This window comes from Megalops cyprinoides, chromosome 6, assembly GCF_013368585.1.
Source record: "Megalops cyprinoides isolate fMegCyp1 chromosome 6, fMegCyp1.pri, whole genome shotgun sequence".
NCBI classification, from domain to species: domain Eukaryota; kingdom Metazoa; phylum Chordata; class Actinopteri; order Elopiformes; family Megalopidae; genus Megalops; species Megalops cyprinoides.
The window spans coordinates 4,512,662-4,583,879 of NC_050588.1; the positions used below are offsets into that span (position 1 = coordinate 4,512,662).

Below are 71,218 nucleotides of genomic sequence, written 5' to 3' on the forward strand. Positions count from 1 at the left end.
TTACTTAGAGGCAGCATTTTTTGTTGTTGAACACTAGTGTGGGAAACTAGTGTGGGAAACATATTCAGATGGGAGATGTACCATGTACCAAACCCTTATTGAGACTAATTCAGGCAGTGCGTGGGAAAATATTCAGAACAGAAAAATACCACCTCACCTCACCTTCTTTGTCAACAAAGAAGAGATAGGAAAGGTGAAGGAATTCAACAGGTGAAGGAAAAAGTACGGTTTATTCGTTTAGTCACTGGTTTCACAGGAGTTACAGTATTGAAATGGCATGTGGTCTTTAAGTTTCTCAGAATTATAAGGTTTCCAAGGTTTCCCTTGCAGCAAGAATATTTGCCATTTCGTCGTATTAAAATGCCCAACAATCCCTGTTAAAAGAGATTATAAGTGTGCAGGTTTTTGTTGCATTTACACTAGGTAACATTGTACATTACAGTCACAAATTACTTTCTTCCCGAGATGGATATGCGTATGGATTATGGCGAAGTATTCCATTCATCGCTGACTCGACGTGTACAACTTCAATATCGCGTCCCAGATGTGAAACCACACCTACATTCCCGCGCCTGATTGGTGTACGCAAACATTCTCCCATCATTTAACAGTCAGATGGCGAGCCCTTGCAGTGTGATCGAACTCCAAGAGGGGAACTGGCCACTGCGCATCGATTCCCTTTAAAGAAAAGCGCGTACCCACTTCCCTGCTCCAGCGCACATTCAGATTACCTTCCCGCCGCCAGCAAGAAGCAACATAACTAATATTTTCTGGTAAGTACATTTATTATTATTATTATTATTATTAGTAGTAGTAGTAGTAGTAGTAGTAGTACCAGTAGTAGTAGCAGCAATAGTAGTAGTAACAGAAGTATGTCCATGGTACGATCTTTCTGGGTAAATGCGCAGGTGAGTTGCTAATTTTATGTAAATTAAACTGTAAAAATTTACTTTGCTGTTGCGAAAGCCGGGAGGCTGGTGACGCCTTTGACACTTGCACACAAGCTTTAACGCGTTAAAGTTGGTTTAATTTAGATTAATTTTAAAATTTCGCTCTGTTCAGTTAGTTGCGCAAATTTTCATCTCTTGGCGCAGCACTTATCGAGCTGTAAAGACATGAATTGGGAGCACAGCGTAAAAGTGAGTGAGAAATTAGGCAATATGGTATTATACTGTCTGATGGGCATTAACTCCTGAGGGGGAGGTTACTTACACGGTTGCGTTAACACAGTTAACTCATATTACTCTTCCAGTCTCCCAAATGAGGCGTCGATCAGTATCCATAAAATTTTGCAAGTATAGTATATGACGGGCAGTTTCTTTGAACAATTCAGAAAACATCTATAAGATGTAAAGTGACAAACAATAATAATGGTATTAATGACTTCTTATGCGTTACATAAAGTCAAAGTTAACAAACGCTTATAGTGAACTGTCTTTACATCCGATATAGGTGACACTGAGCATGAACAGTGAACGGTATGGCTTCGGTTCAGCTGTATATGCCAAAATAGCACCTGAATCAAGCAAACCCATTTAACATATTGAGCAATTCAGAACAATAAGATAAGCGTGGGTGCCTATTGTAATTAGCTACATTGTTAACGTTAACATATTTGGCTGTTGTGTTTTTTTCCTGGTTATTTTTTATAAACTTAATTGATTGATAAAAAGGAGTCCTCAGACCTGTAGACACTGGTGATCCTCACGGTTCTCCCCTTTTGCCATGCCCTGAGCGCGTGCAGGTGCACTCCAGGAAGAAAGGATGAGAACCTGTTTGGTTTTGGCGATCTTGTCCTTCCTTGTGACTCTTCGATCGTGTCGGTCCAACTGCGAAGAGCTGGAGCCTCAGGATTCAGTTTCAGAGGTGAGAAGTTAACACCAGTACGAGCACAAGCCCTCAATATTATACTGCTTTGCAGGTTTACGTACTACACATTCCAATGAAGATGAAATCATTCGCTACGATTTCCTTTCCTCCTCAAAAGATGTATAAAACATGACAATAACAAACATTATGTTCAATTCAACCGTTAATTAGAGAGGCATGGAAACAAATTCAATCGACTTTTGAATATATAGCAATTATGGTTCATGAATTCAGCATTACAGTGATTCCCAATTAGTACGCCCAGGTGCTGTCCACCAGATATGCTTCAAAAGGAAAAGAGGACGAAAAAGATTAGGGCTTTTTATGGATTGCTGATTACTGTTGGGTATTGAATACACCATCAAAAATACGATTTTCCCAACATTTGACATAAGCAATAAATATTTCTTAATTAATGTAAATGTTTTGTTATTGACCAATCAAGTGTGCTGTCCCAACATAATGCATTTAATAAAAATAGCTAAATATACTCAATATTTATTATTTATCAACTGCTTGCATTTAGTAAATGTTTCATGAATTTAGCAACTATTTTGTAATTTTTTGTTATGTTAACTTTTTAAATTTTATTTTATGGAGTTTATTTGGCAGAGACAGAGCATTTTAGTCAACATTTTTGTAAATGTACCAGGATTAGTCAAAAAAGCTAGTCATCTGAAGTCCCTGGGCAGGTAGTTAAAGGCATTGTAAAGCCATTACAAGCAATAAAAAAACATGAAAATCTGGGAACATTAAATGATATTGGACATTGGACATTGGACATTGCCAGCCAATGCACATAAAATGACATGAAAGCACATGGGAAGCCACAGGACAGGAACAGCATATAATAAGCACCAGAACATATCAGACAGGGCAAACCTAACAGAACTGGTAAATGAAAAGCAAAAGCAAAAACAATTTTTGAAAAAAAAAAAGTCTCACCATTTAAATGTTTCATACATTTAATAAACAAATCAAATATTTTGCAAAAACACACACTTTCATCCAAAATAAATAAATAAATAAATAATTTGTGAAATAACATTAAAGCATTTACTTAATTATTAAAACAAAATATAATTTCTGAATCTAAAGTCACTGGGGGAAAAGTAACCTCAGGTACTTTAAAAGGTGATGAGACATTACTCGTTTCATTTTTAGTATATATAGTGCTCTAACTTATTGACAACCAAAATAAATGATCATAGAAAATACACTGTTCAATTTAGTTTGTGCGTAAAGCATGCTATGCATCATACATCTCATTTATTTTTAGTCACGTTTTCACGAGCACTACAGCAGATGTCCTCGTATTTGATACAGCATACTAAAATCTTGCATGATGAATTCACACCTGCCGTTGCTCATGTATAAGGCCATGAATACTGACAGGGTCTAAAAATACTACAGTTTTGGCTTCAAAATGTTCCCTGAAGTACATAATCACAAACTATCAATTAAACAATTTAATACACTGAAGGTCCTAACAATGTGTGTGACCAGTTGCAAATGAGATGAAAATCCATTCCTTGACTGATTAGTGAAATAGCAGCCATATTCTGACCCCACCCATTGCATCTTGCATAATGACCTCACATATACATCACAATGACTGTTGATGCCATGTCAGGTCTCAGCACTGCAAAGATACAAAAGACACAGCACTTGAAAATGGACTGTCGTAGTATGTCAGCTCCTTTGATTTGACAGTGAATTGTTACATTCATCCCCAATCAGTGCCCCAATATTTTTCCCAGTTAAATATCAATCTAGATGTCGTCCTTAGTTAGTAACATACGGTAGCCATAATCATTGGCTGGATTTTTACTGTCTCTCAGTACACACGGTGCCCTCCAGAGTTATTTAATAAAACAGAAAGCAAAAACATGATATATTGGATTACTTAGCCTGCCTAAAATGTTATACCTAAATCTTGCTGGCATTGCAAAGAGCAAAGTCATATTGTTCTCACATTATTGAATTTTCTCCCATAAAACATAAGGATTGTGTTTATTCATACCTCTGTAGAAATGTTAGTGTTTTGGAAATCTTATTCTGGCATGATTTACATTGACAAGGTACTTCCTGTAGCATTTGAAGACACCACCTAGCAGAATTTTTCTGTGTTCATCAGATTAAGTTTTCCACTGTGGATTGCTTTTCTTGAGGTTGAACCACACATAAGAAATTTATTTAAATAACATAACTGATTAATTTGGAGATGGTCAATTGCTTTATGCTCAGTTCATTAATTTTTTAGATCTGGATGCCTGCTTTTGCATCATTGTCATGCTTAAACTTCTTTGCAGAGGGAACCATGGTTTTGGCCAAAAATGCTTGCATGTATAGGAGTTCATGACTCTTTCTATCTTAACAAGGGCTGCAGGACTAGTAGAGGCAGAACATTTTTGTTGTTCGCAGAACAACCGCAAAACAATAAAAGACCTCCTGTCATAATTCGTCTCACATAGGTGTTTTCTCAAGATAGGCTTCATTTTCTTTACAGCAAACAAAACTCTGAAGAGCACGTCCAAGAAGCTCAATATTCATCTCAATTGATCATAAGAAATGTGTTATCAGACTTAGTTGTCAGATACAAATTTCCTAGTGTAGTGGTTTGCCTTCAGAGGAGGTTTTTGTTGTGCAACTCAATCATGAATATTGGCATGGAACGTAAGAAACCTGAAATGGCACTTTTTGACACACACTACCATCTTGAATAGGCTAGCTGGTTTTGCAGATCTCCAGCATTTGCCTTTGTATTTACAGTTACATTGTTAACTATTTTTCTCACATGCTGTGATGACACCATATACTTACATCCTTTTCCATTCCATTAGGGTTAACATTGTACCAGGAGCCTTCAATTTCTTAATAATGGCCACTAAAGGTCGATTCAACTTTTTGTCAATTATTGTATAGCCATCTCCCAACTTGTGGAGGTCAATGACCTTTTCTTTCAGTTTTCTCAGAGCTGTGTGAGCTTAACCATTCATGCTGCTCATGTATTTCTTCTGCGTGTTACCGCCTTTTATGCCTGAGAGAAACAGGCAGCCTTTGGATACCGCTATGTAGTTTCTGAAGCTTACATTACACTTCGAAAAGCAGATTGTTGGTTTGCGGGGTTTTATTGTAAATATTCTTTAAAGGTGTCAATGCAGTGAATGCTGTATGATTCTTGTGTTTCTGTAATAACATTCATTATTTGTGAAAAATATGAATTTCATATTTAATTTAATCAGGGATATGAATAAATATGAAGGGTACCATATCTTCCATTGCCTAGAAAATGGTGATTTGCCAATAAAGGGGTTTATCATGAACTTTTACACATTTTATTTATTTTCTTGGGGGAAATGTGAGAATGGTGGCGGTAAGTCATTGTACACTTCTGATGTACAGAAAGCCACATAACACTAGCTACAGTTATCTTATGAAGCCATTATGTCCAGTCATGAAACCATTCATTCATTCATTCATTCATTTTTTTTTTTCTGTGGAGTACCATATACTCCCTGACTGTGGTCATCTCATTAGATACTGCCCATTGAAATGTGTTCATAAAAGGTAACTTCACTGAGATAAAGTTGTATAAAAGGCAGAGTGTTGAGTATCTGCATGCACATTTTTGCTAAGTGGAGTCCATTGGAAAAGCTGAATAATGTTCAAACAGTGTTTCACGTTCAGCTCGATAGCTTAAAATATAATATATGATGGGGACTTTATGGAAGCTCATTTGTTTTGTTTGAAACTCAACACATTTAGTGATGAAACATTTTTAAAATATTATGAAAATAAAATAATATGAAATATTTACTAAATGTACAAAATGACATGCATTAAACATTTACTAAATCTTGCAGAATAATCAACACATTAGCCACATTATTTATTTTTGTCTTAATTATATACTTTTGGGATAGTTTTTAATAGTTTAAACAGATATTTAAAATATTTAACCCTTTATGGAAAAGTGCCATAAATGTGGTTAAATGTAGAGTAAATAGTTATATTTATGTAAATGTTGGAAAATTTCAAGTTGAAATAAAGTAATACTTTTTTGTAACTTGTGATTTTCCAGAGTGAAAACAGAAAGAACGTTGAACTGACCACCAACAGCAACTTTTGTCTCCAGATTTCATGGTAAAGCCCTCAAAAGACTGTAACCAGATTAGTTTCTTCACTCCATTTGCAGGAAAGCCTGAACATCGACAGCCTTCCCCGTGATTTCCTGAAGAGGTACAATGACATTGATTACGACAGTTTTGTGGGCCTTATGGGCAGAAGAAGTGCTGGTGAGTCCATGAATATATCTGCCTTGGTGTGGAAGTGTAACGTGTGGCTACTTGTAATACTCTTGGCACTGCCTTGATGGTGGTGTGGGATACCTGTGTCCATAAGTGTACAATACCAGTCTTACTCTGTGTGAGACAGGAAATATCCATGTACTGCGTGAGGAGCCTGGTACTCTTAGGCACATGACTCTTAAGGCTTTTAATGGAGCTGGGCTTCCCCTTATGAAGCATGGAAGGAATCAGAGCTTAGCAAATAATACAGATATGGATTCCTCCATCTGAGAAGCTGTGAGACCTGGGGGAAATGCAACAGATGCTGGATAAAATCAAAGAAAAGTCCTATAAAAGTTCTTGAATGCACGACACTAAACAAAAGTCAGTGAGGTCTGATTCTGACTTGCTAAGCACACTGTTAAATCTTTTTTACATGTTGTTCATTTAAATGTATTCTTACATTTGATCTGCTCATGTCTAACACAAAAATGGGTGGTTTATACTGGGAGTATTGCTAACTTTCAGTATTAAATCATAGCCTGAGTGGCTAAGTGACATGGCATTTCCATTGCAAAGACAGCACACAGTGGCCATTTCACAACACTAGGAGATGCTGTCCCTTTAATTGTAATCTTACTTGAAAGAAAAGCTTTCCTGTTAAAAGGAAGTTGGTCTTTGGAATATGCTGGCCAAGCTTAACACAGCCAACTAGGATATGCTTACCACATCCTCCAATAGTCTTCTAAAAGAGCGTGTGGCTAGGATCAAAAGTGCATTGATGTTAACAGTATGTGGTTGAGTGGTTGAGATTTGCATGCAGATCGTGCATAGCTCATCAAAAAAGCACCCAAATTGCCTTACATGAACAGAAGTCAAGTCAAAATGGATCCAACAGAGAGTGTGAGGGAGCAATTCTATCAGACTGACAGATGAAGTTACCATACTCATCATCACTGGTTATCATAGTACTGATATGTTTCTTATAATGACTCCACGCAGACTATACATTTAAACAAAGGCCAGTAGCTTATATTGGGCTTAAAGTGACTCTAAGACAATGGGCTGTTTCTGCATTTATGTTACATCATATGTCATGGAAATTGATAAATAACATTTTTCAAAGACAACTGCCTGTCAGTCCCAGCCCCTCCTCTACCCCCACCCTCACCCCCTCTGATACATTTATCCAATTTTAATAAATGAGAGGAGATGCTAAAGCTTGGTTCAAAGTTAGCTCAAAAAACACTGCTCTGGCTTCACTTAGGAACAGTTTTTTTGTTTGTTTATGCAAGTAATGGCTGATTCATGCTTCTGGCGGTGAGTGTGTCCATAACTGTCACATGAATGAAATGACATAATTGCACCCAATGGCACAGTGGGTCACGCTGCCTGTCACGCACCTCCTGGATGTCATGACAATGCAAAAGGCTATGGAGATGAAAGGAAGATCAGTACATTTGATGATTGCTTGATAATACATGTTGTCACCACTGGAGCACAAATTGCCCAACAGGAACAATGGGTTGGAGCTACCCGTTTTGGCAGTCAGTATATGCAAGCCAGGTACTGCCCTGGGAAAACGCAATAAGCATGAAGGGTCTTAGCTGACGCAGGCCGGTGCCATGTCAGAGTACGCATTTGTGCTTGCATCCAAATTTGAAGCATAAAGCAGCCTTAACAGCAAAGTAAATTTATGAAAAGAGGCATAATCCTCTACTGGCACACAACCTGCGTTAGAAGTCATGGCTGCCTCTCCATAGCTGCAGCACATGACTCACGGGGCATCAGGTGGCTGCTGCTGCTAACGCAATTGAAGGTGCTAATCAGTCCCTCCATTTGGGAGAGCAGGCTCTCAGGGACATGATGGCTGCTCCTTATTTACCACTACGGTTCTGCCTTTGCCTTTCTAAGACCACATTTTGCTGTGTGTCTCACATTGTCTCAGCATTATCACTACAGAAACAGCAGGCTTACCCCTGTCCTTACGACGATCATGAGCCCCTAGCACTGTGGTTTACGTTCCCTCTAAATGAGGAAGTTAATTCCTTTTTCTGAAAGAAACTATAATGTCACAAAGCCATACAACTTGTTATCCTGGATGTAGTCTTTTTCTAGAACAAATAGGGCGTTAATGAGCATTTGTATCATCAATCTCTAATAGCAACCTCACTACATCAGACCAGACAGACTTACAAGAGACAGTTTGGTAGAGATAGCGCTCTGAGAATAGTAATGGTCAGTAATGGCACAAGCAATCCTCTCTCATTTTGGCTCATTAGGACTGGATGCTACTAGTCTGACATAGAGATTTCTGTTGTATGATCCCATCAAGGCCAAAAAACTCTTTCAAATTCTGTCCTATTGTTTTGCTGTGAGAGAAGCACTTTTCCTTCCTTTCAGAAGTCTTAATACTACAATGAATGAGTCTTGTAGAGCATTGTGCTGTAATAAATAACCAAGTCAAAGTCTATTTACAAATGCTATAGCAACCAAATATTAAAATGACACTATTAACAAAAAGTTTTAAAAATTGGTCTGTAACAAATATTTAATGTTTTGTTGTAGTATAAAATATTTCTACCTATGGCTACATGGCTAGCAATAATAGGTTATTTTTTCTGTTAATCAAGACAGTTTTCATTCCGCTATTTCCTCTCAAAAAATCCAGTGGCTTTGACAATCACAGGGGTTTACAAAGAACAAGTCAAGTGCATCACTATTTTTTCCCTAAATATCGTTCCACATATCAGTCAAGACCTAATTTACACACATCAGACACAATATTTCTGCCTTTTGTAAATATTTTCTCTTGGTACAGCTTGCTGTGTGTTTCAGCATTCAATAGTTACTTGCCAGCAGAGCTGGGTTCAGTTCCATTACAGTTTAATTCACAAATTGAAAATCATCTTCCTTTGTAATTTTTTTCAATTCATGAATTGAATTTCAGTTAGTTCCCTGAACTGACAGGATTAAAATAGAAGTTACCCCAACTCTGAATCCCAGTAACTCATTTTTTTATATTGCTGTGTTTGTACAGCAAATGTTTGAAAAAAGAAATAATAAATTCTCTCACTACCCAAAAGCCAAACCAATATGTGGGGCTATGAGAAAGGAATGTCTTAAATTCCATTAATTTCACAGAGATGAACACATCCCAGTTCATCTCTTGGGGGGCATCTGTGGGGTTATGTTATACTACTCTCTCAAAAAGAAAAAATGTTGTCATTACCGGACCTAGTGTTAGTGAAGTGAAGGAGGTGAGTTACAATGTCTATACTGACCATCTGCACTGGGTTGTTGCAGGACGTGTCACCCTGACTATGAACAGCACCAACAGATGTCAATCCAATCTGACAAAATGAGAAAACAACGGATTCAAAAAGCTGTCAGTTAAAAAACGGATAAAGAAACAACTTCCACTTAAACATTTAATTTATGGCAGCAGTGTATGTGCCCCAACCAATTACAATTCACATGTATGGGAGCTCCTGAGTAGTGCAGTGCGTAAGGGGCTCGCTTTGAGCGCAAGCAGAGCTCTATGGCTCAGGTCTGAGCCCAGCTGTGTCATCAGACAACAGTGCCCACTCTCAGGCACCAGGTACCTGTGAGTTGCCCAGATGATGTCATCGGAAGAGCAGCACAATGACAATCTTGTGAAACTTCAAGTCTCACAATGTTGAAACCTGACTACATTTTATGTTAAGCATCCCATGGGTGCTTGTGAACTTTTAGACAGAACAAGTGATGTGCTATCCATTGGAAAACATTGCTATGACCTGCTAATCATGGTGATAAGAGTTATATAAAGAAAAAGAGAGGGAAAGAATGAAGGCAAAAACATAACATAATATAATATAATATAATATATTTATCTGAACAAAACATTTGAACGTTTGAAAGTCTAAAAAACAGGAGCACTAAGGAATTCTTACTTGAAAGCAAAATTATGCATTTCAAACAGGATCTCTTTTTTCACTGTCCTTTGTAAGAATGCATATTGATTAAATAATAAGACACTAAACACTAATCTTTTTCTTTCAGGTACAAATAATTTACCTCCACTTAAAAGTAAGATAATCTCCTTTTCTTCCTCTTTGTTCACCGTATATTCAAGAAAAATGTATTTAAGCATTTACACAAACACATTGAGCTCTTATCTTTTGCAGGAGATATGGATGATATCTTTGTGGGGCTGATGGGCCGAAGGAGTTCAGAATCCAGTGAGTGACACCCCTGGTGCATGTGTGAAGTTAAAGTATGAGTTTACTGAGTCCAAGGCTCTCAATCTGTGCTATTTTCAAGTGCTTAGTGGAAAAGGGCCTATTTTTTTTCTAAATTACCACAGAGCCAAAGACTAACTGTTATTGTCAGAGCCAGTGTTAATATTTCTGAAAAGGATTTCTTGATGCTGGAAATAATAAGATGTTTGTTCATTCATACTGTATTGCTACGTGGCTCATCAAGGTTTTCCATTATTGAATAGCGATCCTCCTAAACTTGAGAGCCAAGCTTAAAGAAAGGTGTTTTTGTGCCCCCCTATGGTGAGTTTCTGCAAATACAGGCATAAAATGTGGTTCAGTGTTAGTAGCAGGAGAAGGCAATCTTGGCCCATTGAAGCTTCCGTTTTGTTACGTCTGAACCTTCAGTTGCATATTGATATTAATTATCAGGCTAAATTAAGGTAGGGGCCATGTGCTGCCTTCCCAGAGACCTCAATCTGATGGATTTCAGGCTGTCTGAGAACAGGGGTGCCCCTCCTTTGATTTATGGACTATCTGTGACATGCCTGCATCCTGTAACAGATTGGTAAAATAATGGGTTCTCAGCTATCACTTGAGTCTGCACCTAAAAAACAGGTATAACTTTAGTCTTCTCTGTGTTGCGTAAAGGCCCCCCATGTGGCAGTGGAGGTGCTCAGCTGCCATTGCTGGGAGAAGGTGCTCAGGCTCCCAGGGCCTCTGTTCAAACAGGTTTTGTGTCTGGGCTTACAGGCCACCTGCGTCCCTGGAGAAAGGAGGACTACCCACAGATGAAAGGAAGCATTTTCTTCAACAAGAATAAACTGAGGTGAGTCAGATTTTAAACCTAGAGGAAACACAGGGTGGGGGTTAGTGGGGTAAGGGAAAGGGGGTGGTAATTAGGGCCACATTAGGATACATGAATAGTCTCCCAAGTTGGCCTGCAGGACTGGCCCTGCAACATACACTTCTCTACCTCATACAAAGCATACTAATGGGCAAAGAAGGTAGTGTAGCGCCAAAGTCGGGATCCTAGCCTAATGCTAATGTATAATTACCCACAGATACTTTGTGGTAGGCTAAAAGGAGAGAAACTCTTGTTTGAAACCTTCCATTAAAGTACTGGCAGCAGTTTTAAAGACAGCATTACTTTGTGGCTAGCTTCCATCGTGCGGAACAATTAAAAGCAAACCCCTGCAGCTTCTCATGGCAAAGTTTTACTGTAGACTGAAAGGTAGTGTGGCAATTTTATTACCAACAAACGCAATGCCAAAATCAATTTATAGCCATTTTCTCAATATTTTTACATAAGAGGTATTTGCCAGAATCACCTTGTACATCCCAGTGAACACTTGCTGAGGGACAAGTAGCACTGATTGTCAGTTCAGGTTTTGGGTAAGTTGTGCTGTCTCTGTGCTAACTAAAGTGTGTATTATTGTGTTGCAGGTTTCGGCGTGGTGCATAGGCCTGGCCGCATGTCTCAAGCTCACCTGAATGTACACTCCTTTTTGTCCAATCAGATCTTACTCTGCTCAAAGAAAGAGCTGAACCCTTATATATCCCTTCCTGTTCTTGCGGAGATCTTTATCGAGTGAAAAGCTGGAAAGGTGAAAACCTGGAATTTAAGAGTAAAAAGAGGATAATCATAATGAGAAATTTAAAATGCTACAATCTCACGCATCGCGCCCGTGTCATCGCAGTGTTTTGTGCTCCAATGTGTTCCTATTATCTGAAACAACACACTGTTGGACGATAGTTACAGGTCCAGGTTTCACCATAATGAGCACATCCCCCGCTGTCTAAAGTGCCAGATCTCCACAGCGTGTATGTCCAACAGATTGCTTTTGAAGGGGTGCAGAGTTTCTTCAAAAGTGTATTTTTGGGAAATAAAAATATTACTTGTCTTGTGTTTGGCATTTACTGTCACAGAGGAGATGAGAAGCATTGGGACATTTGGTCAATTTTAGTGGGCGGTTTAACAGGGGAAGGCTGCATCTCAAACTGCAAAGTGAAAAAGCAATAACCAATGGGGGATCCTTCACAACCAAACTTTATAGTGCAATTTTTAACCTCATTAGGTAGATCAGCACATTTGGGAGATCAATGGCAGTTTCAGTCAGTGTGCTCACTTTTCAGCAGGTTAAATTTTAAACTTGAAGGAACACCTGCACCTGCTAAATGAAAAGTCTTTCGTAGCCTAGCTGTAAAGATATTGGGACTTTGCACTGGTGTGGTTCCTTATGTGCAAGTCTAGCCAATCATAAGTGAGTATTTCAGTCATAAGGAGTAATATAACCGATTAGTCAGGACCACAGTGTTAAATAACCCCACCACACCTGCCCTTGGCAGGAAAAACACAATAAAACACAAAATTAATGAGAAAAAGATGCCATACTGGTAACCTAAAGATAAAATTTAAAATATCCTAATGTTTTTAGAAGAGTAAACAACTGTTAACAAATGGTTTATTGCAGGGGTGTGAGAGCTTTACAGTGCCATAATTAAGACCACAGCAAAGTGACATGAAGAAACAAGCTGTACTATAACAGCATGGCTATGGGTAGGAAAATGCACACTGCAGGAAGGAGGGTTTTAACTCTAACGGGGTGATCTGGATTTCAGTACTGAGAGAGTCTCTGATGTTCACAGATGATGAGGCTGGTTTTTCCATTTTTTCACTGTCTGAGAAATGGCCACAAAAAAAGCCAGCTCATTAAAAATGACCATGTTCATAAGAGGAGGTGCCTCCTCATGTTGCGTAATTCTGTCAGTGTTCTATAAACATTTCAGCATCAGCACGGTCATTGTCACACGTTCCATAAATGAAAACTAAAGTGCCATAAGGAAGCACTCGGTACTCAGTCCCTCAATGAGCAGAGCTGGTCTGTTTTGGTGTTAAGTGCAGAGGAAAGGAAGTTGTTAGACAGGATATGAGGGAAAAACCTTTATCGACAGAGACGTATTAGCTACGAGCATGTCCGCAAGCATCAAACATATCAAAACGAAGCCATTTGCTAAGCTGAGAATAAGCATCCATTTTCTGTGCATGGGCAGAATTCTGCAGAATGAATCCATCAATGCACTGACTGTGGGTACTGAACAAATGCACTCTTGATGACCAGGGCTGCATCACATAAAACCTCCACTGTGATGGCGCTTCCAGTCTCTATAAATCAGTTTGCCCACAGCGCTCTAGAGCATGAAACACACTCATAAATCAGTGAGCTCTGTTATGGGTCGTACTGCAATATTTCACCTGTGTGATATATTAGGAGTGGCCAGATATATTTCATTAACAATACCGATGTCAATCTAATGTCGAAGCTTCACATTTTATTACATACACAAAATAAACATAAAATATAGTACAATATTTCATATTCAACTATGAAACAAATGACAGTTCTCATTGTTGATACCTCATATAACAAACTCACTTTTGCCCATATGCAGTGTTAAATAAAAGGCAAAGCTCACTGATGGAAAGTTTGATTAATTTTCTTTTCCCAATCTAAAAAGTCAGAATCAAAGATAAGCAGAGTACACAAGATTCTGTATTTAAGGGATATGAAATAACCTTATGAATATACTCAGCTCTTCATCAGAGGTTCTAAGGTCTTTTTCTGTGGTAATGTTTGCGTCTGTGGGCCATAAGGTGACTGTACATGTCCTGTTTATTTGCCTGTACAAATAGTTCTCTACTGTAGACATCCTTAAACTAACTTTGTTTGGATTGGATGTACTTACATGCCATTCCCAGAATTGTCTGCATTTACCTATTTAGGAGGTGAAAGCAGCTGCATATGGGTGGGTGAGGCACACCTGTTGGCTGACTTATTGGCTGGTGAGGGTCTGCCTGGCTGTTTTCAAACCCACAGATGTTCGCTTTCAGGTAAAACTCCATCTGTTCCTGCCAGTGCTCCTGTAGTCCAGCTGGTGGTTAGAGTATGCATGGTAACAATCTCTTTTTCTGCATGTTTTCCACTGCAGCCAAGGACAAAACCCTCAAGGTCAGACATGTTGCACCCAAAAACACTGAACTACCCACACAAAACATTCAAAACCTTATTACGCATACAGGAAAACAAAAGTCCATCACCTCTGACCCAGAAAACACAAAACACCACTGTTATCTCAAAATAACCTCTGGTCATAGGTATGAGTGTCTTCACTACAAGACTGCAGGCTTTCTGGGTCAAGTGGCCTCAGGTTGCAGAGCAGAGTGATGTAGCAGAGTGATGAAGGGATTAGCTGCCCCCTTTCACTGCCAGAAGGCTTACACAAGCATTTTTTAAATGAATGTAAGCCATTACCTGGACCCAGTGCATTGATATCTGGGAGGTGAGGTGTGGAAGAATTTGGATAAACTGTGGACCAGCTGAGCAGCAGCACTCTGGATAGCCTGCAGAGGGATTGCACATGAAGAGAGACCAATGAGGAGGGAGTTGCAGTAGTCTGAGCAGCAGAGGACCGGGGTCTGGACCATCTGTTAGGTTGAGTAAGTGGTGAGAAAGTGGCAGATTCTTCAGATTCTGTAGAGGAAGAATCTGCAGGCCCTACTGACCAACACTAAGTGTGTCATGAATGTTAGTCCACTGTCAAGTATCGCCCTCAGGCTCTTAGCAGTGTGGGAGGCTGGAGATGCAGTTTTTCCAGAGTGATGGGGAGCTCCTGGAAGAGAGAAGACTTGGATATGGAGACACTCAGTTTTGGCTAATCTGAACCTCAGCTAATGATCAGTCACTGATGATGAGACATCATACGTGGTGACACAAGAGTGTCAGACAAGAGAAAAGAACAGCTGGGGATTGTCAGCATAGCAATGACACTAGAAACCATGGGAGGATATAACGGAGCCATATGATCCTGTGAGCAGTGAGAACAGGAGGGGGCCAAGCACAGAGCCCTGGTGGAGTCCTCCTGGAAGGCCAGTGGAGTCGATACAGCCCTCCTCCAGGCCACCTATGGGGCTTAATTGTGCAAGGTGCCTTCCAAAACCAGGTGAGTACAAGATAACACAATCAAGATACATTTGGTGGTAATCATTTCCCTCATCTAGGCATTATTGCTTCCATCTCTGGAAGGTAGGAGGCGTGTTTCAAAGCCCAAACAGCATACACAAAAACAGGTGGAAGTGCAGGAGAGTGGGAAGGTATTATATAATATAATATTCCATGGGCTTAAAATTGAACAGCCAGAGTCAACTTGTTAAGTTTCAAGTAGATAACCTGGCAACTTTCTTAAAAGTGGTGAGGGAACATTAGTCATTATTTGCATGTGTAGGGCGTTTATCATTGAGACCTGATTTCTTTGGTCTGTTAGCTATATCCATTCATTGACAACACTCTGTTCCACACAAGGAAGTAGCATGTGTAGCTGCAGAAAGGCTGGTCATACCTTTATCTGTGTGCAGGAGAGGAATCTGCAGATGGTGAAAGTAACACATTAATACTGTGCAGTGTTTTATTAAAATACACTGGATTTGTACAAAGAGGCTTAGTGGATGATCATAAAATTGATTTAAACCCCCCCCCCCCCCCCCCCCAGTTTTGGATCTGTGTACTAAGTTCAATGTAACCTGTGTTAACCTGTGGTTTTAACCTGTGGTGTGGTTGGGCTATATTGTGGTTTAAATGATATGACTGCTTAGCATAGCACAGGATACGTCTGCTTTTTGCTACAACTACACATTAGCAGTGATACTGCAGGAACAATGAGCTGGGAAAATGCTTGTTTCACTTTTTCCCTCTTCCCTAACTTGACGTGACCCACAGGGAAGACCCAATTGATGTGATTTGATTACTAAAATTCCATTAGTAAGACAGCCAGTTATTCATATTTATAGCTTTCAGGTCCTGAATGAGCAGGCCTAGTGGAACATTATATTACAAGGACACCAAATTCAGAGTGTACACGAAGCCTCCAGTTAAGGAGATGATAGTATCAAAAGCACAATCACACACATACAAACACATTCCTTGAGATGTACTTCCTGCTCTTGCTGTTAATGCAATAAAAATGCAGTAAATCCCCATGTCGGCTTGGATGAAGGCACTTCCTGTCAAAGTTCGAGCAGGTTCTGAGCACTCTCCAGTGCAACCTTTGGAACTGTGCCATAACCGACAGAGCAAAACAACCTGCATGAAGCTGTGGAGGAATCCAACAGGGCATGACTGAAAGCGCCATTTATCCTGTCTGAAATTCCTCCTTAATGGCACAGCCCTGAGATGTCTAACCGTGACTGGAATATCAGTGACTTGAATAACAAAAACATTTTCCAGTTTTATTAATTTTATTGTTTTTAAAAAGCAAAAAATGAATACAGCTATAAATTCAAAAGATTGGAAGTAATTCAGCTTAATTTGCTTGCTTAATTTGAATATAAATGTGAATATCTTCATGCAAATATTTTATAGATTTTACACAACACGCTGCAGAGCTCCTGTTAACACAGAAAATCTACACCATGTTTTCTAATAAATTTATGTATGCAGATACAGTTCATAAAATTTAAATATACATATATATGTACATTATATAAATTTAAATATATATATATATGTACATATATATATATTTAGTTTGGATGGCTTTATATGCACTGTCTTGTTAAAACTTGAAAATTAAATTGGTTTTAACAACATATATAGGTAAAAATATGGTATCCATTTACATGAATGTGTTCTCTTGATTTAATGTTTGTTAAGGGGGGGGGGGGGGGGGGGTTGAGTGTCAGATTACCTTAGCACACCTAGAAGTACAAAGAATCATTGCTTCCAGACAGCAGTTTTAGATGGTGCCTCTTTAGCCTAGCATATTTCTACTATGAACACAATGGTGGCTGCAATGTTAAGTAAAATACGTCTTTATTCAGTCCAGTGACAACTTCTTGATTGCAGTTAACAGACATGAACTGTAGCACAGACATCCACCATCACCATGAAAAATGCAAAATTCAGTGCAATATTCCTGTTCTGACACATGCTGACAAAAAATAGTAGAAGAACAGGATTATTGTAAAAATTTGCAGAATCCTTCAGAATGATTTAGTAGGTAAGAAGACAGTTTTGTACTGATTATGATAAATGTAGCTCATTTGTTAAAAACAAAACTACAATCAAAAACAGTTTCCAGGAGCAAGCTGGTTTTTCCAGGTGCAATGAGCCCAGTTCACTGACAGGCTGGACACAGTACCAAAAAATGTACATATAACAATAGCACTTGTACTGTATAAAATACAAAAGAATAAAAAGGTACCAAATGTATCTGAGAGTATAAATAATTCCAATTACAGTTGATTCCTTTTAAAAAGAAAAAAGCGCCCACACATACGTAGATTTGGTTTAAAATATGAGGTATAGCAGCAAAGAGATGATGAACTATTCAGATGTATTTTAGCATGACTGCTATCATATTTTGCAATACATTTTCCAACACACTGGCTGAGTCCCACACATGTACATTCTGGAATGGTCCCAGACCGAGAGTTAAGGCATTCAAATCAAACAGGCCGGAGTGACGGGAGGGTTGAGTTTATTTAAATAAAGCAACAGTGTATTAAGACAACTGCAGTTTACTGGAGGGGAGTGAACAAGGCATCTACCACAGGGGCACAGAATGGCAGCACTATGATACTGGCTACAGCCATTTTGCCTTTATCTCTCAACAGCCACACAGCACAGATTCACATCCAATAGCATTCATTAATGAATGATTACCAGCAGGCATCACATGGGGATGGATGGCTTTCATGAAACCCGACAACTTGCCTCAAAAGGCAATTCACTGATAGTAACAAAAAGAGATAAAATAACAGCAGGGGCTCCCGAGCAGCTCAGCGGCCTAAACCCAAACCCAAACTCAAGCCCTAACCCAAGCTTTACGGCCTAGGTTCATCCCCAGCCATGTCATCAGCCCACAGCTGCAGAACTAACTGGTTTTGTTCCACTGGGGATATAGGGGTGGGTCGGCCAGGGTTTGTCCATTTCACACCAGTGACCCCCGCTGGTAAATCAGGCACCCACTGTCTGCATGTATAAAGTGTCTTCCTCTGTCTTATGCCTATGCTAGCTCAGCGTGTGGACCCTGGTTTTAAAAGGACCGGAGCAAAGTAGAACATGTGTTTGTCTACGCTCTCCCAGACTGTTCGTGGTGGGTGCCAGTCTAATGACATAATTGGCATTCCAAATTGGCAGAAAGAGGGAAAAAATCATTGGCCATTCCAAATTTTTTATATATATGCAGAAAAATACAGTGAACAGACCAAGTATTATGTAAAAATCAGTATATTTGCTAAACTCTGTTGGTTCAGTATGTTTGCATTTTCTGTTGGTTGTCTGTGGTTAAGTTTACAACTATGCCCTTGTCTTCTATAGTTATGAAATTTATCCATAGTATTGTCCACACAGACATGTTCATTGTGCAGTTTAATACTGAACTTTTTTTTAGGTGCAGTTACATATCACTATAGGTATGTATATGTGTCTATTCACTATTCAGTGTCTGTGGTGCCACTTAGGGTTTGTGTGTGTGTGGGAGTGAGAGAAAGAGAGAGATTCATATGTATATCTGACAACCCTGAATTCCAACTCAGAGAGAGAATAATTAATTGTATTAAACCTCGCATGTAGCACAGCAAGCCAGGTTGCTGGTTTGTTGCAGTAAAAACATTTTTCAGTCACGTTTTAGCACATTAACAAGCCAAACACTTGCACCAAAAAGTCATTGGTTAATGATGGCCTTAAAGGAAATCTGATATGGTGATACTGCTCTGAGAGATGTTTGTTAGGTAGGCACTGAGCTGGGCAGTATGAAGCCAGGTAACACTGGTGATCTGTGTGATCACTGTTTGAACACCATGATAAAAGGTGATGCTGCTCCCATTATCAAGCTCATTATCAGGTTCCATGTGGCTAAAATGTTATGTTAGTAAAATGCAAGTATGAGGTTCTAAAGGATGTTGTTCATTAGTTGGGCTTCTCACATATCGCTTCTATTAAGTACCTACGGTACTGACAGCTAAAATCAGAACCTCTTACCTGCTCCTCATTTCCCTTGTTTGCATTTGCTTCGGCCTAAGCAGTGTTTCTGAGTTTGAGAACTCGGTGTGCATACCTGACAACACAAGGTCTACTGCAAAACACATGACCACAAGAAAACTGACACCTGCTTCAAGTTTCAACTGCCGCTTCCTCTCTACCCATTTCATGTCACCAAGCGTCTGCTCATCCGCTACATGACATCAGCGTGTTAAAGAGCTGCTCAGTCAGTGACCCTGCTCAGTTTCCTATGAAATCCCTCTGGATTGCACCCACTGCACCTGCAGCAGAACTGCTTTTTTTTTTGTGGGACCAAAAACAAGGCCACAAATAAAACTTTCATCTTACTTCATCAATTTCAAAATGCATGCTTTTTTAAAAATAAAATCATTTCTAAGATATAACATTCAAACCATGAAAAGTGTACAAATATTTAAGACTTACTTAAAGGCCACCCACAATCCCTGTAAGGCTTGAAATAACAAGTTGTGTTAATCAAGTATGAACTTGTGCATGGGGTGGGGGGGGGGGGGGGCATCTTTTTAGAAAATACATCCACCCTGCAGAATATCCCAGATGAGAAACTTGTGCGGATTCAATGACATTTAATACGTTAACTTAAAGGCGTTAAACACTCTCGCTGCAGAGTTCCGCTGCAGCTCACCAAACAACGCCAGGTTGCGTCTCAGGTTAGTCATCACCAGCTCGCCCTTTTCTGCTTCGGCAACCTCTGGAGCAGACACACACGTCCCCTTTCCCGCACCCTGCCCGGGGAGCAGTCTGTGTAAGGACCATCATCATCATTATCATAGGAAAAAGAGTACTTCAGCAAACACAATAGGCTATTGTTGCTTTTCCTGTAGGACCACATTCCCGCTTCTCGCTGGCTTCTTCACGCCGGCCGCTGCAGCCGCGGCCGCTTCCTGCTTCTCCTCAGTCCTGCCTGTATCTGGCATCTTTTCCTGTGATGCATCAGTCTTGCCCGGGCCACTGAGTGCTCTGGGGGGCAGGGGCTGGTAACGGTGCTTGTACCCATAGGCCCGCAGGTGGTAGGTGTAGTACTCCAGTAGGTACATCACGTCCGGGCTCACGTAGTGGAAGGAGATGGCCAGATCGGAGCAGCACTGGGGGCCCTGTGGGACAGAGCACAGGGGAGGGACATTACAGCGAGGCCAGCCGCCATCAGAATGACCTTGATGATGGCACCAGCAACAACCGAGAGGCAAGGCTTCAGGCGCCCCCAAAATGTATGGAGCTGTCACATGCTATCGGCTACTCTTGTTATTGGTCTGATGACGCCTCAGTCTCCCATCACTAGAAACCAGTAAAAGTTGCAACCTTTTAAGCAGACAGAAACTGAATTGCTTTATTTCCTCTTTCACAAAGTATCTGGGGTTCATATTTGCTTTACCCAACACATGTGAAGATGACAAATTCAAAATGATTAATCTGTTCACAGGTTTTAATTTGGTACAACATTTCTCCATTTCCACAAGGTACTGAAACCCAAAAAGGTTCTAACTCTCAGCACTGTACAAGCGTACAGTATGCTCCACCTACCCTTAAACTGGAACATGGCATACCTCCCATCCCAATGTCACTAGCTCAGATCCATCTCCTATCCCTCAAGGAATGAGAATCTATAAGCCTACTCTCGCAAACCAAACAGAGCAGGGCTCCCTGCTACAGTACACTGCTACACAATCTCATTGCTGCACCTGCAGCACCACCATCCCAATATAATGTAAATGTAACCAACTTGCCTGCACGATGGGGTAGTGGCAGTAATTCCAGTACCAGAAGCTCTTTGGAAACTCGCGGGTCAGGTGCTGCTCAGGCCCGAAGGGGTGGAAGGTCTCTCGGGCCAGGGTGTCCCGCGAGTCCCCAGGCTTTACCCCGATCTTCTCCATGCACTGCCCCAGGGCCAGGTCCTCCACCGGGGAGGTGTGCGTGCACGCCTGGGTGCGGAAGGCCTCCACGAACCGCCGCAGTGCCTCCTTGCTGAGCACGTATCCCGCCCCGCCGCTCATGTAGCCCTGCCGGACGTAGGGCTTGAAGCGCTTGCCGAAGTAGACAGGCTCCTCAGCTGTGTGGTTGGCCAGCACCCAGCGGAGGTTCTCCAGCACCACAAAGGTGTCGTCGTCCGCCTTGAGGAACCAGTCGGCCTCGTCGCCGTGGTGCTCCAGGGCGTACTGGAAAGCGCGGATGGTCTTCCAGTACAGCTGGTCGCGGCCCTCCTTGGTGCCGAGGCCCACGGTGGGGAAGTCCGGGTCGTCCACCGAGCTCATGAACAGCGCCACATTGCAGTGCCGCGTCCAGGTGGCCTTCACGTGCCGCGCCTTGCTCTGCAGGTTCTTGGGGCCGGTCATGACCCAGCACAGGACTCGCACCTTCTCGTACAGCTCGTCTGCCACGCGGCTGTCCTGCCCTGCAGGGACGCAAACAGCCGGCGTTAAAGCTCACCCTGCCCTGGAGTGATGACACACTGCTCCACTAACTCCTTAAAAGTGCATGCCAGCTTATTCTTGTGTGCGCACACACAAGAAAGCCCTATTGATTTATTTCCATGACAAAGACAGAGATTACATCTGGAGATCTTTTTTTTCCCTTTTCCTTTTTTCGCGCAGTCCTGGTTTTTTTTTTGGAATTGGGAGTTGGACATTACACTCATCTCACTGAGAACGCCACTGTTCTCTCACAGGAGCGATGGGGTGCAGCAAATTCAGTCCTTAGACACACACGCGCGCCACCTACACCCATTTTTCCACACTGCACAAGTGGCCCAGTGCACTACAGTGAGCTAAGTGCTAGTTAGGGGAGGTGTCAGCTTCACTGACGTCATTCCAGCAACCTGCAGGTGCCCAGTGAGTCACAGGGTGCCTGTGAGTGGTGAGACCAGAAACGCTGGCCAACCTACCCAACCCTAACCCCAGAGGAATGAGGCCAACCCTTTCTGCTGACATGGGCTCCTGGGCATCATTTCCTGATGGCACTGCTGGGAGCAAACCTAAACCACAGAGCTCAGTGTGTGCTCAAAATGAATGCCTCAACAAGCGAGCTACCTGGGAGTCCCTAAAGATGAGATTCTGATAGACGTGATCTAAACAGGAGAGAGGCACATGAAAGCTCAATTCCTCTTTCATATGCAGGAATTTCCCTATCAATGCGATATGCGATAGCAGCAACAGCTAAACAGGTTCTGCCACGAGCCTCGGGTTTCAGACCACAATACCTGTTCAGATCTCATTATGCACAGCCGACCACCCTAAACTAAAACGCCTACCAAACCAGACAAATCAGGCTCAAAGTTGTAAAAAAACAAGGGTTTTGACGACCTACAGGAAGGACATTTCTTCATGAGAAAGTCTGAATTTTTCTGAATGCAGGGTCATCCTGTTCATCTCCCAATATGGAAAAAAAAACAAAACATAAAATGACAGGAGGTGGACAGAGGCTGGACTTGTAAAATGTTTTACAACAATGTTCAATAAAGTACCTCTGGCAGTCATTGTCAGAAAATCTACAAAATTTGTTCTGCGTGTTCTTCAGACTACTGAAGATATTCACTTACCAAAAAAGGTTTATATTTAAAATTTTTTGAATAGTCATGGTCCACATATCCTGAGACTTGAAAATCCAAACAGAGTTTACATTTTCTTTTAGTAAGTGACAATATGCAACAGTGAATATGTATACCACAATAACAAGGTTGTGAAAGACAACATCAATGCTGAATTATACATATAAATAACCCATTTTTGTGGAAGTAGGACAAAACCTTGGCAAATAAGGGCAAGAGACTGAAAAGCTACTTCATTTGGTTAGATTTTCTTCTTTAAATATTTTAATGGGATGTGATTTCTATGTGTAAAAATAATCAAATTATGCACTTCTAAGAGACACTTATGCATCAAAATACTAAATCCCCAAAGAATTAATCTAAAATGGGCACCACAGTGTTTGACAGTGAGCCACCGTTAAGGGTTTTGCTTATAAAAGCAGGGGTGTGTCAGTGCTACATTGGTCAAGTAAAGCTTATTTATATGACTCCAGCTAACCATGAGCTGGTTCAAACCAGATTTAATCCTGTGAAAGATAAACACTGAAGCTTCCCCGTGTACTTCTCATTAATAAATGACACAAAATGTGTTGAAGTCATCATTGTCCCTTTGTTGTAAGTACAACAATCACAGCAAAAAGTATTTTCAATGTATTCGCATTTTGACGGTTTCACGATATCAGACAGACTGATTTGAGTACCTGTGACGTGATTGTGATGATGCAGTTGGATGTGTGCATCGGTTTTCCAGGTGTTGCCCTCGGCATCCAGTCTAGCCTTAAGTCCTGCGACGCTCCCTGGGCTGTTGGGTCGGCGGCTGAAACCCCTCTCAAACCACGTCTGCCTCAGGAAAATATACAGCGTACTGGTGCCCAACAGGAAGCCCAGGTAGAAAGCAAACCTGGAGCTGATGGGTTTCATAGTGATCCTCACTGTTTCTCTCTTAACCTTTTCACTACCTCTCCACGCCTGTAACAAAAGGGGTTTGGACAGGGTAAAACAAGGTATACATCACTTTTCTAAAACTGTTTGTCTTCCGCAGCCCCGATGCCCTCTGAAAAACATGCGGTTCATTGACAGCGTAACTGTTGTTAGCTGTTTGTGTGCAAGACCAATATATATTTATATATTTTAATAATTTTTGATAATTGTACTGTAAATTGTCATGATATATGATACATCTATGTATATCTAAGGACTGGAAAGTGTAACGAAACAAGACTTTCCTGTCTGGAGCGCTCCTGGATGCCACCTTAACCTCTCTCGTGTCCCGCGTATTTTAAAGCTCTCGATTGTTGACATAGCCAAGCCTCAAATTACTCGCCAGTCATGTTTGCCCCCTCTTTAATATTTAACTGATCTAGTTGGTTTGTATTTTAAAATAAACGTCTTGTGTTTTCCCTAGAGGTAATATGTTAAGTGTGTTCAGGGCCTGTGTTTATCGCTTCACTTTCTGGACAATTTTAAGATTTCAGTGCTATCACTCCGCCAGTTGCTGGCAACTATTTAAAGTTATTTAATCCTTAAAATATCGGGAACCCCGCCGATCGCTACATGTATCGTAGCTAACAGTTAAAGGACCGAACACATTTGGACAAACTATTTTGACAAAATTTACGTGACCAGTAACCGTTCGGAAGTGATGGAAAGAGTACAGTATATATCCGCATGAAAAGGTAGGTTTTTTAGCTCGCTTTATAATCCAGCCGACTAAGAGTTAACGTAATTTAACGTTGGATTATTTTCACCCGAGGGTCTGGCGAAAACGCTTTGCAGCTGAATTGAATCGCCCCGGCCTATACCAGTCCTCAGTCGTGGCATGGTAATGTTAGCCAATTTGTAAATCAAGAACAGCATATAGTCTCCTGACAAACTTAATATAGCACACCAAATGTGAAAACACGGTGGACAGGTAAACAAGAAACTCAGATCATAAACGTAACAAAAGTTTATGTTAAAAGTTTACTTTAGAGTAACGTTAGCTATCTAATTGGCGATAATCTAAATCAACAGCAAGGGTCAGGATCTGGCGTTAGCTTCCCTGCTAACTTAACAAGCAGAATAAATCGGAGATGTGTTTTGACCCTTTTGCTAACTTGGTAGAAGGATGATTTAGCTTACCTTAGCTAACCTGTAAGAAAGTAAACATGTTCCAGCGAAAATGCTAGTCTAGCTAGAGCGTTTCCCACGGCACGTTAGGTTTCTTATAGCTGACGCTAACTGACAAGCTAGTTGGTTCTAGTACCCATCTAATCAAACTGGCTAGCAAGCTAAACTGGCTAACGTCGCTCTTCGAAAGTAATTCTCAGTAGCTGGGCCACGTAATTCGTGCTATATAGCTAGCAAGACATTTTCATTTTTGTGACACACTCACCTCTGTATAGCGGCATTGTAGAAACGGTTCAGTGTCACTTCGTCTCTCGACAATGTAGTTTATGTTAGCCTCGTTAGCTAACGTTAGATTTCTGTGACTCGGAAACCATGTTTCATTCGTGTCTGAAATGACAAAGTTGCCTTTGCTGGCGAAATCCGCATCCGTTCATTATTCAGTCTCCTTAACATTAGCGAGATCTTCTGAACAGTATATATGTTCCCCTTTCATTGCCCCTGGCGAGGCAGTGTAGCTATGCAACTTAGCTAGTTAGTTTACATAAAAACAATCAAACGAAGCCGGCTGACTAGAACTTACTACTGGAACCTCAGATGGTCTCAGTGCCGGTCTGTGTCGCCCACTAACGTAACAGTAATGTTGGCAAGCAAGTCAAGTCGTTCGGGTTTCCTTGTATGAACGCAGCAATTACGCCCACTTCAGAGGGTGTGGTGAAAAATATGCCCGCACTGCAACATCACCCTATTACCCCCACATCCCAGAGGCATTACATTGGGGGAGGTAGGGGCTTGTCGCTCAGTCATTCCCCAGCCCAGCTAATGTCAATGCCTACCGCCCGAGTCCTCTAATAGTCTATAGAACTACGAACGCCTCTTTCCTTTGCGCAACTATGCGTGCACAGCACACTAGAGCAAAAGTACATTTTTGCACTAATATTGGAGTGGATTCGCTATACAGAGCGTTTCCAATACAAATAAGGTCTTTATACAATCACAAATATCCCACACCCTATACACACACACACACACCCCTGCATTTTTGTCAACTTCAGTGGTCACGTCCCTTGAAAAGACCATTATGTATGCCCAAGCCATGGTGTGTATCCATATGTATTCACGTCACAGATATAATTTCCAACAGTGATGCTCATTTAGTTGTACTTCCAGTACAATGAATCGACTTTGCACAAGGAAAACCCCATTTGTTTTGCATGTGTTCAAATGACAGAAGTATCTCACCCATTCAAGGCTTTCTACAGCGCTGCCCATGTAATGAGGCATCAATAAAGAACACAACTTACAAAATGATTCAATTTGTTTTAATAACCCATGGCCCCACAATGGACAACTGTGCTTACAGAAATCTCAACACCCACCTAACCCTCCCAGGGCAAGCAAAATTATGTACAGTATTTAAGGAACTACAATTATTCACAAAGTTTACACAAAAAGCCCTTTGTCGCCTATCTGATGAGACTTCAAAAACTACAAACATAAAAAGAATTTTTGAATTTAACAATTTCACATGAATTTAAGATTAAGCCAAATACATTATTGTAGAAACTGTTTTCAGCAAAAACTGACAAGTGTTCACACTGTTGATGCTTGAGATGTGATTGTTAAAGGCAGACATTGGGGGGGGGGGGGGGGGGGGGGGACTCCATTGCATGTTTGTTTTTTTGCTCCAGCAAAATCTGATGTGTGTTCAGATTTAGATACAACTATTATTTATGTCAGGTTAAGTGTTCAGGTCATGACCAGAGGGTGTTTACATGTTACATTCTTATTTCATAATTTACCCCCCTTCCCATGGTTTCAACATTTTAGTAAAGGGAATTTCTGTTTTGAGTGTCATTTAGCCTTCAGTAACAACAGAGACTGGGGGGGGGGGGGTCGGTGTTCTGTTTAAATAAAAAAAAAAAAAAAAAAAAGGAAGGAACTACTCTTTAGTAGAAAACCCTCAGTACTGTGAAGTGTGCACACTGCAGACTTCACCAACTCCAACTGAACAATTAGGACTGTCCACCAATTTTGTGGCCTGTTTGTGACCAGTTTTGGACGGACAATTAAGAAAAGTATAAATGCCCATCCGGGTGAACATGCATGAAGAGCACCTCGAGTCAAATGTCTCCGGTGGAGACCACCTACTACAAATCCTTTGGTATCAACTTCCTTGTCAGGTCTTGTTGCCCCTTCTTACAAATTTTGAATCTTCTTAGTTTTGCACTGTTCTCACCAGTGCATGTACTCAGAGTGTGCCAACAGTTTACCTTTAAAGTGCTACAAAACTGTGTATGGAATATGGATCATGTTTTGTAAAGCCCGACTACCTATTTACAGTGCATTCATTAAAGTTATCAAAATATGCCACAAGGATGTAATAGCAAGCAGACCTATGCTTCACACCAACAAAGAGCTTTGAACACTGACATGTCTATATGAATTGGTTCAATTTCCATCTAAAGGCAGCATTGCTTCTCACCCATCATGAGATGGCAAAAATGACAAACCTGCAATCAGCAATAGCACCTGAACCCTTTCTGAATTATCACTGAAATGCCAGTAAGTTGCAGAGGAAACAGGACAGTGAGAATTCAGTGAACCCCATTTACGAATGAACCCATGTTGATCCAATTCATCTTGGCAAATATGCAAACATAAACTCTCTCAGAGAAAGCAAGACTAAAAGTGCTTAAAATAGCTGAGTGACACTTGAGATAAATGGTTATCCTGAAAAACAGTAGAAACAGCGCAGATGGAAAAAAGGAAGGGAAAGAATGCGAGGAGAGGACCTAAACATTCATTACAGTAGCAGATTTTTCCAGTATTGGGAAGCTTCATAACTTTAGGTCACATGAAAAGAGCAAGTTCTACTTCATATTCAGTCTGAGCATTGAAAGTAAGGAGCTTTTATCCAGCCCCCTGTGGGTTTGAACCCCTCAGTTTGTTCTAAAGAAGGGCTGCAGGCCTTTTGGGTTTAGCACTACCTTTGCGCTTTGGTGCTTGGTCCTTCGCATGTTTTTAAGAATTGTCTGAGATGAGACAGGAACGTGATGCCGCTGCTGTCGTTCAGCCAATTTAGACTGCAGTGTGCGTGAAGTAGGACAGTTACCAGTGAGGGGGAAAAATGCACATTTCGCAGCGCGGAAACGAAGCATTCATGGCCAGCCGGCTCCCGGTGTTTCCTTGGTGGGCGTTCGTTCGGACCTGGGGCAGCGTGCAAACGGTCCTCCCTGACGTGCTTTCTCAGACATGGGCTGTGGCGGCGCTCAGAAGTCCACGTCGTCAGAGTCCGAGGCTCCAGCAGACTGTGCCTCCTCCTGCTTCTCTCCCCACACAAACCTGTAGTTGGTCTCCAGCTCCTGCTGCCGCTTCTCCTCCTTGTCCACCTCCTCTGTCCCGCCGGTCTGAGCAGAGACAGACAGCTCAGCTGAGTGACATGCCTTAACGTCAACACAATTCACTTGGTTTGGGCAGACGAGACAACGGAAGAAATGATTACACATTTTGTGGAGTATAATCTACCCCTCCATATTTACACACTTCATGGTCTATGTAAATCTACCCTCCATATGTACAGGGGGTAGATAAAAATGGAAATTCCTAACAATACAAGTGTAGTTATTGACTAATAAGGAGTTGGGCTGCCCCTTACTTTCAGGCTTCAGTCCTTCTTGGAAGGCTGTTATACAAGTTTTTAAATGTTCCTAGTGCGATACTGGACTACTATTAATGAAAGAAAGTCTCGAGTTCTCTAATAGATTAACTCCACTTTCTACATTTCAGAACTTCCCTGAATGTTCAAGGATGTACAGACCTGGTGATTGGGGAGATCATGGACGGTATTTGACTTCTGGTATTCAAGGAAACATTCTTGAATACGTTTAACAGTATGTATTGTTGCACTACCATATGTGGTCACCTAAAACGGCTTAGTATTCCTTGGCCAAAATTCTACCATGCAGAGGAATAATCAGACACAATGACTCCCACTAGATCAGTTGGGAACAGGCATAAAAAACATAAACCTGTCCAAATCTAGAAAAAAGAGTAAGGGAGAACTCATAATACAATATTATGGTCTTCTACTGCTCTGAAGTTCAGGTTACATGCTCATTACACCAGGTTATGCATTGCTGTCGATTGGCCTTGATTACAAGCGATTTGTAATGGCTGCCCTATCATATATACACATTAGCTTTGTGATGAGTTGTGTGTTGTTGAGAGTGGGTCACGTGGGGGTGGTGGTTCAGTTTTGTGGGTATTAACAACTATCCTGTTAAGTGTCCGTCTATCCATTTTGTGAGTTTCGACTTGTGACCGCTGCTCCTTTGTCCTTGTGTACCATACTCTGTCATGTTTTCAACAATGGTTCTCTCAACACATTAAGTAATTTTACTGCAATCTGATTGATGCACCTGCAATTCAGACAAAAACTATCTGACCCATTTCAAATCTGTCAGAAATCTCATTGGTGCTTTAGAAACTCACATATTAAAGTGTTGATTTTAAACTTCTTCTATAGCAGAAACATATTGGTAATTAGTACTGACATTCATATGAAACCCATGTGTAGACTTCTTAATAGCAATATAGTTACTTCAAAATGGAGACTTTTTCAATTGGCGTTTCCATCAGTTTGTCTACTCCCTGTATGCCCTCTGTGAAGGGCATCTATCCTCCATGGGCAAAACTGGTTTCAGATGCCAAATGAAATCTCCCCTGAACATCTTAATTTTCAAAACAATAAAACACAAAATATCTAAAGCATAATACATTAGGGCTGCAACTAACAACTGTTTTGTTAGTCGAATAATCTATCGATTATTGAAACTAATCAACTATTCGGATCATGAATCGCACAATTACTCAATGGCTCTTATCTATCGGCATTTAAATTTAGCTTGAGGTTGTTTTGGGCGTTTGCTAACTAAGAGTAAAGACAATAAAGATGAGAACTTCATTCAAATATACATCTTTTAATAAATGGTTTAGTGATGGGAATAACGGCTCTTTGAAGGGAGCCGGACCTTATGGCTCCGTTCCTTTCCGAGAGCCATTCAAAAGAACGGCTCATCGTTCTTTTTTTTTTTTTTTTGGGGGCAGGGGTTATTAGGTTTATCTCCAAAATAGTTTTATCATATAATGACATGATGTGGATCAGAAATTACTCGTATTGCCAGACCTCATGTCATTGTGTATTTGTGCTTTACAACATAACCATCAGGGAAAAATTCTCTCTCTCTCTCTCTCTCTCTCTCTCTCTCTCTCTCTCTCTCTCTCTCTCTCTCTCTCTCTCTCTCTCTCTCTCTCTCTCTCTCTCTCTCTCTCTCTCTCTCTCTCTCTCTCTCTCTCTCTCTCTCTCTCTCTCTCTCTCTCTCTCTCTCTCTCTCTCTCTCTCTCTCTCTCTCTCTCTCTCTCTCTCTCTCTCTCAGCAAGGATCAAACCAGCAACCTTTTGATTACAACTCCTGCTCCTTATCCAGTATGCTACACTGAATGGATTTAGAGCAGGCAGTGAAATTCGGGCGCAAAGATAAAAACAACGGCTCTCAAGTACAAGTCGGATCCCTTCGTTTGTACCAAAAGACTCAGATCGGTCGCAAACGTACATCACTAGATTGGTTACTAGGACTAAATCAGTGAGGGCAGTTGCTTGCTGGGGAGTACAAGTCTGCTTTCTTTGAAGAAAGCCATCCATGGAGATCCAACAAACCCATAACTCGTTCGAATTCATTCGAATGCAACCCACATTGGGCCCGCACGCATAGACATGAATTGTAGAAATCTTTCGCGATTTAGAAAGTATCAAATTCTCCAGTGTTCTCTAAATGTGTGTACTCGGCAGCAACACTATCTCCAGCCATAAACATCTCCATGACAACGATGCAACGTTTAAGCAGAGAATTTCTAAATATCGGGCTCTGGTTTAACATTGTAAAGTTAGGGCACATCTGGAATGTGAACAGGATCGTTGTGAATAATAGGTTATTATTCGCTACACTGTATGTTCAACATCATTAATAATTTATTGATCAAGAGAAAATGTATTTCAAAAAGAAAACATTACAGCTCATAACGTGAAGTAACGTGGCTTTTAACATTAACATTGGCTATGCTAGCAAGCTAACTAACTTAAAGAGATGAGTCTTCATCATCAAGAGAGCCAACGTGCCACCTCTTCAGATGCTCGAGCATCACTGATGTGCTCCAATGACAGGCAAGGTCAGGTTTGCAAATGTTGCTGTTCACAACCTTCTTGGCAGAGTGAGCCCTTTCACGCATACGGTCACACCAGTGTGATTAGCCATTTAGCACGTATGCTAAAACCAGTACGATTATAAAAGTAGACTGGAAAAATTCTAGCAAATTTTAGCTTTGAGGAAACAGCAAAAACTACGAGAAGCTTAATAACGCTAATGAAAACATAACTGTGTAACATAACACGCGCGCTACAGAGCATAAAAAATAAGTTACATGCGAAAGGCTTAAGGTCTCTGGTCATGAAGGTGTTGCCATCTCTATTGCTCACTCCAGTAAAGCAACGTAGCTTAGGCTACATGTCTGAACATTCTGAGTCAGCACAAAAAACACACGTGATGACGTCATCAACTAATCGACAATTAAATTCGTTGGCAACTAATTTGGTCATCAATTTTAGTCGACTATGTCGACTATTCTTTGAACCTCTAGAATACATCAAATGTGTTGTTTCTTACCAGTAAGTTCATGAGCAGCTCTCTGAAAGACTTGGTGTCTTCCTCCGTTAACCACTGGTCTCCTGCCTCCTCGGCTGTCCTCCGTGTCAGGATCTTCACTTCAATTTTACCTGAAAGGACACACCCATCAGCACAGTCAAACACGCCCCCATACACCCCCACACCTCTTAACAGCAGCTCAGCACTCTCCACCACCTGGACAAACATAAAGCTTCACAGTGACTGATTGAATACGGCTAGCAGAGCTGGAAAGGCAGGCATTAAGGACAGACAGAAGAGCATGAGTACTGTGGATGGTAGTTTAATGGCTCTTATGAATGTGGGGGCATTTGATTTGAAATTTGTCAGCTGGCTGTGAGGGAAACTCCCTTCTGTGATGCAGAAGCAAAATTTCGCTCAAGCACAAACAGGCCTCGCGCATGTGCTCTCTCGTGAATACTTGTCGCGGTGGCAGCAAATTTAGCAACAAGCCGAGCAGTAGGGGGTGAATTCATGGGCCTACAAACGCCACCGATTTCACGGAGTGGCAGTCCAGCTCTTGAGCAGGTGAAGCCACTGTGTTAACACTAAGTGTTCCCCTGGAGGGGTTAGTGTGCCTGCTGGTTGTACGGAAGAACATTTGAGTCAGGCGCCACCCTGAGAAGAGGCCACGGGGTCCGCCGTTCTCCTACCTTCCGCCTTCAGTCCCGCTCTCTCTAGCTGCTCTTTAACCACGTCCTTAATCTGCTGCATTTGGGGGTCCCCTTCGCTCAATTCCTGCACCTTCAACTGTCGCTCGGGGCTGCCACCCGGCTTATACTTAGTAACTCTGATTTTAACCTGGTCATCAGAGGCTTGGTCTGGTGCAACAAACAGAACAACATGGTCACTGGAACAGCAGGGCCCGGCCAGGCCCGGCCTCTCAATCACAGAATAGCCGTGATATGTGGTGACACCATGGATGTTTTTCTCTTTTTCTTTTTTTTTTTTGCAACTGGCTGAATGCATTTCTGATGACCCTCTCACACAAACATCAACACTTCCATTCAGCCAGTGTCTCTGTGGGGCGAAAGTCTGTGAGAAATGGTGCAGCATGAGGGATGAGGTGTCCATTCTGTGAAGGTACATGGGATGAAAACAAAATACGTGACTGTGACCACAGTTCAAAGGCACCAAAGGCTGTTCTCTGAAGGAAAACCAGGGAAAAAGTTCAGCTTAGGGCTGGGCGATACAGCCATCGCAACGTATCAAATAGCTATTTTTAGCGCAATAACAGCTATCCCCGTATGTGGCGTTAGGTTTCTTTCTGTATTTTTTCCCTTTAATCATACCTGATGCGGGAGCACACTTCCAAAGTTCAGTGAAATGCTTCTGGGGCAGAAAAATATCACTTGTATCTATATGTTGGTTAACTTGCTTATTAGTTTTGAAAAACACATAGCATATGTTTTCACTCTTTATCTTTGTAGCCATGTGTGTAAGCAGCACAGTGCTGTTGCTGTGATATCAACATTGAATAGATACGAGTGGTGTTTTTTCCCATGGAAGCACTTCACATGGCCTCGGAAACCTGGAGGTCTGCTCCCACATCAGATATGACTAAAGGGAAAAAAATATGGGAAGAAACCTAACGCCACATGCTAGGGATAGCTGTTACAGCGCTAAAAAAAGCTATTCGATCTCATGACAGCTATATCGCCCATCTCATTCAGCTGGATGTAGAGGTTACCTATCAGTAATCGTAAGCCATCTGGTTGGTGGGTGCTCAGGATCTCTACAGAACAATTTCCCTGGGTTTCATTTTTAAATATTTCCCTTTTCCCCAACAGAGATTACCAGTTAGATACACACATTAAAATATAAAGCATTAGAATAATGTCTACTCCAAAGAATACCTCTGATAGCCCTTAAAAACTCATGAATATGTGAAAATGGAGCTCGTTATGTTTTACGTGCCATTCCAGCATGCAGGGGTGGCATACCAACCTGCCAAGCTGTTGCCATGCTATTTATGAATCCATGATCAACTTCACTGATCAACCCCAATAAACCACCTGTGGTGATGTGCACTCAGTACTAGCTGTGTATGAATACTACAGCTGTGCTTCCAGAACATTCTCTCTGATTTGGCAGTTGAGAGTCTGTTACGACTGGCCATGGTTTACCTGGCTGGCGGGGGGCCAGGCTCGGGCTGCCCCTGGCAGGGTCTGTGGCCGCCAGGCCCCCTTCGGACGCAGGCTCCCGGACCTCCTTGTCCTCCAGCCGGTCCAGTAGCTTGTCCAGGGTGGTCTCCAGAGTCTGCGTGGCCTGGCTGCGGTCAAACTCCCCCTTCAGGCCCTCCGTCTCCAGCTCCTGCTGGGCCTTGAGTAACATGAAGGTAAGAAGGCCGCTTTCTTTCACACCGTGGCCTTCTCTGTATACACACTTCTAGTTTAAACTGATCTACAGCATCAAGGCTCTTTTATCCAGTTCTTCCTCTGTCCACTGCATGACTTTGTTCAACTTGGTGCTCAGACAACAGTCTTCAGTCATCGGTTGGATGATAACTCTGTGTTCCAGAGTTCTATACAACCGTTACAGAATTTAAAAACTAAAACCATTGTAATGAGACAGGCTTTTCTTGTGAAATGAATTATAAAGGGAATCTGTTGTTCTTTTTAGAAACGTTAATGTTTGACATAAGAACATAAGCTCAGTACTACACAGAATCAGCATCCTTTTCAGTTGCTACCCCAATCTGTATCTAATCTCTATGTCACTGTCAATCTTCACCCCCATTCTTTGCATAATCTTCTTCAGTCGGTATCCCATTTCCTACCTCATCTATGATGTTGTCGAACTCCTTCTGCATCTCCTCCTTTATTGCCTCAATCTTGGCAGAGGGCACAGAGAGGTCGGCCATCTCCTCCTCAAACTCCTGCAGCAAGCGCTCGTCCTCGTCGTCACCCTCTTCTGTGTTGGCCTTTCCCTCCTCTCCCCGCCGTGCCCTGCTCTCCACCCCCTCTCTCTGTTTCGCAGATGCGGCCTGTAGGGACAGCAAGACAGAACCGGTCATCGTGGTTTTACAGGGCCTGAGCGTGTGATACTCCATTCCATTCTGCTGGAGTGGAGGCCATTTATAAACCCATCGATTTTAACGTTTATGCTGACATGCTAACATGGCATGCTAACATAGCATGTTAGCATGCTCAGTGCTGCTAGATGGACATCAAACAAAATTGAAAAAAAAAAAGAAAAGTCAGGATCCAGTTACCTTCTCACTGCTCTCCTTAAGGTGCTTGACAAACTTCATCAGGTCTGATGAGTCAGTGATGATTTTGAAATTAAACTTCTCCCCTCCAAATGCTGTCAAAAAACAGCAAAAAATGCATAAACACAGGCACAAGACTATGCTAGCAGTGAAGGCAGCTCTGATATGATGAGCAAGATTACCTTCCTCTTTAAGTTCACCCTCCACACTCTCCCTGTCAGTCTGCCAAGAGAAGACTGTATTAGTAAACTGTATCAATTGAATCCCCCATGTATTCTTATTTCAATGCCAACAAGCTAAAATGATGAGGACAAAACAACACTTAATTACAATAAATATGGTCTAATTTTAATGTAAATAATTTCACATTTTAAAGTTTAAATTCATGTTGACCAATTAAAAATTGAGTGACAGTGGGAAACAGAGTGGTGCTGTGGTAAGAAGCACAAGTTACCAGTTTTATTCCCCTGAGTAAGGTACTAAACCTGAATTGTCTTAGTAAATATTCAGCTGTGTAGACATATAACATGTAACAACAGGAATCTGCCTAAATTGCTATGGATACAAGTGTCAACTATTCAAAATGTAACAAAGGCAGGCAGAATGGCGCAGTGTAGCGTAGTGGTAAGGAGCAGGGCTTGTAACCAAAATGTTGCTAGTTCAGCTTCCTAATGGCACACTACTGTTGTACCCTTAGGCAAGGTACCTAATCCACAATTTCCCCAGTAACTATCCAGCTGTATAAATGGATAAAATTGTAACCTATGTAAGCCACTCTGGATAACGGTGTCCACTAAATGCAATGAATGCATCTATGAGCTCTTTCATTAAGTTTTCATTCTCTTTTGAACAGATGTATGGAATTGGCTTTGAGAGGCCTTATGGGGCCCTGATGGTGCAAGGTTGAGATGCCATGGGTTCCCCTGTACCTGCTGTGTTTCCTTGGTGCCCCCTGGAGCAGCGCTCTCTGGTTTCTTAACTGCCTCCCAGAAATCCTCATCCTCCGCATCGTCCACAGAGACTTCATCTGGCGGGACGCCCGCTGCTGCTCAGACAGAGATCAGAAAACAACGCGCGTAAGGGAACAACGTCCGCCGAGGTCTGAGAGATACCGGTTCCGTTTTGTTGTCAACACTGACTGGGAGTCTTTTTTGTAAAGAGCATTTACCACTTAGGTTATGTCAGCAAAGGCATTTTCCTAGCATTTTGTGGTGTGCCTGGGTGACAGAGGGAACCTGTGTGTGCACCTCTGTCTGTCTGTCTGTGTATACCTGTCTGCATGCCTCTGTGTGTTTGTGTGTGTGTATGTGTCAGGGGGGTTTAAAGGACTGCAGAGGACTAAAAACAAACATAGCCCTATACTGGATATTATCACCATATGACCACTATCATTTGAATAGCAGAGCCTGAGGTCTTTCAAAGACAAGATTTCAGAACAGATCTCTGAGTAGTTTTTGTTAATCAGTGTAACCACCTAAAATAGGATTCCTTTTTTAGCATTTTATTACCCCACTCCTTACAATACCAGTGACTGGTAGCAACAGTCATGAAAAAATTATCCAGGTGCAAGCAACCAAATGAACTGAGTGAATTTTGACATCAAATTAGACAATATAGTATGCCTGTATCTTTCAGTCAGGTCAGTCACAGGTCAGATTTGAAGTAACCACTTTAGCATTCAAACATTAATACACTCCAAGATGAGTTACAAAATCTACTGTCATGGCTACATAGCGGAAATATCGTGCCTCACTGAAGAGCAGTAAGCTAGAGGCGGAACCTGACATTCATTGCCCCACCTCCCAAAAGGGATGTTATATTTGGTTACTGAAACTGAAAACTGTCATTAAAGTTAGAACAGAGGAAGCCCTCTCTCCACACCTCCTTCCTACTGCCAGGCAGCTACAGTACACTGTACTGATGCTCTCCTCCAAAAGACACCTTTCAGAACAGGGATGACTAAAACAAAGGGTTACAATAAGTATTACTGGCTTCCAGCTGGGCATGTATAACTAGTGAGATATTTTTACTTTGTTGCTCCCTATCCCTCTGCATATGATGCAGCATAGCAAGGGCACTTAGTTTGGGTTTTTGGTGGCTTTATGTAAACATTTCCATGGAATAACTTACAACAAAGAAAAAGTCAATGGTTGTAGAGGTTCAAAGTCAGGTTCAGAGGTGGGAGGGCATGCTTGAATGCCGTAGCTATAGATTAAATAGCAGAAAAAGGTTAACTGAAAATAATCATTTTAATATTTTTAATAACATTTTGGGGCAGCAGCGTAGCATAGTGGATAAGGAGCAGGACTAGTGACCAAAAGGTTGCCGGTTTGATTCTCTGCTGGGATTCTCTGCTGTTGTACCCTTGGGCAAGGTACTTCACCCCAAATTGCCTCAGTAAATATCCAGCTATATAAATGGATAACATTGTAACTGATGTAAATCACTCTGGGTAAAAGTATCTGCTAAATGCAAATAATGTAATATATTTTTTCAGTTAACCTTTTTCTGCTTTTAATCTATAGCTACTGCTATTCTCTTTACATCAGCTAGCTATACACATTTGCTTGTGTATGAAAATGCTATCATTGCACAGCCCAATACAATTAACCAGTAGCCCAATGCTTCAACAACAATATTTATCAAGCAAAAAAAATAAACAAATAAAAGAAGAACCACTATAATTATAATTATTTGGTTTACGAAAAAATATAAACCCATTTCTGACCAAACACTTTAAACTTTCATCATTTCGCCCCTCAACCAGACAGCCTGTACCTTCAGCATCCGCCCTGGTGGCCTCCCCGTCACCTTGGGGCTCCGCTGCCTCCCCCTGCGTCCCCGCACCCGCCCTGTCTCCCGCCTCCGTGTCCTCGTCCTTGGCCAGGATCTCGTCCAGGGTCTTCAGCTCCTCAGAGATCTGCTCCACTTTGCGCTTGGTGTCGGCTGTGGGAGATGAGGGGAACTCCGTTACTCTTCCCGCCCCGCGGGCACGGAGCGCCTCAGGGCAGAGTGCGCAGTCAGAGGAAAACAGCCATTTACACAATCACGTGTTTGCGAGGGGGGCAGCAGTACGGGGCTCTGACTGAAAACTTAGTGAACGTGACCCTCGTCTTTTCTGAATTAAAATTCATTACTTGTCAATGATCTGAATTTACTCTACTCAGTACTACTAAGATTAAGGTACAACATTTTTGAACTTAAGCAAAAATAAATCTAGTATGCACATTTTTTTCTTTCATGGCATGTTTCTTTGTTTCCATTTAGTCAGGGGTATGGGTATATGTGGAGGGTCCTTTGTGTCATTAAAAGTGAGTGCACTTCTGCACCAGGTCTGAAGACACAAGACTGCTTGACCCACACAGTGCTTGTCAGTGTCTTGTCAAATGGCTCCCTGTTCTACAGGGCAGAATGTTTCAGCTACACAATCACAAACACTGCTGCAGGGGGAGCGTGAGCCACAATGCTGCCTGGGGCTGCACAGAAGCCTTTCTGCTGCTACTGCTATTATTATTGTTACTATTATCATTGTTATTGTTGTTATCTATTGTTATTACTATCTATTGCTATTGTTGTCTATTGCAACTGAAATAATGTATACTAAATCTCGATTCTGTTTACATTAGCTAGCTTCACACATTTGCTTGTGTATGAAAATGCTATCATTGAACAGCTTCACAATCACGCTTCCCAATACGATCAACCATCAGCCCCGCAGCTTCAGCATTTGTCAAACAGAAAAGAGATAAATAAACTAATTTGGTTTGAAAAAACACATAAACCCTGAAGTGTAATTGTTTCACAGAGTGTCTCCGCCTGGCCCTCGCACTCGGAGAGGGCCTGCACAGAGCCCTGTCCACTGCCCGCGGGCCACCCTGCAGCGCGTCGCCGCTCCACTCACAGACTTGGGCCTTGACGTAGTCCATGTACTGCTGGGGGCTGAGGGCGGGCTGGCACACAATGCCGTGGGGCTTGGCGGTGGAGGGCGGCCGCAGGAAGGGGTGGTGGCATGTGCGCGTGGTGTGGACCGTCAGCACGTAGCGGCAGGACTGCGGCTCATCCACGCGGGCCACGTAGTCCCCCGAGCCTTCCTCGCATAGGAACTGCAGGGGGCACAGGGACAGAGGGGGCGGTGAAACCGTGACTGCCTCTGCCTTTTCACTGGCTTTCACATCCAGCGGGAATGCAAAAAGACTGACTTAGACCAATCAGTTTGTGTGTGGCCATTTGTTAAATACCCATGGCTAGCATTACAAACTGTGAGCAAATCACAATGGCTTTGGCTCTGATGACCGTTAACTGTACCTATTATTTATGTAAATATACACAATTACTGAAACAGAAATGCAGGATCACAACACAAGAACATTTCACAGAAAAACAGAATCTTAGTGCCTCTTACCCTGACTTCAGTCTCTCTGGGCTTCCCGTTGAGGTCACATTTGGAGCCGTTAACATAAGACTGGCTGTGGTAACGCTTCAGTCTGTGCTGCTTAGAGGCCTGGGAAAGACAGAGACACGGAGGAACGTGGGTGATGCAGCCCCCTGGTGGCTGTTCTGCAGCACTGCACAGCAATCCGCAACACTCCGAATGTAATGGAATGCCCACCACATGCACTGCAGGTTCTGTTTTCTACACCTCTGCTTATTGCTTCTGTGTTTCATTGTGTGGTTTGACTTAGTTATTCATTACCAAAATATGCACTGAATGCACCTACAATCCTAACAATGTAGTTGTCTACTTGGAATTTCAGAGATTTCTATGCAAAAATGGCATATTCCATAGAGAGGCAGCAAACTTACCAACAGTTAGGTAAATGAGTTAGAGGGACTCACATTATCTGGGTCCAAAGCACCAGAAAGCCCTCGAATGTGTGTGTATTTTGTCAGAATGCCCTGGCCGTGAAATCGGCGCACTTGTAGATAAGGAGCAGGTAACGCTGACATGCCAAGTTCAGGACACCCCAGAGAATGTAAGCACAGTGTAAGCCATTCGACACTGTACTGTTGATGTGATAAACCTACCTCTACATACCTCTGGTAAAATTTTACATCACTAGTAACAGAACCAACAGTGTAGACAGGGTGCTTTCAAACACACTAGGGAGAGCAGAGTAAGGGACAAACATTGCCACCACTTCCCCATTTCTACTTCCTGCTCTCTCATAGTGAATACACCTTAACTTAAATAGACAGTTCCGAAATTTGAACAAGACGCTTCCACATGCTCAACGTTCAAAAAATGTGAGATATATGTCTGACTTCAGCAGACAGGATACAGTGCCGACCACAACAATGCAACTATTCAAGATCAAATCTCAATCTCCAACTGAAAACCTTCGGTTTCAACAAAAACTGTCACCTTCAGCAAAACTGAGTTCAAATGAATTAGAAAACACCCAGATGCAGACAGGTGCAGCTTTTCATTACAAAAGGTGAATGGTGGAAGGAACACAGTAACACAGTCACATCAGCATCTATGTTGGTGAACATTACATGGCTTTCCTCGCAACAACAGAAGGCCCATTCTATCTTTCCAGGTGTGACGTTGGCCATTCTCACAAATTTAACTAGGATCTTCTGTGAATGCGGGGCCCATGCAAGCTATTTCAGTGCCTACCAGCTCTGTTTCTCTTTTTAGACACATGTGACAGGCACTGCCATCCACCCCCCCTCCCCCCACACCGACATGCTCACACAGAAGAACACACTTCATGCAGAAAAAAGGGCTCGTAGCAGAAAGGTTGCTGGTTCAATTACCCGCTGGGGCACGGTTACTTTACCCACAATTGCCTCAGTAAATATCCAGCTGTATAAATGTATAAAACTGTAAACTATGTAGGTGGATCTGGATAAGAGTGTCTGCTATATGATAGTAATGTAATGTAATATTTGAAATGCAGGACTCAATGCAAGTGAAATGTCCAGCTAAGTTCACAGAGGCTGTGCTCCCTGCCTGAATCAATTTTAACAGATGCTGAGGAACATGCTAGAAAAGCTGCACAATGTTAGCCCTGCTTACCTTTGCAGTTTCATTGTTCCAGTCAAACTCTGACTCGTAATAACCCAGGAACAGCACGTCTCCTTTGATTTCTGAATCTGTGAACAAATGCACATGATAGGTGACTGGAAATTATGATGAAACAGTAGGAAATAGCTCATCTGAGAGGACTATCGGATGACTCATGACGGGAGATGAACATCTTGAGAAAGCCCTTACCCTCCAAGTGATACTGTCGGATGTGCTGCCCATAGCAGAACTCGTATGTCCACCAGTCTTTCGTCTGCGGTCAGAGAGGACAATGTGCCAGGATCAATCCTTTGGACATGAGTCATTTTTCAATCAAATCCCCATTGTTGAGGAGGCAGAATTAGGGCAGAATGCAAGGATGGAAGCAATGATGGCACACGGGAGTCAACATTTGGATCCTAGATTTCCGTTGCTCTCCTGAGTCATTTATATAATTGCATTCTGGCCTCAGTGTGTAATCCCAATGCACTCGGTAACCGGTTCGCTTCATGCGGGTGACTGCGTACAGCACACAGTTTCATGCATATTCAAAGCAGAGTTGCACCATGCTAGTGCTCAAGGTGGCAATACCCCATTTTCTCTTTTCACACCTCATTGGCACCTAAGTATTACATCAATGGAACCATCCAGTCCAAGGGGCTTTTACATGAATAATGTGTCTTAAAAATATGACACATACACTCTCAACACGACCCACTATAAAATTGCACTTTTTCAACAGAATGAATGTTCTGGGATAAATCAGTTCTGAAATGTCTAAGGCCTGAGACATCAAACAGTGACACACAATTCAGCTGCTACAGAATTTATGTTGATCACAATGAGTAAAGCAGCCATATTAAACCCGCAATGCATCTACACTGGAGTGCATCACAAAAATATGCAAATCGAGCAAATGTGCAACAGCTACCTAAAAGACACATTTTTACTCCTGCAACTACTTGTAGTACATGTGCAACATTTGAATCCTGGCAGAGTAAAGAGCAAACTACTGCTAGTAGTAAGTAATCCTTAATCAATGACCAGACTTGTGTGTTTTCAGCTTAGCATCTAACCGAGATACATCAAGCAAACGTTAGCGGTTACAGTTCGGTTCACAGGTGTGTTGCACACCCAACCCAGAAAAACTTGTATAGCCGACATTCAGCCACAAAACACTATCTGTATTGGATATTTGCATCTGCAGATGTATTGCCTCTATCCTTATAAGTCATTTCCCCTTTATTTTGCTGCCTGCCACACAGCACTGAACACAGTGTTGACATACACTGTGCAGCCCTGCAGTACCGGGATTAATGGTCCTTCTGGCTGTTGTGAGAGCGGTTTAAGTGCTGACCTTCACCAGGCACGGGGCGCTGATCATGGGCTTCAGCAGCTCTGAGATCCCCGGTCCCGTGTACCCCTGGGGGTCGGGGTCGGCCGCTGGATCCTGGTGGAAGCGCACTGCCTGCGCCGGAAGCCGGCACTCGTACAGCTGCTTATACTTGCTAGAGACCAGCATCACGTCTTCAGACTTAGCCTGAGGGGGACAGGGGGAGAGGTGAGCCGGCCAGGCAGTCTGCAACAGCCGAGGAAACACACTGGAAATATGACATGCTTTTTTTTCCCTTTTTCAACATTACAATGTAAGAAAACACAGCGAAGGCCCCTTTAAGGTCTGTTGCACGCTTCACTTAGTCTCTATTTGCCAGTCGGCGGTAGCTAGCGACTTGTGATATTAAGACCTTTTGTGTGAAACCGGTTCATGTCCTTAAGGCTACTGAGACATAATTACAACCACTGTACGGTCAAGTCTATTCGTCAGTTTACTAGATAACGGTATCGGTAGCCGACAAACGTAACATAATGTTCTTCCTACATATTCTATTTGTTCGACTAAAGCTGCTAGCATACAGTTTATAAATGTAGGGTTAACTAACGTTAGCGTGTCTAGCCACATACAACACCAGACTAACTAGCTAGGTGACTACGTTACTTTGTTATCAAAAGTTAACTATGGAACTAAATGAGTAGCTAAGTCATCTAGCAAACATATTGATGGCTTGACAGGATATTCTTCGGCTATGTTGTTGAATACGAAATATGGAAGCTGAGTGGCTTAGCTAGCAAGTTTGCTAGCTTCGTGTTCAAATTGCTAGCTGTACTAAAATATCTCAACACAATAGCCAGCTAGCAGCTTAGTGCCATTCACTTAAGTGATTTGGTGTCCTTGCGTAAGTTATCTTACATTAGCTAGCTGGCTAGCAAGGACCTAGTGAGCACAACCCCGAGCTCTGTTTGCTAGCTAGCTAGACCTGCCAGCTGCTACAGTGCTAGCTTGCAAAACAACCTATTTTAACTCCTCACCTGCCCCACGATGACAGGATCTGGGAGAATCTGGATGCCATATTTCATCTCATTTAACTCCTCCAAATTCAAAAACGCAGACACAGGTAAAAGACATGTCAGAAAGAAAATATACAATCCCCTCAACCACCGGACCATGGAAGCAGCCATACTCGTCTCACATCAGAATCTCAATTCCTGTTTTTATTATTTAGTCTAGATGCGCTAGTTTGACTTGGTGGCTACTGATTGGATATAATGAAAAGCCTGTGTCATACAATTGGTTTATGTACATGTCAGTCAGCTCTTTTGCTGTTTTTATTGGGGAAAGCTGATCCTAAATCCCTTCCTTCAGATACGACTAAGTCATTTATTGGTCTAAATTAACCAATTGCTCAATCTGTTGAAGATGAAGTAACGCGCATGGGTTGCTAGTCTGGAATGGAAAATCCCCACTCAGTGTACCACTGTAGGTCCACGCTGGGAAATTCTCTCTCTCTCAGTCTAGTCACAGATGCCACTAAAGTTAGTTGGCTTCCTTGGCTTCTCTATGCACCTTCGTCGCCGCAAATGACAATGGGTGGGACGAATATATCAACAGCCTTAAAAATGACCTACAATTGGGGATTTTAGCTGACTAAATATGGCAACCCTGTGGTTGCGCCACTCTCCGTGCTCGTTTGCATTATCTGCTCTACATCTGCGCAGGCATTGTACCACATCGACCCTCGAAAGCTCGAGTTGTCGCAGGTTGGTTGGAAGATGAAAGCGCAGTAACGGCGATAAGTGCGCAGCTCAGTAATCTCACCCAGCCAGCTGCTTCGATGCAGCTCGCGGTTCAAAAGACAGGAAGACACAGGTGTCACCTCAACACAACATATAATCTCGCTTTTCTCGCATTTGTATTTGACAATAAATTGTAGTTATACCTTTCATTCATACCTTGTACCTTTCATACAACAGCTTGCGCTTTACAAATAAACTAACTAAATAAAATAACTCTCCACTTTCAAGGCTTGTAAAATATGTTTTGATGGATGTTAAAGATATTTAAAATTGGGCTCTTAATGGAACACCTGTTCTCTTTTGCTTTGGTAATTAAACAAGAATTGAGCCAATCAGATTCAATATATTTTCTCCAATCAACAGAAAAGCTTTCCTCTGGCTTTTCTCAGGTCCATGCTTCAGAAGCGGGGCCCCAGGAGTAAACAACAGAATTTTAACTGATGTTACAGAATAAAAAAAACTAATTGTTCATCTTTAAGAAAAAAAGTTGCAGCTTTCCCCAAGGCAACATAACACAACTTAACTACTTACCAAGAACATGAAAATACAATGTTTTTCCCACTAGCAGCTGATTCACATTCATATCATTCTGAAGAAAGGCATTTGTAGACATGCTGCTTTGGGAGCACCAGAGAAGGCTGAGTGAGACTGGGCACACAGCTACATGCCCACCAGAAGCCCGATGAGCACTGGCACCCCAAGGGCACCCTTAAATCACTAAAACCACTATTTGAAATGTTTTGCTTTAAGAGGAATTGGAGATCTTATCCAGTAATTTCTGCTTCTGTTTTTGGTCACTTTTGAATGATCTCCATCATGACACAGGGCTGGTCTCCAGGCCATCAGGCCAGATCATGGTCCCGTGAAGCCCCTGGGCACGTCTTTTGGATCCACTAGATTGTCAAAATCTAGCTGTCTGACAAGGTCTGATGCTCAATATATGCACCGAGGAGCCTGGGGGCCCTCGTGGTCAACTCATGCTTTAAGCCCCAGGGGGTTTTAAACACCAAGGGGTCTGGGGGCCCTCACATTGTAAGCACTGAGGGGTCTGGGGGGCCCTAGTGGTGAGCTCACTTTTTAAACACCAAGGGGCCCGGGGGCCTCACATTGTAAACGCTGAGGGGTCTAGGGGGCAATAGTGGTTAGCTCACACTATAAGCACCCATGGGCTTAGTGGTCAGCTTGCGCTGTGCTGGCTGAGGGCCCTGGCGTTCAACTTCCTTCAAAAGTCTTGGGCCATGCACCGCGCAGCCTGAGGCTTGGAGGCTCTCTGGCAGTCCGAGGCCCCGGGGCACTGGCCCAACTGCCTCAGTCCATAATACAGCCTTGCATCTGATTGGCAGCACACAGAGCAGCATTGTTGAATGAGTTAGAGCCGCATATCCTGGGAGAGGTGCGGCACAAGGAGAGACCAAATATGTGACTGGAAAGATTCACGCCTTGCCTTAATTCTGTGCTCTAGGTGGGAACTTAAACTGACATCCTGACTCACTATGGTTACTAAAAGCAACTGCATAGCCACTTTGGGACTGGACTTAGTCTACATGTTGCAGGCTAATTATTCTTTTAGAGCTGATTGGCTATGCAAACGCTTGCTCCCAGCTGACCTTGGTTCACCAGGTTCACTGTGAATGAAGAATTTGTTCTCATTTGACCTTTCAGTTTAAAGAAAGGCTGACTAAATTAATAAGATGAATGCATATTCAAAGGGCTAATTTTTATGTTTGCATTGAAGCCCTTGAGTGCTTATTTTGGGAATTAGAACTGACATACCCCTGAAATTGAGTAATGTTCCAATCTGTAGTTAGGCCTCAAAGAAGGGAAAGGCAATGGTCACATTGGGGATTGTTCTGTGGAGCAACATGACACAGACCATTGCAGGCTCAGTTCAGATTCTGATGTCTCAGACAGCAGAGGGAGGCCATGCACTAACTGCTGTTGAAATCTGCTACATCCATCAACAGAATCAATTGTAAACATTAGAATAATAAATGAAACGCACATTTACACTTACAATAAGCTAATGTCATTTTTAAAATTTCATGCATTGCTGACTTTGAGACATTCAGTCCACATCTTATCATTATATCTACTTATGTCAATGATCACACTTGAATTCTAATAAAATAAATGAGGAAATGTCTGTATAATCACCATCCACACAAGCGCAGTGGCTGAGCATCTCATTGGTGGTCTAATGGTCTCTGGTAAAGATGATGGTTATGGCTCAGACGGATGATGATTTAAAGGTGTTCCAGAGCATGTGCCTTACACAGCTCTTTCTTCTCTCACTCTCACAGGCCCTGGAAACTCCTCTTCCTGCCAAGAGATCCTGCCACGCTGTTACTGTTTCTCACGCTGTTGCTGTTTCTTCCCCTTGTAAACTGCACATGACTGTTCTTTATTGTCCACCAGGCCCTCTGCAGTCGTTTCTAGATGAACTGGACACCCTCCTCCTCACCAAGGACAGCACTCCCATCCTGCTGCTTGGGGACTTCAATCTTCCGCTGAACTGTACTCAGTCTGCTGGTCTCCTCCCCCTCCTCCAGTCCTTTGACTTCACCCTACTGGAGTCCCCACCAACAAACAAGGCTGGCAACCAGCTGGACCTTGGCTTCACAAGAGGCTGTCCTCTCTGTCCCCTCTCCTCAAGTGCCTTCTCTTATGCTGTGTGCTCTTTTCTCCCTTCTGCTGAATCCTTCTCACTTCTCTACTGTCTTCTCTGCACTGTCCTCCTCCCTGGACACCCTCTGTCCTCCTGTTACCAGACCAGCTCATCTGTCCCCTCCCAGTCCCTGGCTGGCTGACTGACTGCATTCGTGCAGACAGAGCCAAACTTTGTGTGGCTGAAAGGAGATGGCGGAAATCAAAATCTCCAGATGACCTATCCCTTTTCCACTCTCTTCTCATTTCCTTCTCATCTACCCTATCCTGCGCTAAGTCTGCCTTCTTCCACTCCAGGATCCACTCCACCTCCTCTAACCCTCTCAAACTCTTCTCTACATTCTCCTCCCTCCTCTCCCCTCCTCCTCCTCCTCCTCCTCCTCCTCCTTCATCCCTTTCTGCTGGTGACTTTGTCTCCTTCTCTGAGAAGAAGGTTAAAAGACTCCTTCCCCTCGTCTTCTCCCATTTCTGATCCCGCACCCATTGTCACTCCCACTACCTTCTCCTCCTTCTCCCCCATACCTGACTCTGATATTCTACAACTAATAAAATCCCACCGTCCCACTACCTGTCCTCTCAATCCTATCCCCCATCTCTGAAGACATTCTTCCCTTTATTTCTTCCCTAATCAACAGCTCTCTGTCTGCTGGTATAGTTCCCTCTGCTCTGAAGAGGGCACACGTCATGCCACTGCTGAAAAACCACTTTAAATCCAGCTGATGTCGGAAGCTACCCTCCAGTATCTCCTCTACCATTTCTCTCTAAAACCCTCGAACGCGTAGTCTATAACCAACTTTCTCCCTATCTCCTCCAGAATAACTTCCTGGACCCAAACCAGTTGGGATTCAAAGTCAGCCACTCCACTGAGACTGCCCTCCTCACAGTCACAGAAGCACTTCACTTGGCCAGAGTGAAGTCACTCAACTCTGTCCTCATACTTCTTGACCTCTCCACAGTGTTCGACACTGTGAACCACCAGATTCTTCTCTCGTCCCTTGCTGGGATGGGCTTCTCAGGATCTGCCCTCACATGGTTTGAATCCTACCTGTCTGACCATTCCTATCAGGTATCTTGGAGGAAATCGGTCTCCTGCCCCCGCCCTTTCCTAACCATCTTAAGCTCAATCTGGAGACCAACTGACCCTGGATGACCAACTAAACTTCTCAAGCCACATTGTGGCAGTCACCTGGTCCTGCAGATTCTCCTTCTACAACATCAGGAGGATCTGTCCTTTCCTTACCCAACAAGCAACCCAGCTCCTAGTTCAAGCACTAGTCATCTCCCACCTTGACTACTGCAACTCCTTACTGGCTGGCTTACCAGCCTGCACTACCAGGTCGCTTCAGCTGGTTCAGAATGCTGCTGCACGCCTGGTATTCAACCTCCCAAAACACTCTCATGTCACTCCGCTACTCACTGCACTTCAATTCAATTCAATTCAATTCATTTTTACTTGTATAGCGCTTTTTACAACACAAGTTGTCACAAGGCAGCTTTACATTGTTCCCAGGCCTGAGACCCCCTGAGAGCAAGCCTAAGGCAACAGTGGCAAGGAAAAACTCCCTATCAGGAAGAAACCTTGAGCAGAACCGGGCTCATAGGGGGGCCCCATCTGCTTCTGGCTGGCACTGGGCAGATAGAGTTACAGACAAGTTATACAATGTACTTCAAGACATTTATGATTGACAGACAATAACAGCAGTGTTATTATAAGAATGTCTCCTAGGATGTCCAGTTCTTGGAACGCAGTTGGCTTTGATGGGCAGGGCAGCGAGGTAGCAGGACTGGAAAACGGGATGAGATGCTTGGGCTACAGCTCCGGACAGGAGCCCGGAGCAGGGATAGGAAGCAAACAGAAAACAGTGGTTAGTGGATGATAAGAATGGGGGGGATGTAGAACAGAGAGGCAGGAGAGGAGGAGTAGTGAAAAAGGTGCCAGTGTGCAACAAGGAAAGACCCCGGCAGGCTAACATTATGGCAGCATACCTAGGGGACGGGAGGCAAGGGACCGGCATAGTCATGAGGGCGACCCTAAGACAGTCAATACCAGATCACGGCACAGGGTCCATTTAAGACACTGGTGCTGGCTTACCAGGCCACAAGAGGCTCTGCCCCGTCCTACCTTCAGTCTTTGATCACTCCATACACTCCAACCAGATCTCTCCGCTCAGCCTCCTCTGGGCAGCTGGCAGTCCCCTCACTTCGGGAACCTGACCACGTCTTTTTCCTGCCCTCGTTCCACGGCGGTGGAATGACCTTCCGCACCCAATCAGAACTGTGGAATCACTCCCCATCTTCCGCAGGAGCCTGAAAACCCACCTTTTCAGAATCCACCTGTCCCCTATTGTGTAACCTTTCTGTTATGATATGTTTTTATATTTTATGGTATGAAAAAAAACCTTCTGCAGTAACCTTGTCTCTATGTTGCAGGTTTTGTTTGCATATTTCTGTTTTATTGTTGCAGGATATACAGGAGCATGGTACTGTAAATAATTAATTTGAATTCCTACTGCGATCTTTTGCTTATGAAGTAGTTAGCCAAACCTGATTGATGCTCTAATTGTAAGTTGCTTTGGTTTAAAAGCGTCTGCGAAATACCAAATTGTAAATTGTAGATCACTCACTAAAGGCAATATAACTGTGGCGTACAAGCAAGGTTTTTGAAAAAAATTGCCATTTTACAGGAAGTGAGCAGATTGACATGTGCTATCTGCAGCAATTTTATCTCACTGGTGAAGATATAGTCTCGATAAGGTTAATGCCTTTTTATTGTTTGTTTATCGCATCAAATTTGCGTCAATCAGTGGTGTAGTGGTTGACTTAACATTCACACCACAGGCAATCAATGGTTCACTGAGTGAGTGAAACAATGATTTCTGCTTCATTTAACATTATAAAAAAAAACCTTCCATGCATGGTTGATTAAGGATCACAGACACATCGATGGAGATACTGTATATGCAGACTGTCCATAAAACATCAAATTCATCAGACAAAATCAGGATTTGCTGGTGTCTATGGTCAGTGCCCATGGTCATTTTCTGATGTAACCCTTACAACCTTCAAAACACTGCATCATATATGCAAAATATTGATCTTACAAAAAAACACTTTATTATAGAAAATCATTAACTAAAAATGCATTTTTACAATAAGGAAGGTTTAATTCTAGCTCTGTCTTGTAATGTTTCAGTGGCATTTTGTTGTGGAACCAATGTCACATGATGGGGGTTTGACAGTCCCATTCACTGTTCCAAGGGCAATTATGTCATTGTACAAGTGCACTCTTTGCCTGCAGGTTGCTGCAGTAAGTGTTATTCGCGTTGAAAGCAGAGATTTGATTTTGTGCCACATTTTAAAGAGCTCAGCCAGAGAGGATTCAATGGAAGCATAAAGTCATGTTTAAATTAGTTGTGATTGAACAAATTTAGGGGTCTCCTCCATGCTGTGTTTGTTTTTACACATAGGAACACAAACATGTCTTGTGATTAATGGCATTTCTTTCAGACCAAGATTTAGATGGGGGGAGCTTCATTTTGCCAACTGAGCAACTCTGCACTGATTCCAAGCATTGGCCACAGGGTTAATTTGGAGGAATGAAACAAAAACATCTACATAAGGCTGTGTTCACACGTGGCGTCTTTTTTGAAGCTGTCAGTGTCTGTTTTACATATTAATCATATGGGGTAGACCATGTTTTCAAAAACGTCCTGAGCGTTTTTTTTAACACCGTCGCCGGCGTTTTTTCTGCAGCAGGGTGTTTTTTTTTTATTTGAAAAACGTTCAACTTCTCAGAAAAAATGCCCTACGTCAAGCGCTTTTTTGACAGCTGAACAATCACAAGTGGAGTAGTGAAACCCGTCATTTCCCATAACAGCCATCAAAATAGAGAAGGTAGCGGTGGAGAAGTTAATCATGCTAGTTTCTGAGCACAGTGAACTGTACAACATGACAGTTAAACTGTATCATAACGTTCATCATAAATAGGCCATTTGGAGTCAAATTGGACGGATCCTGGGAGTTTCTGGTGTTTGTGTTTACTGCATGTCGTTAGGAAAACTAGCCTGTTAGCTAACGTTAGCTATGCAACAGTGTAATCTATAGCCAGCAAGATTCCTAGAAGTTGCAGTAGCTGTTGTTATGGTAACAAAAGAAGCTCTCAACTTAATTAATGCAACATTAATAGCTCCCTGTCTTATTGATGCTGTTGTTGTGAAATGGCTGTGGCCGAGCCTTTTCTCATTAGAAGACACCTTTTAAAACTCACGCTGAACACACACTGCCAAACACTGAGTCAGACCCATCAATATCCACCCATGACTCATATCAACAAAACATCGCAGAGCCAGCAGATGTGTCAGGAACAACAGAGTGAGGAGGAGGGACTGAGGAGTAATGTTATGAGTTAGAGGAACACGACAGGCAGGGCCTGTCTTTACCTTGCTCCATTATCAGCTGCATCTGCCGTCTGTTTATACCTAGTCAGCAGCAACTTGCTTTTTTCCTCTTTCTGCAATCCTATTCTTGGAAATGGAATTGTATACTGGGCTCACCTCACCACGGCAACCTGCACATGAGTGCTGAGGTGAGAGCAGTGCAGTCCTACAGTACATTCATACACAGCCACTGGCTATTTTTTGCTGTCACATGGCACTGGAGCAGGCACCCATTAAAGGATGAGCGTTATTCCATTGACGTCTTCTCAGCAGCTTGTAGACACCTGACAAGTCACAGGGTGCCTGAGAGCAGTGAGATGAGCGACCTCTGTTGACATAGTCATTTCCTATCCCTGGTGGAATGAAGTTGATTTGTCTTGATGCTGTGGGCTCCCAAGTCATTGTCGGCTGATGACATGGCTGGGATTGAATCTGAATCTGAGTCGAGGAGCTGAGCTTGCACTCAAGCACTGAGTTACTCAGGAGCCAGGGCAGCTCTCTCTCTGATGAAACAAACAGCTATACTGATTTCAGACATAGCTGGCAGGCTTGTAAAACAAGACCAGCGTTCTTCAGAAGTTTTGACACCATGATAGCCCAGGGGTGTGAGTGGTCGAAAGCCACTGAGCCTTTTAGAAATTTAGAGACAGACCAAATGGTATATTTTTCACCATCAAATTTTTTACTCAGCCTGTGTTTCCCCCCCCCCCCCCCCCCCAGATCCCAGGGTTTCGTGTGCTTGTGCAATCGTCTGTAAACTGAGCTCCACAATGAATTCCAGCACATTTCATTGCGGCCAGGGCCAAAAAATGATATTTTAAAGTCCCAACACAAAGGAAATGATGAATTACAGCTTGAAGTGTCAATTCAGAGCCTGATTACTTCAAAACAGTGAATCCTTTGGGTTCAATGACATCAACATAACTTTGTTTACCTTGTCTTGTCTTGTCTTTATTGTCTGCTAACTTTCATTTTGTGGTGTATATGGTATGGTGTAAACAGATGATATTAAAATCTTGTAAGAGTGAAAACATAAAAGAATATGTATATGCTGAAAATGGATGTAATTCGTTCTGGCAGAAGGTTAAGTTTTTGGGGGAGTGGGAGTGATTAAAAAGTTGTGTGAGCTGCTGTTAGCAAATAACAGGGAAGATAATACCGGGCTCAATGTATCAGGTATTCAACTGCTGTTTCCAGAGATGACCACCAGATGGCCTCATAACTTCCTGTGTTCCATGTGTTGCTTAGTTGTCCTCCACCCGTGTTAATTGGTTGTTGATTTCAACAGTGTTATTTAAGCCCTGCCCTAGGTCCATGTATTTGCACAGTCTTGAGTTGCCATGCTTGTGTGTGAACTGTTGTACCTAGCCTGCTTTACCTTGTCTTGAGTCCTCAGTAAAAGAAATGTAACTTTCTTTGAACCAAGTCTATTGTTGTCATGAGTCATCTCTGCACTTTGATTTGCCTTGCTCCTTGTAACACAATGCTCTCTCTGGGTTCTCAGCTAGCTATGTATGGCTCACAAACAGGAGACAAATCACTCCGGCCTGATTCCCAGACTTTTATGAGAACAGTTTAGTGACTGACACAGCTCAAGAAGATCAGGGCTAAAATATAGATACACAATGAACTCTGAAAGTATTTGGACAGTGACACATTTGCTGTTGTTTTGGCTCTGTAATCCAGCACATTGCATTTGAAATGATACAGTGATTGTGGGGCTAAAGTGCAGATTGTCAGCTTTAATTTGAAGGAATTTTCATCCATATCAGATGAACCATTTAAAAGTTACAGCACATTTTGTGCATAGTCCTCCCATTTTAGGGTAAAGTAGTCATGTCTAGTACTTTGATATGCATGCATATCTTTCGCATGCAATGACTGCCTGATGACTGCAACCCATAGACATCACCAGATCTTGGGTATCTTCCTTGGTGATGCTCTGCCAGGCCTATACTGTATGTCTTCAGCTCCTGCCTGTGTGGTGGGCTGTTTGCCTTTGTCTTCAGAATGTGAAATAATTGGTCAATTAGATTCAATTCAGGTGATTGACTTAGCCAGTCAATATCCCACTTTCTGGCCCTGATTTTTCACTTTCTCGTACTGAAAAACTCCTTGGCCGCTATGGCAATGTGTTTGTGTCATTGTCCTGTTGCATGAGTAAGTACAATCCGTTTGGAGTCATTTGGTTGTACCTGAACAGACAAGAGGTTTCTCTACACTTCAGAATTCATCCTGTTGCCATCAGAAGTCACATCATCAATGAAGACAGGTGAGCCAGTTCCAGGGGCAGCCATACATAACCAAAATATTATCATTACCATATTTCACAGAAGAGATGGTATGCTTTAGATCATGGCCAGTTCTTTTTTTCTCCATACTAGCCTCTATATAACTCTGGTACAGGTTCATGTTCATCTTAGCTGTCCATAAGACTATGTTTCAGAACTCCACAGGCTTATTTAAGTATGTTTCAGCAAACTGTAAACTAGCAGTTCTGTTCTTGAGGCTTACTTGTGTTTTGCATCTCGTAGTGTACCCTCTGAAGCTGTGCCAGTGTCATTCTGTGCATCATACTCTTTGACACATCTATGTCTACATCCTGGACAGTATTCCTGATCTGTTGGACCATTGTCAAGGACTTTTTTCTTCATAGTTATTATTTGTATTCCACAGTTATCCATTCTAGTGGTCTTCCTTGGTCTACCAGTTTGTTTCCCATTGCTGAGTGCTTGCTTTCTTCTTAATGATGTACCAAACAGTTGTTGGCAGCATGTTTTGGCTGTGTATCTGATTTATTCTGATTTTTCAGCCTCTTGATGGCCAGCATATTTATAGTCACCATCAACAGACTTCAAAGGCAAATGCAAAGTCTTGAATCTAGTCTAGACAATGATTCCCTCTCTTGTGCCTGCATTAATGAGACAGACAATCACACCTACCTTATAAAAGATAGTTGAGAAACCAATCATCCAAATATTTCTGGTACACTAACATGGGGGGACTTAAAAACCTACAAGCTATGAGACAGACAGTTGCCAATGTGACACTGAGATTCAGATTCTTATCCATTTTATTTTCCAACAAAATAACAGTTAGTGATAAACAATGGGATCTAGTGCTATGGCATGTAAGTACATGTGTCTCCATCAGTTACCCCAGAGGCAGACACTTCTTTGAATCACCTCCTTCAGGATCATCTTACTCTATGTCTCGAGCTGGGCTTTCAGGCCAAAGTATTGGTTTATCCTTCTCAATCCAAGACCAAACCAAAAACTTGGGTCTTCAGTACGCCTCTGGACCATGTGACTTGAAGAACAGTACAGCCACTTCAGGCGCCTCAGACATGTGGTCTGCAGCTTTTGGAACATTAGGAAAAACAATTCCATTCAGACACCAGATGTTTCTCTGCTATTGTTTACTTTCAGGACAGCTCTTTTTTTATTAAAGTATGGAAGTAAGACCAGGACAAAGCTCCAGTCTTGCCTCTTTAGATGGTGCAAAGGACTTTCCAGTTCTTTTAGAGGGGTGTTTGCCCCAGTTTGGGCTAAACTGTATGTTTCTTTTAAAACTGCCCAAGCAAAACAAAACAGAAAATGCTTTGCACTTTCTGAAGCTCTGCTGGTGGAGGGGGAGCTGGAGAGGAAATGAGATCAGCCAGAGAGGAAACAACTGGCCAGAGCAGCCCTCCCACGGGAGCGTGACTGTCCAGATGAGTCTAGAAACATGGAACACAGCTGTCTCAGCATCAAGAGCGCCCTAGAGGATTGCAGCACCACCCTTGGCTTCAGCTTCAGCTAGCTCTGCTGCCGAGAGGGCTTGCATCTATGAGGAGAAACGGAAGCTCCCTGTCTCTGTTGGACTACAAGTCCCGTGGCAGTTATCAAAAGGGCAGAGGGTGTGAACTCCAGTGTCCTGGTCAATTCCCAGAGGTTCTCCATATCTCCATATATATGGCTGCAGATTGAAGACCCATTTTTTCAGGCTACACCTCAATCCCCTGACCCATGTGTGATCTTTTATGCAATCATATATGTGGTAGCATGTTTCAAAGTTTTATGTAAATGGGTATGTGGAATTTTACTTGCATGTGTGTGGTATGTTGTTGAAAACTATCTCTTTAAGTCAATGGGAAGACCAACAGTGATGTCATCTGCTCCAGCACCTGAAAAAGGGGGTGTGTCACTTTAACAAAAGGACCCAAAAGAAACTTTGTTCTTCCCGAATTATGTCCCAAAGTTCACAACTCTCAGAATGTAATTTAATAGGCATTAAAGCAAAGTAAAGCAACCATTTGTCTGCCGTGTCTTTCAAAATCCCTTCAACAAAATTTGGTGCCGAAACCTGGGAACTATCGGATGACTTTGACGAAGATTGAAGTGGATTGTTTTTTTTTTTGAATGAAGGGCTGAGAATCGAAGAAAGGCCGGACATGGAAAAAATGGAACTTGGGGAGAAAATGGAGCGGATGAAACGGAAGAGAGGTACTGTGCGCACTTCTGTTACTGTTAAGCTAATGTCTAAAATTGATGACTTGTTAATTCAGGAGAATCCAGAGATTGATAAACTTGAAGAGTGTTGTGAACAGTTAATTAGTAAGGAGGAATGTTTGAATGAATTGGATTGGGACATTGAAGAAGATACGGATGTTGATGACAGGGAAGTGGAAACTGCAATGTACTATCGGGATGAAATTAGCCTAAGGAAAACCAGGATTAAAAGGATAATACGGAAAATTGTTGGGGAAGATGAAAGCGTATCAAGTCACACTGTGAGTTCAAGACAAAGTCAAGAAATTCATAGAAGTCATGTGGTGAAACTGCCTAAGCTTGTTATTGACAAGTTTTCAGGAGACATCAGTTAATGGCAAAACTTTTGGAGTCAGTATGAAACAACAATTCACAAAAACGTAACACTATGCAAGGCAGACTAGTTTAATTATTTAAAGTCGTATCTGACTGGCACCACAACTAACATAGTTGCAGGTCTGACTTTGAATGATGACAATTATGACAATACCATTAAAATGCTCATAAATCGATTTGGACATAAAGATTTAGTCATTAATGCGCATGTGAACAAATTGCTTAATTTGAATACAGTAAAGATATCCACTGAAATTACTGCTTTACGTAGGTTGTATGATGAATGTGAAATTCAGGTGCATTGTTTAGAAACTATGGGAGTGGTGTCTGACACATATGGAACTTTATTATGCACCATTCTAATGTAAATGATTCCTGAAGATATAGCACTTGAAGTTAGTCGTCTAAGAAATGAAAATGATACACTGAATGTAAAGGTCTTCAAGGAGTTTCTGCAAAGAGAAATTGAGAGTTGAGACAGAACGCTCAATTTGACCAAAGATGGTAGCACTCTAAAGGAAAAAGAAGGACAACTTCATTCATGGCAATTGAGATCAAAAAGGTTCTCACGGTCTTCGGCCACGGCCTTGCATACTACTGGATGGAAAGAGGAATTAAAATGCATCTATTGTGGAAGGAGTGATCATAAAAACGCTGAATTGTACAGAATTAACAGTGGAAGAAAGACGTGAAAAGTTGAAAAAACAAGGCAGATGTTTTGTTTGTTTGGGGACAAAGCACATTGCACGGTTTTGTAAAGTACAAGGAGTTTCGTGCGAAAAGTGTGGTAAGAGACATTACAAAACTTTGTTTCTACAAAAAGCAATCAATGCAGTTAAATCAACCAGCGCAACAAGTAAAAGTGCTCCAAGTACTATAGACAAAGACATTGTACTGCTGCAAACAGCAATCGTACTATTAGAGGCTCCTGTACAAAGCCAGATAGTGAGATGTCTGTTAGATGGCGGCAGTCAACATATTTTCATTAGACAAGACATCTCACGATCCCTTAATTTAAATGTCAGAGGTGAAGAAACGCTGAATTTATACACATTTGGATCAAGCTCACCTCGACAATTGACGTGTAAAAGGGTGCAAGAAAAATTACGCAATATTAAGATTGGACAGAGCATTGATGTCGATTTATTAGAAATTCCAAAACTGTGCACGTCAACAATGAAAATTCCTGGTGAAGAACTGCGCAAAGAACTGGAACAGAAAGGTATGCACCTGGCTGATGCACCATTGTGAGGCCTTCAGGATGAGGAACTTGGAATTCTAATAGGAGATCATTATTGGAAAATAGTTTCAGGGAAAATCGTAAGACTGAATGGATCGTTGACAGCTTTGGAGAGTTTATTTGGATGGTTGCTACAAGGAACAGTATCAGTTTTACCAGTCACAAAGGGAACTGAGATTGATGTCATGCATGTGAGTATCGGAGAAGAAAAGACACTGTCTGATCAGTTGCGCAACTTTTGGGAAACAGAGACAATTGGTATCCAAATGGAGAAGGAGAAGATATGTGAAACCCATCATGCTGTATTAAAGCAGTTTGAAGACACTGTAGTAGATATGTAGATATGAACAAAGTAGATATGAAGTTAGTTTGCCATGGAAGAATAAAGGTCACCGCAAAAAAACGAATTCAAAATCTGATCAGAAAATTTAGAGCAAATCCTTCTTTGTATGATAAATATAGTGAAGTCATCAATCAGTATCTTGAACAAGGTATCATAAAACGGGTAATTAAGGAGAGTTCAGATAATCCCATACATTAGCTACCATGCTGTCATCAGAGAGAAGAGAACAACCACGAAACTCAGAGTAGTTTTTGACGCATCTGCTCATGAAGGAGGCAATTGTTCATTAAATGACTGTTTGAATACTGGGCCTAACCTGAATCCCGAACTGCTAAGCGTCCTAATTAAATTCAGACAGCATAACATGGCATACATGGCAGATATAGAGAAAGCCTTTCTGCAAATCTCTCTTAAGGAAAAGGATCGAGACACTCTTAGATTTTTATGGATTGATGACCTTCCGGAACATATGGATGAAATTAAGGTGCAAACTCTGAGAATGTGTCGTGTTCCCTTCGTGTGTCTTCAAGCCCTTTTCTTTTAGCGGCGACAATCAGACATCATCTGTATAATGAATACAGTATAATGAATCTGTGAATGCATCCATTTGTCTGCTGTCTCTTTCAAAATCCCTTCAACATATGTCTTTGTATTACATTTGGAATGATATAGACCTTAACTCCTACTTATTGCTTTGCACTTTGCACTGACACTCATTCATGTGTGGTTAGCGGTGTCCTGCTTGTGCAACTTTTTCATGCTACTTTATTATATGCACTGTATGAGGTGCTCTGGATAAGAGTGTCTGCTAAATCACAATAATGTAACGTAATAATGACCACCTAATCATCCACATACAGTTACTTGGCTATATAGTCTCAACCTTGATTCCATGTCTTCTCTCTTAGTGGGAACTGACATAACTTGGATTTTTGGGGCTCAGGGGGGTGTGAGTACTTCTTTTAGTTATTCAACAAATAACTAAAAGATGTCTACATTGAACCATCTATCAATAGTGCTACTGTACATCTAGGAATTCTGATATAAGAATTGAGAATCCAGTTTGACTGCCTCAGTTTCACAAAAATCATGTTTAGCTCAAATGATTCTGATACATAGGAATTCGCTACAGGTTGCACCTCTCTTTTAAGGTCATAACTAGAAGCATGGAGAAAGCTATTCAGTTGTCAACTGGATTAACAGACAATATGGTATAAAGTTGATTATTTTCATTTACAACATTTGTACCTGAAAAATGTGATTTTACCAGGGTTGCATTCCAAGTTGAATCTGATAACATCAACAAAATTAACATGCTCCAAGAATGCATTTGTGAAGAAGTCAATGTGGCATAGGGGTTGTAGGGAGGAACAGATGTAGAGATGGTTCCAAAGATGATGAGCTTCACTTGCAAAAGTGCTGCTGGTTCAAGTGGTCAGTGCATACACTGCAAGCCCAAAACAAGCTGCACCAAAAAAGAAAAAAAGAATAAGAAAAAACACACAAAACAACAACAAAGTAAACCAGCAATGCAAGCCGGAAGCTGTCTGCAATCCCTGCTGGCTAATACCACTGCTGCCACAAGGCAACCAGTGTACACATAAACTCACATAGACATATAGTAAGCAGCCTCTATCCAAGCCCCTACTAAGATTTCCAGCTAGTTTAAATAGACTCCCCCTTACCAGACCCCACCCTGGACTAATCCACATGAAGTAGCACAAGAAACTTATTTTACTTTTTTGCACGAACTAATACATAATCATATGTCTGTGCTGGTTTACATTGTAAAAAAAAAAAACTACCACACTTTTCGGCACGGTCCGCCTATCCCAAACCCGAAATGAGACGCCATTGCCAGAATAAACGTGCACGCGCATGTGGCCGCGCTCCGTGAGAGCGTCAGTACTCGCAAACGATGGTAAATTACTGTTTTCGTGTTACAAACACAGAAACGTTTTGAACTCCATACCGCCGATGATGAACTTCGCTGCGTTGGTTTCATAGTTACATTCACAAACGAAAGAAAAATGTGACGGCGAGGGAACTGGCTGGTAAGGACTGAATGGAAAATATATACTATATGCGCATGCATGGTATTATGGAGTCACTTGAATTGACTTGTCGGTCACGTACTAATAATTATAATGCAGGACAGAAATGAAGATGCGCAAATTAGCGCGTGATGAAGGAGGGGCCCGCTCAGCTTCATCGCAGCATTCAGCTCTGATCTGCAACCACACCACACAAAAAATGTGATCAATGTCCCGTTTATGAAATAAAATACAGCTAGACAAAGGATTTTTTGGTGTATGTGCGCGTCTGCTCTAGAAGGGTCAGGGTTTAAGTCTGAGTGGAACTGTAAGGACGCTAGTCACAGTATGTGTAATGTCAGTGCAGAGAGTAGTTATATCCATAGTAGCAAGAGGCATATCTCCCTCCTCCAAGCTCCCTTTGACAGGAGGGTAGTTTCACCACTTGAGTCTGATGTGAGAAACAATAAATCATTACTCCTACTGTAGGGTGCCCTGACGGGAATTGTTTAAATATTGCATGCACTGTGGGTAGGAAGGTGAGAACTTATTGGTGAGGAATCCTTTGAGTTTTTTGAGTCAGGAAATTATCCAGGTATCTCAACATCATAACCAGCTCTGGTCATATACACCAGACTTTGCTGCGCTTTTGAAAATAATCTGCTGGTTCACATAGAGGGAACTTAAAATCAAGGGGGGGGGGGGGCGTCTTCTGCTCCTCTTGGTTTTACAGCAGAATACACTTCTGTTTATGGTCATCAGTCTCATTGTGAATGATGTAGAATTTCTGGTTAGATCAGGGTATAAAACTCTTAAATCAAGCGATACCTCCTCGAGGGTCTTACAGCACTGTATGCAACACCTCTGATTATATCGACCCAAAAACAAAGTCGCTACCTTTCAGATGCGGAGAACTGTTGGAATTTGTGTAGAGCGTTGGGGTTCGAAACAGCAAAAGGCCCAGGGTTCTTCCAAGCGAAATTGTTTGATTTCATCAACGACAAGGACAAGTTTTTGACTTTACAAATGATGTCATCAGAGGGAGTAAATTCGGGAAAGGAATTGTTTCGAAGTCCTGCTCTGAAAGGGTGCGTGTCTGTTACATTTTTTCGCCACTTTACTACACTCGGCGATTAGTGAAGCGAACGGCAGTTATAGTTCATATGTGCACAGTGTAATGTGTTCACTGTTTCTTTCGATTTTGCAATTACGTATTTTACGTACATCATATGTTGTAGGCCTATTTATCATAGTTTGGTAGTCCGCTCCCAGTTCATATTGCTTGCATGCTTCCATTCCCGGAACGCAAGTTGTAGTTCCACCCTTTGGCCACTTGAAGCAGTGTCACACCTCAACGTACCAGACGGGCCAAGCGAAATCTGTAGAGTGACTGCAGCAGCACATCGCAATAGGGTCGTAACAATCACACAGACAGGCTCCTGCAGACAGTTTTATCTTATTTTTGAGCTCTACTTCTCGATTGGCATTATTTTGAGGAAAGGACATCTTGTCCGTAGGTGACGGTAAGGTGTGATTGATGTTTGTCTTTCGTCTTCATCATCTGTGTATGGTTCCAATCTAATAACCGTGAATGATTTAATTTAGCAAAATACTGATTGTTTAACCAATTGCCGGAGCAAATGTGCCTGTTTATTTGTACTGAAGAACTGGGGGCGTGTAGCATTAAGCCATGCCAGACAACGCAATGTATAAGTATTCAATTTGGCTAAATGCCGCTATTTAAATTCAGATAATTATGGCTAGCTGTAACATCATTAATGGGTTCAGTCATTACTAGCCTACTGTATTCCATAGTGCTTTGCTGTGGCATCAGTTTCATATATTTCAAAGTATAATTGCAGCCAGCAACAAATCAAATTATACTGTTCGTTTTAATTCGATTTCCCGTCTGAAGGTATGGTCTGTACACAAAATAACGACATACCTAGTACTGCTTGTAGCCTGTCTTGCGAGGCCTCTGATACGAAACAGATACGGAGCATGTAATTTGTTTTAAATCCGATTCATTGTTCATTAATCTGGTATGCGTCTCAAATATGAATCAGATTATGAGGGCAGCGTATGTTTATAATAAATGTGCCCTGATAATCTTTAGCAGGGGGTTTCCCTTTAGATACCGGCGAAGAACAATGGAGAATGAGGATGACAGAACCCAGACTGTACACTGTCCCCATGATAGTGTCTCTAATGAAAACAATTTGAAATCGGACCGATCACTGCATGGGAAAAGAAATAATCTGTACGTTGAGTCACTTATTTTTTTTAAAACAACCCCCCTCTACATGGCGACACCCCCTCCCCCCATGTCAAGATGATCTTTGCTGACTCGGTTGCCTTTACGATTTTAAATCTGATACGATTTCCAGTGGTGTTTCCTCCGTACGTTTAAAGACGTAGCGGTATTTGTGGCGCACGCTGGGTCATCACCTACGGGATTCCTAGAGCAACCGGCCTTCTCTTGAACAATATTTACACGTGACGAATGGATATGATTTTTTATATTTTTTACGTTTCAGAAGTACAACCATATCGACACTATCCAAGATGTACATAGTTTGATGCTGCGCAGCTGAAGAAATCGTGGTTCTTGTTAAGACCCACTCTTAAATAGTCAATTCAATCAACTGGTTATTCGCTTACATGAAAACTCATTTTTTGACTGGTCAAAATCTATGACTTTGCTTTAAAAATAGTGGCGGTGCCGAAAAAACATGCGTGTTGTACACCGCCTATGGCCAGATAGAGAGGTGGGACATGCAGCGAGATCTCCCCTGGCGAATTCCATTGATTGCGGCGTTACTCCCGCGGGCAGAACGCAGCCACACCCTCACCACATCCCAAATACAGGCAATCTGTCAACACCCAAGAGCATTCCGGTCTCTCCCGCAAGGCGCACAGTTCTCGCAAACCTCAACGTAGCAGGACCTGTGACGTCACAGCGTTGCATTTGGCATTTTCTCCAATATTGATTTTCTGCTGCGCACAGATGGGGCAGTTACCGGTCTGGACCTCTTTATTCACGTCTTCGGAACTGTGGGGAGTGGTAAGGCCTCGTCTGGGAGCAGCTCTCGTTCGAAGGGGATAGAGGCAGATGGGGAAGAGACCAGCGACTGTGGTGTGCCCAGATCCATGAGAACGCCCCAGAAGGTAAGACAATGTGTAAAACATAACATTGCGTTAGAAATGTGTTGAATAATTGCGCAATTTGGTTCACCTTCTTTTTTGGGCAAATGTTTGTTTGAATGATACATTGTTTTTTTATTATTTATTTTTTTAATTAAACCTCTACCATTGTTATATATTGTTGGTGTCTAGGTGTGTGAAATAGTTCTAACCTGAATTAGGTGAATGGATGTTCTATGTGATGAAACAGCGCTGCTACCCAGAGACATCTAGTTGGATGGAAATAGCCTGATCATTGCTCTCCACGCATTTATTTATTCAGTTTTTACTTGATGACAGACAATTATTTATTCACTGAATAATCCAAATCATTAGTGGGTAACTAAATCCTTTTCTCTTAATTGTATTTTATGTTGTCATTCATTTTATTGACATCACATTCGAGCATTTAAATGATAAGAATATCTTAATCTGAGCAAAATAAGCATAATCATTACAGAGTTCTTATTATCTTGCATCAGTATCAAACTGACTTTTAGGGTGAAGCAGGACAGAGAGGCAAACCAAGCCCAAAGTCTGCAAACTGTTTACACGACTGCTTACAGACACTGCATAAATACACAAATAAATACACTTTTAATCAAGCCAAAAAGAGCAGGTTGAGAGCAACAGTCACTTTAAAAGATTTTAACAAGGGCCCAGCCTCAGTGGATAAAGCTGAGAGTTTATATTAATTTTGCTAGTCTGTCGTCTGTCACCAGGAAGCACTGTGTGTTCAGATGTATCATTCAAAACAGGATCATTTCTGTTGCTCAGTTTGAGGTGCCAGCAGTGAAGAGATTATTTGTGAAGACTCAAAGTATGCAGTTGGAGACTATCGGTGAAAATCGCTTTAAAGGCAGCTGCCTACTGCTGCTTTGATTGAGGGGCCAGCTTTTCACCCTTTGAACTATGTTGCACCTTGGACCAAGCCAGATCCAGTCTCTCCCTGCTCTTTTTCATATGATAGTCAATGTGGCCGAAAGTGGGTGTGAAAGCTTACACGTTCACTGTGAAATCATAGAACATGGAATTAGACTGTGATCATTTTCATTTTGTTATTTTGCGTTACCAAAAAATATATATACAAATTGTCAGACAGGTGTGAAAACGTGTTTTCAGATGTAAAAAACATCTGGTTTATTATTCCATCTTGGAACTCTATTCAATGACCTGTCCACATAAACATCAGGTTGAGGTGTCCATTTCAGCAATCTATGGATATTCCTGCTGAGTATCTGCAGATGGAGATTTGAGTTTAGCTCTTTGCAATGCAGATTAAAGGCTTTGCAGGAAGGGAGTCCATACTGTGGGGTCTTTCATGTGGACAGGGCAACCTCATTCCTTGCAGTATTCATGTAGCTAATTACATAAACATGAATCAGAACCCCTGGTTTCTTAAAACAAGCAGATTTAAGCACATTAAAATCAACTCATAATAATCAAATAACAGTTGAATTTTTTAAAGCTTTAGTTTTTAAAGCTGCTAACACACACACACACACACACACACACACACACACACACAAGTAATGGCATAAACATATTAAAGATGAAATGAAATTCCATAGCACCCCTTCATCATGCTGTATCTGGTATGTAAGGATCGAGAGAGGGGCACCTGAGGTCACTGCTGGGATGGGCAGGTATACAATTTGGGTCAGGTCCATGAGACCTTCCCAGACACAATCCTTAAAGTGGCTACCCTGCTACACTGTCATTTCATGTGATTATGTATAAAAATAATGAGATATATAATGAGAAATAATGTATTTGTCATTATTAGAGCCACTACGCATCGTTGTTTTGACTCCGATAGGTGTCATGTCTGGATTGCATTACTTGTAGTGTTACACACTTGTGTATGAAATGTTTATGGATCATGAAACATCATTTACTCTCTGAATTGTAATTTATTTCTCTTTCACGCCTGTGTGTTCAGGCATGTTGGTAGCACATATGCTGTAAATTGTCATATGTCGCTCGGAATTTCGACTTTGCAGCCAGAACTAATCAATGTGAAGACAGAGCTGCAAGGATAGTCAGTGCCACACAAACATAAGTGATTGATTTCCCTGCGTCCTGCTTCAGGGTAATTAAGTTCTGATGTACTCTCCATTGTGTCTTTTGCCTCATGGTGCAAAACCAGAATAGTGGAACGCTCAGCTCGAGTTTCAGCCTATCTCAGCATCATAATCACTTATCCTTTTTTAACATGAAGAAGAGTGGTGCTTCCTCACATGTCACATTAAGACATAAGAGAGCTTTATTGTCATTGTCCAGGACAATGAAATTACAGAATCATATGCATTTAGATGGGCAGCAAGAGGCTCTTTCAGTAAACCAGGGAATTTTGTACGTCTTTACATCAGTTTTTCATCAGTTTTAAAAGCACATTTTAAATTAGCACATTTAATGGATGGATGGATTACATTCACGCAGCAAGGTTCTCATTTATGTTCCAAATTAGAAATCTCATGCAAACTCAGTTGGCAAACATTTCTTAAGAATTTCTAATCCCAGAATGGCTTTAATCCCAGTAGTTGCTGTCAGGGTTTTATGACAGTGCATCTTCTGTGGAGACAAACATGATTCACAGTAGACAAAAATACAACATTTTGTCTGCAAATGTAATGCAAGTTATAACTGTAGTACATTGGGTGTGACAGGCAGGAAGCTGTAGGTGTGCTGGAGGTTAGTGGGGGTCAGTGTCGCAGCAGCTCATGAAGCCCCATCCATGTCTGTGGAAAAGCTATAGGCTCTGATATCAAATCAAGACCAAAGAATTCACAAATATTCCTCTGGTACTGTCCAACGAAAGTGCATCTTTGAGCAAACAATCTGCTTCAAAAGGCAATGTGAGTTGAAGACCGGCCCTCTGTAGGAAGAAGGGTTCTCCTAAGACCTCAGTTGGTTAGACTCAACAGCATTAAGCTAATAACGATCCACAGCGCCCTAAAAGACGAAGGTGAATGGAAAGACTTTATGCAATGCAATGGCCATGCCCAGGATTTCTCCCCAAAAGGCAGGTGGGCTGTGGCCTGCACACTGATGAAGCAATAAGAGGGAGAGTTTTTAAAGAACATTTTGATGTCTTTGGTGAGAGTGTTTAATGGCTAATTACTTGCTACTGGTAAGTAGGAGAAACTCTGCAATGACTCTGTTGACGAGACCGTCTTGTTGCAGTTATGCTATCCCCACGCACATATGTGTGCAATCAGTCCATTTCAACAGGGACTTTCAGACTGGGTGGAAATATCTTAGCCCTCTTCAAATTGGGTAATACTGTGTCCTTTGTAACATGGCATGGAAATATGGGATTCCCAGTGAAGCAGAGAACAGGAACGGGAAGGTGACCATCTGTCAGAAAAGCTACCCATGTGGCCTCCAAATGAGGCTGGAATCCAAACAGGGTGTGGCCTCAGATGGCACCTGTGAAAGCTTTCAGTGACAAAGTCACTTGGATCTTTCTGCTCTCTCAATAGTAATCATGTGTTTACAGTTCACATCAAATAACTCATTATACTTTATTAATTACACGAGATAAAAACACAGTTTTTTCTCAGGGATAATTACAATTTACTTGGGCCTTCATAATGTCATTTTCTTCTGACTGTCTGTGAATCCCCTGTGGTAAACTTAGTTCTCATGCATTCACAGCATTTGAAATGTGACAAAAATGTCAAACAGGCTTTTTTAAAAACTCAGCTTCTTGCATAAGAGTCTCTGTCACATGTATGGCTACCACACTGGTACCAACACCCTAACTACTTTTACTAATTTACTACCTGTAGAGTAAGACACTCAAGAGTGAGAGCAGTTTTATTAATTATATTACATTTACTGAATGTGCACTGTTATCCAGAATGACTTACCATTTTATGTTATCCATTTATGCAGCTGGACATTTACTGTTTTGGTTAAGTGCCTTTCCCACAGGTACAACAGCAGTGGCTCTGTTGTGACTCAGGCTGGCAACCTTTGGTTCTCAAGACCTGCTCATTCCCAATATATCACCCTGCTGCTCAAATGACACAAATTCATTGTGAAACGGTTTCAATGTCACAAAAGATATGCAGAAGTTATGCAGTTACGCAGGGCTGTGGTAGAATCTTGTCCGCTACAGCCCTGTAAATTCAGCTGTTGCACTTATATTTGAAGATCTCTGTAGCTTTAAATGGTTATGTTATTTATTTGTTATTTGTATATTATTATTATAAAAGCTCCCACTAGACAATCCATTGACCAGTTCATGTAACCACTTTCTGACAGGTTACCATGATGTTGCATGACAGTATAATCCTGTCTTTATGCATGGAGACAGAAAAGACAGTTTTGACTTAATTATCATTAGTGGTCCTCTGGGAAACAAACAGCTTGCAGCTGATCAGAAATGTGATTTGCAGTTTGTAAATTTGATTGTTACACTAGGATTACATTAGTTTTGTACTGTGACAACAACATACTGTCAGTGCACTTTAGATGTTTTGAAAAATATTTATGATACCTTCTGATAAGAGTGAACTGGTATAATTCCTCACAGGATTTAAAATTCCTGTAAAAATGACTGTTTGAAAGCGACCAGGAAGCCTTTGTGAAATTGCAACTCAGCTAACAGCACCACACAATAAGCATCAATGTGTTAATTTTTAATGAGCACACAGTAAAAGCACAGGACTGATTCACTCTAATGGTCTTTTAGGAGCCACCTCAGTGAGAAAATAAAATCCAAGGGAATCATTTGGTTAACCATACTAAGCCTTCTGTTAAACTTGTGATTGACTTGTATGCTTGATATGTATGGCACTCCCCTTGGGTCACTTTCAACAGCTTCTTCCTCAAAAGCAAAATTAACGTCCAGAGTTAAATTAAATAATAGTGGTGAACCACAGACTATGATTTCAGTCAAAAGGTGTGTCAGAAGGTTCCCCGTCATATGCTCGTAATCCAGTCTGCCAGAGCAACATATCATCATTGACACCCCATAATTCTCCCCTGTGTCGCCGCGCAACAGTGTCCAGGATGCGATCCCTGCGGAAGACGGTGCTGCTGGTGATCGTGGCCTCTGTGCTGCTCGTGGCTGCGCTCCTCCGCTCCTGGACGCCCCGGGCCTACACCACGGTGGACGTGCGGCAGAGACCAGGGGCCGGAGTGGAGAGGCTGCTGGAGGAGAGGCTGCAGGAGGCGGACAACAGATATGTCAGCATACCCTACCGCCTGAGGGAGAGCGTGGCTGGGTGAGCGGGGGGGGCGGGGTGTGGGAAGTGTGTGGCGTAACAGCTGAAGTGGTTCATCTGCATAAATAAGATATCACTTGTGGCAAAATCGTATGCATTATCATTCACTTAAGATTACGATGGCTTCAAAGCAAGTCGATAACCACACTTTGCTGGGTTAGTGTTTGTTTCACGTGTTTTATGGCCATATACTGTGGCTACGATCCCTGGAAACCCTTATTCAAAAATACTGTTAACAAGAGCAATTACATTTTGATTCCAATTAAGCAAATAAAATCTAATTTTTCATACTGATGAGTGTTTGGATGGTTTGCCCTCCTATTCAGCCATGTGATAGAAGGATTCCCTCCATCTTTTGTTGAACTTGTATTATGTATTTTTTTCTTTTTTTTGTGCATGCTTTGGCAATACAAGAAGAAACTTGCTATGCCAGTAAAGCAGTTTGAATTAGGTTGAATTTAATTGAATCACTCTTTCCAGTCATGTAAAAAGCCAATCTGTCTGTGCTGTTCCTCACCTGCTCATCCCCCCTTCCCTCACCACTGCAGTCTGCTGGCCCGAAATGGGTGTGTGTGTGAGGGCGAGGCTGGGGGCGTCCACCTGCCCTTTGCCCAGCTGCTGTTCCCTCGGGTGTCCGCCCACCCACTGCACACAGCCTTTCAGGCCTCTGAGCTGGACGAGCTCAAGAGACGCAGGGCCCAGGAATACCACAGCTTCCAGATGAGGTGTGTTTCCATGCTAAGGATGCTAACATGGGCGCTCAAGCACCTTCAGCACTCTGATAAACCAATAATAACACCACAGTGAATCAACTATTGACACAATGTGTTAATATTGTTTGTGGATGCAGGATTGACATTTTGTTGGAAAGCAGGATTTATGTTTTGCTATGCTGCCCTGTCTTCTGTTGGAACAAATTAATTATTTGTGGATTTTTAAATCTAAGATTTCTTTGTGAATACCTTAAATGTTGTGGAAGCTTTTTTGTAGCAAAATCATTCAGTTGCATCAACTGTGAACATTTTTCGCTTTCAGAATTCTAAATGAATGAATTTGGTCTTGATTCCAGCTATTGTAATTGGTTCTACAAACAAATTTATCACATGATTACCCTAGCCACAGAGTGGCTGCATCAAAACGTGAGCATGTGTTTTTTTGCAGTTACATGATGTTGAAGTGCTCCCGAGCTGGCTTGCTGTTGGATGTGTCATTCAGTGGATGTGCTGTTTTTTTTTTTTTACTTTTTTGCATAGTGAGGAAGCCATGTAAAAACAACCCAGCAAAAAAAGCGTCATTGCATTTTGCTCTATTGCATTACTTTTCATTTCAGTGTTCTGATGCTGCAGGTTACTGCTGTATATTGGCATTGCTAGCTGGTCAGTTATCTACCTGGCACTGATATTTTTTTTATTTCTTCACATGGGCAGATATATATTGAATTGCATCACCACCAACCAGATTTAACAGCAAAAAAGAAATACCCCTAAGATGAATGGTGAACAATACAGTACTAGTATAATCATTCATCGTCTTCAGTGTCTGTGCTTTCAGACCACTGTCAATACAGAGAAAACTGAATGAAAGGCAGTTGAACTCTAACACTATATGTTTGAGTATAACCTTTGAGTATAGTATAGCAATGTGTGTAATTAGTCTACAGAGCCTCCATATAAGTCCTGTTGAAGCCCTGTTGAAGACTGCCCCACTAGTCTGAGTGTGTGTGTTTATTAAGCAGTTTTTCTCTCACCCTGTCTACTACAGGTCCCAGACTGCAGCTGATCTGCTTATAGTTGCAGAGGCCAACAGTCCCCTGCAGTATCCTACCCAGGGAGTGGAAGTGCGCCCCCTCAAAACCATCCTCATCCCAGGTAAAGGAGAACAGACACAACTGCACACACCTGCTTTGCTGCATACACCACTGTTTTACTGCAAAACCATCTACTTTACTGCACACACACCTGTTTTACTGCACACACATCTGCTTTATTGCATACTTTACTGAACCAGATGGTGATGATGACAGACATTCTTCATCATCATCTTCTTCCTTTAGTCAGTATAATAATAATCATTAGTAGGGTTGATAATAATAGTAATAATAATAATCATCATCATCATCATTAGCATTAGCATACAGAAGTATTATTTTCACATTTATTTTTAGAAGGTAAGTTATGCAGGGGCATTCATGGCACAAAAAGCTGTTCACCCTAGTAAGATGAATATAAATTCTTCACAGGATGGTTGACGTGCTGGAGACTTTGTGCTGAGGGCAGATGATGTCATTTCAAAATTTAGAATCATCTCAGTTAAAAATGGAACCCGATTCAATCTTGTCTTGAAACTAAAAGTAGGCTAACAGTAACGTGCTGGCACCAGGATTCAGCAGCTCAGAGGCAGATGATTCTGAGCCATGCCCACCTTTTTGTTGGACAATCCTATGTGTTCCACACTCCTGGAGATAACTAACAAGTCATACGTGAGGCTTTAAACATGCATTTCTTAGGCTGTATTTCAGTATTACTGTAAATAACCTCTCAATAAATATAAAAACACTGGGTTGTTCAGTGTTATCCACATGCAGTATCTATGCAGTATGTATGGCATAGTGTGAATACTGTGTGTACAGGTCACACCAGGATGGTGTGATAAAGGACTGAAACTTTTTCTTGAGGGTTTTTGCTTCTGTTCCAATTTTCCACTGAGCTAAAACTATCCAATGAATTTGTAACCTTTGATAGAAATGTGATAATATATTTTATCAAGTGAGATCAAGCCATACACTGTTGGGGGGAGCATTACCTTTGAAAGAAGAAGAGCTTATCTTTAAGTAATGGGGGTAGTGCTAAAAATGAAAGGGATACACTGTTGCTGCTTGTGTAAACCTGTGCATTCATGTGATTGCTTTCAGGATTGGCCCTACAAGAACTACCGCGGGATCTTCACTCAGTAAGTTGAGTTACACAGTATGCGTATTGGTTACCCTCATGACTGTTTCCTGTGTTTCCTGCTCTGTTATTGAG

The 71,218-nt window shown here is 42.0% G+C and overlaps 4 protein-coding genes across 8 annotated transcripts in view; 2 read left to right on the plus strand and 2 right to left on the minus strand.

Annotated features, from left to right (window-relative positions):
* Positions 1 to 665: 665 nt before the first annotated feature.
* tac3b (tachykinin precursor 3b) lies at positions 666 to 11,864 on the plus strand. Its single transcript, XM_036530673.1, has 7 exons — positions 666 to 773; positions 1,745 to 1,866; positions 6,068 to 6,167; positions 10,203 to 10,229; positions 10,328 to 10,381; positions 11,153 to 11,228; positions 11,846 to 11,864. The coding sequence occupies exons 2-7, from the start codon at positions 1,765 to 1,767 to the stop codon at positions 11,862 to 11,864; spliced, it is 378 nt and encodes a 125-aa protein (XP_036386566.1). The 5' UTR covers positions 666 to 773; positions 1,745 to 1,764.
* Positions 11,865 to 19,969: 8,105 nt separating this feature from the next.
* On the minus strand, positions 19,970 to 25,996 carry c1galt1b (core 1 synthase, glycoprotein-N-acetylgalactosamine 3-beta-galactosyltransferase, 1b). Of its 2 annotated transcripts, none has more exons than XM_036530940.1 (4): positions 25,686 to 25,996; positions 23,698 to 23,965; positions 21,201 to 21,865; positions 19,970 to 20,570 (listed from the first exon to the last, which is right to left on the minus strand). In XM_036530940.1, exons 2-4 carry the CDS (start codon positions 23,915 to 23,917, stop codon positions 20,280 to 20,282), a joined length of 1,176 nt encoding a protein of 391 aa, XP_036386833.1. In that variant the 5' UTR covers positions 23,918 to 23,965; positions 25,686 to 25,996; the 3' UTR covers positions 19,970 to 20,279. The 2 variants fall into 2 exon arrangements, with proteins under 2 accessions (XP_036386833.1, XP_036386832.1); XM_036530939.1 differs by having other exon boundaries at positions 25,371 to 25,996.
* Positions 25,997 to 27,031: 1,035 nt separating this feature from the next.
* On the minus strand, positions 27,032 to 43,585 carry os9 (OS9 endoplasmic reticulum lectin). Of its 3 annotated transcripts, none has more exons than XM_036530937.1 (15): positions 43,430 to 43,585; positions 42,420 to 42,602; positions 41,273 to 41,336; positions 41,075 to 41,151; positions 39,455 to 39,553; positions 38,954 to 39,155; positions 37,831 to 37,998; positions 35,982 to 36,097; positions 35,235 to 35,274; positions 35,056 to 35,147; positions 34,621 to 34,827; positions 33,968 to 34,163; positions 32,495 to 32,662; positions 31,824 to 31,933; positions 27,032 to 28,512 (listed from the first exon to the last, which is right to left on the minus strand). In XM_036530937.1, the coding sequence occupies exons 1-15, from the start codon at positions 43,577 to 43,579 to the stop codon at positions 28,375 to 28,377; spliced, it is 2,010 nt and encodes a 669-aa protein (XP_036386830.1). In that variant the 5' UTR covers positions 43,580 to 43,585; the 3' UTR covers positions 27,032 to 28,374. The 3 variants fall into 3 exon arrangements, with proteins under 3 accessions (XP_036386830.1, XP_036386829.1, XP_036386831.1); XM_036530936.1 differs by having other exon boundaries at positions 42,420 to 42,641; XM_036530938.1 differs by lacking the exon at positions 32,495 to 32,662 and having other exon boundaries at positions 42,420 to 42,641.
* A 17,594-nt stretch (positions 43,586 to 61,179) lies between these two features.
* b4galnt1b (beta-1,4-N-acetyl-galactosaminyl transferase 1b) overlaps positions 61,180 to 71,218 on the plus strand; it is a 24,067-nt gene continuing 14,028 nt past the window's right edge. The window contains exons 1-6 of one of the 2 annotated variants that reach the window (XM_036532043.1): positions 61,180 to 61,303; positions 62,783 to 62,943; positions 67,973 to 68,195; positions 68,744 to 68,920; positions 69,957 to 70,063; positions 71,107 to 71,144. In XM_036532043.1, the coding sequence (XP_036387936.1) occupies positions 67,981 to 68,195; positions 68,744 to 68,920; positions 69,957 to 70,063; positions 71,107 to 71,144 (537 nt within the window). In that variant the 5' untranslated portion in view covers positions 61,180 to 61,303; positions 62,783 to 62,943; positions 67,973 to 67,980. The remainder of the gene's footprint in view (positions 61,304 to 62,782; positions 62,944 to 67,972; positions 68,196 to 68,743; positions 68,921 to 69,956; positions 70,064 to 71,106; positions 71,145 to 71,218) is intronic. The other variant, XM_036532042.1, reaches the window with a different exon arrangement.

Excerpts from the sequence above, each read along its gene's own strand:
- tac3b (XM_036530673.1), top strand. The coding sequence starts at position 1,765 with ATGAGAACCTGTTTGGTTTTGGCGATCTTGTCCTTCCTTGTGACTCTT. Across the intron at positions 1,867-6,067 it reads CTCAGGATTCAGTTTCAGAG|GAAAGCCTGAACATCGACAG; the intron begins GTGAGAAGTTAA and ends CTCCATTTGCAG. Across the intron at positions 6,168-10,202 it reads TATGGGCAGAAGAAGTGCTG|GTACAAATAATTTACCTCCA; the intron begins GTGAGTCCATGA and ends TTTTTCTTTCAG.
- c1galt1b (XM_036530940.1), bottom strand. The coding sequence starts at position 23,917 with ATGAAACCCATCAGCTCCAGGTTTGCTTTCTACCTGGGCTTCCTGTTG. Across the intron at positions 21,866-23,697 it reads TCATCACAATCACGTCACAG|GGCAGGACAGCCGCGTGGCA; the intron begins GTACTCAAATCA and ends GCGTCCCTGCAG. Across the intron at positions 20,571-21,200 it reads GCCACTACCCCATCGTGCAG|GGCCCCCAGTGCTGCTCCGA; the intron begins GCAAGTTGGTTA and ends TCTGTCCCACAG.
- os9 (XM_036530936.1), bottom strand. The coding sequence starts at position 43,579 with ATGGCTGCTTCCATGGTCCGGTGGTTGAGGGGATTGTATATTTTCTTT. Across the intron at positions 42,642-43,429 it reads ATCCTGTCATCGTGGGGCAG|ACTGCCTGGCCGGCTCACCT; the intron begins GTGAGGAGTTAA and ends CGGCTGTTGCAG. Across the intron at positions 35,275-35,981 it reads GCACCAAGGAAACACAGCAG|ACTGACAGGGAGAGTGTGGA; the intron begins GTACAGGGGAAC and ends TTCTCTTGGCAG.